Raw genomic sequence first — 62500 nt, 5'->3', positions numbered from 1 at the left:
ACCTGGGATAAAACCGCTTTGTATGTCGGATCCACCCTTGGCAATCTTGAACTGTGATGTCCCTGCAGCCAGCATCCATGGCTTCAAGGAGGGACATCTGGTCATGTGGCTGATGGTCATAAACCTTCCACCTCCATGCAGAAAAGAACTCCTCTATGGGGTTGAGGAAAGGTGAATAGGATGGAAGGAAGAGACTTACCAGTCTTGGGTGGACTTCAAACCATGCTGTTATTGCTTGCGAATGATGGAAAGCAACATTGTCCCAGGTAACTACAAAGGTCCTCATGTTTTCACCCTCCTGATCCTGCTCTGGAACCAGGCGCTGGTGGAGATCATTGAGAAAGGCAAGGAGGCGCTCGGTATTATAGGGTCCAACCTGACATCTCTGAAGGAGTAATCCTGCATTTGCCATTGCTGCACACATGGTAATGTTTGCCCCTCTCTGTCCTGGCACATCAACTGTGGCCCTTTTTCCAATTATATTTCGTCCACGTCGACGCCTTTTGGACAGATTGAATCCTGCCTCATCTATGTAAATGAATTCATGAGGGGCCTGGTTGGCCTCCAATTCCATAACTCTCTGAAACAAGGTTTATGTATATCAAGTCATTACTGTATACCATACTGTACTGCAACCTATTACTGTGTAGGTTACCTACTTGCAATGTGCAAAGCTAATACAGTAATACTGGACATTGAATTGAATATACACTATACCTGGACATATTGTCGTCGTAGCTCCTTGACTCTCTCACTGTTCCTCTCAAAGGGAACAGTGTAGAGCTGCTTCATCCGCACTCTGTGTTTGGACAAAGTCCGTGTAATGGTTGTGAGGCTGATGCTTTCTATATTGCCAAATATCTCATGGTCCTCCACAATTCTGGTTTTAATTTCATGCAGTTTTATTGCATTATTTGCAACAACCATTTCCACAATGGCAAGCTCTTGATCATTATTGAGGAGCTTTCCTCTTCCCCCAGAGGGTGGAAGACGTTGCATTCTTTAGAGGAAAAAAAAAATCCAACATGCATTACTGTATGACCTTATTGACATGTCAAGTGAGAATAGAAACAGTCCATGTAAAATGCACTACTTACCTGTTGGTTTGTTGAAAGATGCGAATAATGGAGGCAACGGTTGACCGCCTCAAATTGGGTTGCACTCTTTCACCAGCCTCTCTTAGTGAGAGACCGTGGTTGATTACGTGGTCAATGATAGTGGCACGAATTTCATCACTGACTACTGTTCTTGCAGCCCTTGGAATGCCACCACCACGCATCCTTACACCTCTACCTTGCCCTCTCCTTGGGCCTGCTCCTCTTCCTGCACCTGCTCCTCTTACTGCACCTGCACCTCCTTCTGCATCTCTCACTGGACCTGCACCTCTCATTGCTCCTCTCACTGCACCTCCTTCTGCATCTCTCACTGGACCTGCACCTCTCATTGCTCCTCTCACTGCTCCTCTCACTGCACCTCCTTCTGCATCTCTCACTGGACCTGCACCTCTCATTGCTCCTCTCACTGCTCCTCTCACTGCACCTCCTTCTGCATCTCTCACTGGACCTGCACCTCTCATTGCTCCTCTCACTGCACCTCCTTCTGCATCTCTCACTGGACCTGCACCTCTCATTGCTCCTCTCACTGCTCCTCTCACTGCACCTCCTTCTGCATCTCTCACTGCACCTGCACCTCTCATTGCTCCTCTCACTGCTCCTCTCACTGCACCTCCTTCTGCATCTCTCACTGCACCTGCACCTCTCATTGCTCCTCTCACTGCTCCTCTCACTGCACCTCCTTCTGCATCTCTCACTGGACCTGCACCTCTCATTGCTCCTCTCATTGCTCCTCTCACTGCACCTCCTTCTGCATCTCTCACTGGACCTGCACCTCTCATTGCTCCTCTCACTGCTCCTCTCACTGCACCTCTCACTGCACCTCCTTCTGCATCTCTCACTGGGCCTGCTCTTCTCCCTGGGCCCCTTGCTCTTGCTCTTCCTCTTCCTCTTCCTTGTCCAGACATTACAGTGTTTGTCTTTTTCTGTTTCTGTTTCCAAAAACATCACTCCTCAAAGTCCTCCTTTTATAGTAATAGAAAAAAATAACCCCTGCCACTGAGTCTAAGCCAGACTGGAACCAGCTGTGGTTGTCCCAATTTACCCAACATAAATCAGCTGTATGTCAATTATTCAATTGTTTGTTTATTATCAGCTGAGATATATTGTTTTTGAACTGATATCATTGCAGAAGCAGAGGTTTTTTATACTGTATCTAAGGTTTGGAATATTGTTTTTGCTATTGTGGGATGTTGTGTGTTAACATTCGTAAATACTACAAAAACAATCCATAATTTTGTTGGGAGGTATAGCTTGTCTGTTAAGAAAATGTAAGCATTTTGGAAATGTGTTCACTGACTGCATATTGTGTGAAAACGACATGAAATGTGTGAATGGTATGGCCACAAAAGACTGATGCTGTGCTAACTGTGTTTAGAGTTTTGGAAATGTGACAACTGTTTGGACAAACGCTTGTTAGCGACTGAAAAAAACTGTAAGCATTGAGGTGTTTGGTCAGGTGACACATGTATCGGCCAATCAGATCATGGAGTGTCATTTTGAATGGCAGTGTTCTGAAATGGCAAACATGTGACTTTATGTCAGATTGTTGTGTCTTATGCAGAGAACTGTGTTCAGTGCGTTTAAAAAGTGCCATTTTGAATTGTAAAATGTGTGTAAAGCAGAAAAAGTGTTTAGACTTTTGGAGACTTGAGAAGAGGTTTTGATCTCTGAGTGTCAGTTTAAATAATTGTGCTGTGCATGTCATTTTAGTGTGTTAGCAAATGGAAAAAACTGTAATGCATCCTTGATTACAGTTTTTCTGAATTGCTAAAACACATTTCGTGAAACTATCACTCACTTTCTCAAAACCTTACACACAAAAGCACATTTTCAAACCACATTCAGAGAATCTCTAACTGGCAAAATCAAACAATTGCCTCAACCATTTTATCTGCTCAAAATCAAACATGCAATGATCTCAGATCATACACACAGCGAGCCAATATTATAAACACTACAGATCATTATTAGACACTACAGAGAAAAATGGAGAACATTATAGTAATTACAACTTACCGTAAATTGTATACTGTATGCACTGCAAGTATAGTATTGTACCGAATATTGTATAGTATTGAATGTCTGTATATTCAGCTCTTGCATACTGTAAAAACACAGTGACCCAACTAGAAAAGCCAAAAAGGTTACAGTAAAAACTCTAAATGAAAAGCATGATACTCAGAAGAGTTGTGCACCTGCAGAATCACAGTCAGTGAGAGAGTGATTCTGCTTCAGCTTCATGTTGGGTTCAGACTGAGGACTTTCTCCACATCACAGACAATGTCATCTCTGCTGGCAAAGAGAAAACCCCTAAAGCAGATCCAGCCTTGACAACATTCTCCACACCTCCTCTTCCTCATCTTCCACATACTCTTCCTTCTCTCCCTAGCTCTTATATTGTTTCCATCCAGTTGGTTTGGTCACATCATTAGAAATAAGTGTGAACAATTTTGAGTCGTTGTATGTAAACGATGACAACTGTGTTGTGGTTGTGTTTAACTTTAGCCTGGCTGTGTTTAGCGTTTTAAAGCATAAGTGCATCTCAGTGCGAAATGTGTTTTAGTGAGTGAGAATGTGTTTAGAGTTTTGCAAAAAGAGCGCAGGAGATTTGCAAACAGTGTTTTAACTCCCTGAACTTGTTAAATGTTTTAAAGAAAGAGTGATTTATTTGACAATTTGGTTTAAGCTATTGACAATTTGGTTTAGAGAATGGTGTTTAGTGTTTTAGCAATTCAGAAAAACTGTAATAAAAGTGTTATAGTAAAAAAAAAAAAAAAAAGTATGTGCATCAACTAAATCAATCTTGCTTTCAAGTCAATCATTTAATATGACTAATCAACCTGAAAAGTAGTTTTAAGAATCAGATCAGGTAGGAATAACTCTGTTCACTGTTTGCAATGAAGTTAAGAATGAAGTACAAGACATTTCTCTTGATGTCACAACAGATTTGAAAGTAAAGCGTCTCTCATGTAGCTGTTGTTCAGGCAATCAGGCTGTAGATTTGGCATGAGGATAAATTTGGTATCCCGCTCTCAGCCGTTATCAGATGCTCTGAAATTGCACCTTGATTGCTTTGTGTAACGCTGCTGACATCTATCTGCAAACTCCATCTTTTTTACGAGCGACCCCTCTGCAATCCCAAATCAAGCAATTTATCTCCGTAAACAAAGGGAGGAAATTCTGGAGTATATTGGACAGTGGCCTAATGGAAATAAATCATATCACTGTGATTCGGGAACACAAATGAATCTGTTCACATTCAGGCTTAAAATGTCATTTTCAATTGAGTAGCAAACTGTACGTTTTTTTTTTTTTTTCAAAGCCGAGAAAAGGTCAAGCAGAAAAATTAATCAAAAGTTATTCCCTGAATAAAATAAAAACACTACAAAAATAATAATTTTATTAACCAGTAATTTATGTTGTTTTCCAGGAAAAATATTGAAACACCTGTACAAACACTTGAGAAGAACATTTGCATAAGATAATTTTCTTATTTCGAGGATAAATCAAATGAATCCAATATTTCCAATCCAATGTTTCTGTCAAATAAAGGAATGTATGTGTAAAAAGATATTTGTCATTAAGGATATAAAGTCAAAATCTACCAAGGGCTAATTAAATGTAACAAAAAATAAACTTTTATTGGAAAATTAAACAACATTTTATCAAACTTTGATAATGGCCTTAATCTACAAGAAGATATAGTGATCAGACTACATTTTTATAAAAATCACCTGTCAAGTTTATAATATATATCACATCAGCATATATGAGAGTCAAATTGGACGACTACATGGACTTAAGATAACTCATTTAACAGCACATCTAATGCCAAAATTATGAAAAAATATGTTTAATTAATTAATTATAATGAATATTTAAAGAAAATTGGTTTGAATTAATGATTCAGTGACTCATTCATAAATACTTCAATTGTTTCATTATGAATCAGCATTTTTGAATGAATCTCTTGAATGAATGTTTCAATGACAAACACATTTTTAACAGTCACTTGTCGCCACCTACTGGTGTAATGATACAATCTTTATTTGAAACGGTGATTTGCTCTATTTTGATCACTACTGTAGACATCAGTCTTTATATCTGAACTACAAACTTTTATTCCAGTACTTCTGTGATAATATGAATTATTGTTAGACAGAAATAATGATACTGTGCGGTTAAAAAGCTGTTTCATACCTATTCATGACAACTGCTCTCTCTGGATCAGCGGCAGCTTATGAATTCAAATGATGTGGATTTGTAAAAAAACAGATGGATTTTAAGGTAATAATCAGTTATTTCTCAAGTAAGTGTGAAAGTGTCTCGAGTGAAGTGATTGATGCACATGAGTGTGTTTTGTCCATGTTTTTAATTCTAATAGCCGACAGCTGGCCTGTGTTTTTGACTGATGTGATAAAGTGCGTAATGGGTGAACTATATTTGATTTTTGGGTAATTATAAAACATGCAGGAGACATTTGAAATGTTTTTTGCTTAGTTCATTATACTTATTTTCTGGAATGAAGTTCATTTCGTGGCTTAAATAAATAACATGTTACTCAGAGACTGACTGACTTGTCAAAAATGTTACATTCAGCTGTCTCAGATTCATTGGCTTTAGAAAATCAAGTTAATTATTTTACCAGAAAAGGAGTGGTTTTGATGCACAACTTTTTCTTTATTGGCTCTCATAACAAAAATCTTTTATTTAAACCCATAAAAATGCAGAGTCTTTTCTTACTCAATTTTGCTTGCAAAACATTCTTTCTTGCAGGATGGCAGAACAATTAGTTTTACTTCTGCTAGTATTTTTGTGTGTGTTTTGTATGTAACTTTATGTGTGGGTGCAACTGGATATTCACAACGTTTTCTTTCATTTCAATGGAGTTGGCAGGGATTCATACCTCATTTTTATGGCAACGGTTCGAGTCAGTTTGTTGAAAAATCATTCCAGACTCAAACATCCCATGACCTGACAAACATGTTCAGTCTGTGGAAACAAACACCAACAAATGCCAACAGGATCAACACACTGACCCAACAAAACCCAACACCTGTTAGAAGTTTGCTGGCGTTTGTTGTCAACGTGTATTTGCATTCTTACAGTTGTTCATTTAGAAGACATTTTTATACAAAGTGACTAACAAATGAGGATTTTTTTGTCAATGCCATTCAAATGACAAGATTTTTAACATTCAAAGATTTTTGTTCTTGTTGTACTTTAATTACTTATCTTTTGTGACATTATATACATGTCTTTACTGTTTATTTATATTATATTTATGTCTTTACTTTTGATCATTGTAATATATCCTAGCTGAATAAAAAAATTACTTAGTTTGGGGTATCACAGTTACCTCAAAAACATGAAGCTGTTTTTTAACATTGAAAATAATCATAAATGTTTCTTGAGCATCAAAGCATCATATTATACTGATTTCTGAAGAATCATGTGACACTGAAGACTGGAGTAATGCTGAAAATACAGCTTTGATCACAGGAATAAATTACATTTTACTCTATATTCACATAGAAAACAGCTGTTTTACATTGTAATAATATCTCACAATTTTTACAGTATTTTTGGTCAAATAAATGCAGTCTTGCTGAGCAGGAAAGAATTCTGCAAAACATTTTAAAAAGTGTAATTATTCCAAACTTTTGACTGGTAGTGTATGAATGATATGAAGAGGTGCCTTTTAAACAGTAAAAACAATGAAATCATCTTATACTGAAGTGCTAAAGTTTAACCTTACAGGCATGAGGTCTCAGAACAAGTGATGATAATGATCAAAAGAAAGGTGACAGCGTCAATACGGAAGGAAAGTAGAGGGGGAAAAAAGAAGCAAGTGAAATTGCCTCCATTAGCATGCAGCGCAACATCTGGAAGTTCCCTGTTTCTAATCAGTCTTCCTGTCGGATGCAGATATAAGTGGAAGAGAAGAGCTCAGTCTCTCTCAGGTATAAAGAGGGAATCGCTGGCTGTTGTGTGCTCAGTATCAGAAAACGCAGATGCTTTCCTCTCACGGGCCCTTTGATGTCGTCTTGAAGACTTTACTGTGGATGTGTAAGATGGCGTACTTATATAACACATGCACAGAATGCTAGCGAGACTTGTGGGGTTTTTTTTTCACAACAATGCATTTGCATTTGGATTTGAGATTCTGTACACAGTGTGTCATGTGGTTTCATACTGATTCAAAGGCTAATGGTCTAAGATGAGATGTTCCTCCGTGAAAGCCTGCATTGATCAGTTTACACAGCTGTATAAACTCACCTCGCTTCAGGGAAACACAAACCATTCCTTTAAACTTTAAACATAAGCTGCTTTTATGTTGTCGAAATATATCCACATTCTGGTGCTTTAAAGAACCCTGAAACCAAAACACTTATCTAAAGAAAATATTTTAAATCTCCAAGCAACTATAGCACCTCAAGAATCAAATACAGTCGAAAATGGCCTGTGTTTATTCAGAAATACATACATTTTGATCATAACTCTTCAATATGTCAGGCTGACTTGTATTTGTGCTTTAATTAACAGATTTAAGTGCAAAAAAGAAACTTGGCAACAGCAGAACTTTTCAAATCTCAGGGCCACACAACAATTTTTCTAAATATTCATCATCTTTCATTGCCAAATTACATCCGAAGTCTTAGATTTGATGTGGAATGAAGATGTGACCCTGAGAAAGCACGATCGTAATTGAATTCTGTTCTTTTAGAAACACAAAACAAGAGCGATGAAAAGCAAATGGTGAGCAGACTTTCACGTGGCCTTAAAACCCATGAAAAACGTTATAAGGACGAATCAGGCAGCAGGTGTTTCACTAGTTCTCTGGGTTTATGTGAAACAGGGCTCAATTTGTGCCAGAACAAGACGGATCTGAATCTGGCACCTCCGAAATTGGATCGGCCACTTATTTTAGTGAATTTCCAACCAAATATGCCTCTAAAAGACATTTATGCCATATAACGTGTCTGCTCTATGCAAAAACATGTATATCGATAATAATGTTGTCAGTAACTTGCAATATACATTGTTAAAGGGATGGTTCAGAGTAAAATCAACCTAGGGTCCTTTGCACCATGACCTCGAGCCAAACACCCCCCCAGAAGCCTTTTTTTGAACATTTTTAAAGTTAGAGCTTATTTAGAGATATATTATGATCCTTATGCATCTCTTTCTGCCAGGACTTTTCTCAACTCACTGAAGTGACCTTGACGTCCGGGTTAGCGGTAGCATTAGCCGTCAGGCAAGTGTTATTTAAATAAACTCCTGATGTACTTACAAACTTTCCAATGCCTCGTTTTATGAGTACAGAACCTATTTGTACTGTAGAAGTTTGGTACCATTCTGGGCATTATTAGTGGGGTAATTTACGAGACACAACCTTGGATCCATTAGCGCCTGCACTAAACCATCCGGCTGATATCTCTAAATAAGCTCTAACTTTAATAATGTTCGACCAAGGGAAAAAAGGCTTCTGGGGGGTGTTTGGCTCGAGGTCATGGTGCAAAGGACCCTAGGTTGATTTTACTCTGAACCATCCCTTTAAGTGTTTTGGAGGTGACGGCAACATTCAAATGTAAAAATAGGAAAAATTTGCATGAAATATTCAATGTCGACCAAAGCCAATAATATTGGCCAATAACCAATATGGCCCTGGTATACAGTATTGTGCAAGTCACTATAATACCTGCTAGCTCCATCATGCTTTTCAGTAAATAGATTTGTTTATATAGAAAAATGATTCATACACAATTAGGAACATGCAAAAAATTTGGCAGTATAGGACCACATTACCAAATCTCTTCAGTTCTGATTCAGATTCAGTATTGATTCATTTGGATCAGGTTCAGTACATGCCAATTTCTCTTAAGGAAAGAAATACTTCTTGATGCTTTAAACTGTACAGGGAACCAATTAATAAAGGTTCAAAGTTCAAACTGTTGAAGGGTAAGTTTACTCTAAAATGAAAATGAAGTCATAATTTACTCACCCTGGTGTTGTTTTAATGCTGTATGCCCTTCTTTCTTTCTAGGACCACAAAGGGAGCATTTGTAACCTGAAATGTAATATAATGGCAGTGAATAGCAACCAGCATCAAGCTTTTTTAAAAAGCAGACAAAAGTTTCACAGAATAATCCCATGCGACGCGTGTCATATGTTCTGCATGTTCTGGGGGATTACGATGGTTTAGTGAAAAACAAACTGAATAGTAATGTATTATTTAACGAAAATCCTGACGTTGGCCGTTGATCTTCTGTGCATGACCAGTTCAATCCGACTTGTCCAGGAAAACACACAAGGTTGTGAGAAATCAAGATTAATAAAAACACGGCATGAAATACAACACCTAGAAATCCCCTAAAAAGTCAAATATAAACCTGACCAGACGAGCAGAGAAGACCAACGGCCAAGGTCAGGATTTTCGTTAAATAACACATTACATTTCAGTTTGTTTTTCACCAAACCATATCGTAAATCCCAAGAACACTTGGAATAAATGAAGTGTAGCATTAGACCATTATGTTGTATATTCCTTGTTTTTTAAAAGCTTAATCCTGGTCGCTATTTTCTGCCATTATATGGGTGAGCCAGACTTTTGGGATATACTAATCAACACTCAAATAAAAACTGAATTGTATATTAACATTTAAATTGCACATAAGCAATTTTTAATGGTATAATTATGTTTCTACTGTAATTCGTTTTTGAATTATAAACATTTAACTGGTGGCTGCCATAAAAACTTGTTTTCAAACATACAACAAATGAGAAAAAAAATATAAAGAGTATGTAATATAATGCATATATTTAGCAAAATACTCCTTTGTAAAGTTTTTTTTCTAGCTTACGATTTTCCTGTGGTAAATGTAACGAGACATTGATTACAAACTGTTTCATTGACGTCTTTGAAACACTCATTGATTACTTGAAACATGATTCATTTCAGTCTCGTTTTCAGCATTCCTTCTGATGTTGATTTGGTGCTATAACTAGTAAAGAGGAAGAGATGATCGATTCAACTAAGGCGATCTGTCTACACCACATTAAAGAGCCACATTTATTGTTTGAATTTTGTAATAAAATTGACAGAATTTGAACACTGAGACTTTCTTCCATATCAAAAGTAACAAGGGATGAAGCTTATTGCAAATACTGGATGAAGTGCACACTACAAATAATGTTTAATGAAGGTTTGCCAACTGCATTGACTAAACAAATCAATATCGGTTCATCAAATTGAAGTTCAGTTAGAATTGGGAAAATCGACCCAACCCTACTTGTTGAGCATTACATTTCAAAATCATTGACTTAAAGAGTAATTGTATCCACGTTCCTTGCAGAGTAGGTCCAATGCAAAAGCTTGAAGATCTACAATGTCCTGCAATGTTAGCAGTTAAATGTGTGTGTGTCAGTCAGCAGATAAATAATGCAACATGACTCAATAACTGTTTCAGGCGAGTCGATGTGTCAGCGCACTGGAGGCAGAAAATACACTAAAGATCCAGAAAACATACAAGTGCAACAGTCAAAAGCCCTATCCGGACGAGACTAGTGTAACATGTAGAGGTGGGGTAAAGTAATAATTACCAGAGCTTCTCTGTGATTTTAGTCCCGTCCGAATGTGCATCTCAGTGATCATTACAGACAATGTCAGTAAAGATTACGGCGACTTTTACCTTCAGTAAAAAGGTCCGGAAAAATGACCTCAGGTAATGCTAATCCCGTGCGAATAGACCCGCTGTAAATATGTACATAAATATTTAGTCATTTCCTGTTTAAAAGCGTTCAGTTGCATTCTAGACGCTGGGACAAGTCTGTGGCAAAACTCAAGTGTTTTCCACACACCATTCAGATCAGAAAGAAGATCGAAAGCACTTGTTAGAGGCACGAAACATCTTTTAGCGTTAGGTAAGTGTCTATTACCAACACAATCCAAGCTGAAGTTAATTAATACATCGTTCTACTGGACATAACCGTTTTATATATATAAATATAGGTTATATGTGCAAGTGATATTTATTTACATTTATTCATTTAGCTGACGCTTGATATCAGGAAGCAGCGTAATACACACATGAGTGTGACGGCGGTGTGTAAATCGAGTTATTCCTCCCACTTCTGCTGGTTTTACTCCCGTGCAAATTGGCCATTAATATTACAGACGTCCTGTGGTAAAATAGCATTACTCCATCTACCCTTGTAAAGCTAATCCCGTCCGAATAGGGCTAAAGAAGACTGATCTAAACATTAGATCTGTGGGGGAATTTGCCTCCTGCCATTGAATAAATGAAATTTTTTTTTTGAAGAATGCCTTCAAGTAAGTTCCCATTTACAAGTTTAGAATTTTTAATGATGATTTTGGTGCATTTGCCACCAAACTAAAAAATATTCTTGTTTATTATTGTTGCCACAGAGGATGGTGGGAAACGCACTTGTCATACAAGCTGGTCTATAACACCCGGAGAGACCAACAGCAGTTACCTTCATAAATGTTTTAATTGACACGCCACCAACATGGAAAGTCAATGCAGAGTTTCTCACTGGTAATTATGAGACTGTTCGTGTGCTCATCTCAAATCATCTCCACAAGATCTGTTCAACACTTTCAGCCCAAAACAGAGACTTCAGCACCTGTTTGACTGCTCTGAATTCATTTCGTGAGAGAGAGAAAGCACTGATGGAAAGGACAGAGAAGAGATAGTTGAAAAGTTAAGCTTGTGACAAGACAGTTCAATCAATAGCTTCATTAGCTTTGCCATCTCAGAGCGACAGCTTTAAGGCTTTTATCTCGCAGAAAGCAATTAGATCAACAAAACCGAAGCTCAAAACCACTGTAGTGCCACATGTTGGGCAGGTGAGCGCTTTCATCTGTCTGTCAAACACCCTGATGGCAGGTAAAATCAGGAATCGCAAAGAAATCACCTTTTCCTCCCGAGATCCTGGCACCAGATCGATGAGCTGATTGATTCCTCCAGCACCTGAGAAAAGACGATTTCCTCGTTTCACTCCAGCTGAAGCTCCGCTGTCAGTTTCAAGAAGTGAAACACATTGGAGAATATTTATGTTTTTTTTTTTTTTTAGTGAACAAATTCATGAGTTACTGAATGCTCTGGTCTGGAATTGACAGATAACATATTTAAATAGTCAGTGCAGGTTTGAAAGTGCCAGCATTTTTGCGCTCATCATCGAATTTGAAATCAAAATGAAAAACCCATGAAATCAGATTTTGAGTTTCGTGGCTATTAGCCCATGTCTATTTGCTCTGGAGCCATCTATATGCAAATGTACAGATGCTATTTTAGAAAATTCTTTTAAAAAACAATTGACCAACATATTTATGACTCATCCCGCACTAAACAGACTTTCGACCAATCAAAAACTCTCTAGAAGCATGTCCCTCCTCCTAATAGTGCAAAAGCCAAGCAAGTAACATCATTTAAAGTTATTAAGTGATGAAGAATTCAAAATTAGTTTGAATATATATTGTGATCTGAACAGAACAGTTTGTTTGCATAAAATATTTGTATGGGGGGGGGGAGGTTGGGGGGGGGAATCATTCCTTGGTCAGAGTGTAAAAAAAAAAAAAACACAAGCTTAATAGTGTAGTACAAATCTGATGTCTCAATTTCTTGTGACATAATTATATTGTTTCACATTAAAGGAGAACTCGGCAACTCTAGCGAACTCTAGTCACTTCTTCGCTGATTTTTCCTTTGTTGTCACATGTTTTCCCCACGAGCTCCCCCTACAGCTGTGGGGGGGGCGTATATTTCACAACACGGTCGTAAAAAACTCACTTGCGGCGGCCTCCTCCCCCTCTCTACAGCTGCTCATGTGCGTTTGTTTTGATCGGAGCAAGCCAACTGTATCGTGTGGAGCTATGTCTACCGAGGTGGGTAATCTGGTAATACATGCGTGTGTGTTTATGTCGAATTGCCGTAAAGCAATTCGTGTTTCGCGCTCGTTCTCGCTTCTCACGAGACTTCCAATTTCTATCTTGCGGGACGGTAGTCCTCAAGTTGCAAGGTTGGTTTTCCGCCTGGGAACGCTGGGGGGAGCGGGGAAAGTCACCAATATCACCAGAACAGGTTGTTTAACCATCCAAATGAATTCTAGACAGTTTTATTAAGTTAAAAAAGTTACCAAGTTCTCCTTTAAAACACCACAATAAAAAGAAATAATTCTACAAACATGCTGCTTTCCATATATGGCAGCACTGAGGACGGATATCCGCACATGTTATGTGATCATAATAATTGCACGATAGCCTATCAGTATGAGTGAATCATAATTAAAGCGCGTGCTTGACCGCTGACCGCGCAGTATTTAGTTGATGATAACAAGAGAACATATCTATCAATATTGGATCATAAACTCCACTGGATTTGGTTTCCAACGCTTGACATGACACATTTACCTCAGCTCGATCGCGTGATCGAACAGGTATGTGCAGTTTTATTACATTTTAAAACGTTTTGATTTGTACTCCTGTCACAATTTAATATATTTATTTTAGATTTAATGTAGATATGTGTTATCATAGGCCTACATCATTCAAGTATCAAAGCTGAAGGCTATCTTAAAATGGCATAATATAAAAATTAACAATGAATCTGACAGTACAGCATACATGTAAACAAAGGTCCGAGCGCGGGCATTATATGTGTATACATGCACATACGTGTGTGTATGTATTTATTTATAATATAAACACGTTTGTTTATATTTGATGTGATTAATCGCGATTAATCCATTTGACAGCACTAGCTATACACATTTTTTGTTGTATGTAACGTTACTTTATAAGGACCTCCAGCCCCAACTGTAACCTTGCGGTTGTCCCTCTTGTTTACAGCTGTGTGTGTGTGTGAATGTGAATGTAACAGTATATTATTTAGCGCAGGACTGACTGTGTATTCTGCTGCCCTGAGTCTTTGCTCAGGGCTTAGTGTGTTTGGCCTAAAGGACATCACGGTGACACTGAGGTCAAGGCAGTGCTTCAGGTTAAGATGTGTGTATTCCTGATGTGCTCTGTCGGGTTGTGTGCGACAGCTCTGTTAAGCAGGAACTTCTGCTCTAACTTTAAAGCTAATAACTCATAGTGTTCACCTTTAAAGCTAGCATTTATCTGCTATGCTGGGCTTGGAAGTGGCTGACCGGCCTTTTGAAGGGTCTCTTAAAAACCCTCAGAATAGGCCTATTTGTCTGTTCTTTGAAGTTTGAACCCACAGACGTGCACATGAGCAATGATTGCCTTCTATTATAGGAATTTTGAATTTCATGGAGAGCTTAGATATGGCCCACTTCTCTGCTAAAATACATGAATGATAAACCAATTAGGAGCCTTTGTGTGTGTGTGTGTGTGTGTGTGTGTGTGTGTGTGTGTGTGTGTGTGTGTGTGTGTGTGTGTGTGTGTGTGCGCGTGTGTGTGTGTGCGCGTGTGCATGCATGCAGTCAAGAAGTTCAATGATGGGCCATTATTTGAATGTTAATAGACATGCCATTGTGATTGTCGTTAGTATTCAAAGACATTCATTCACAGACTTTTTTTAATGTTTGGATGAACACTGGAATGTGCATAACATATAGTTATATTATTCATATAACGTTGCAAAAAAGTTGCGAAACCCATGTTGGTTCCTGTTGCTAACTTAGACAACTCCATCCATCCATCCATCCATCCATCCATCCATCCATCCATCCATCCATCCATCCATCCATCCATCCATCCATCCATCCATCCATCCATCCATCCATCCATCCATCCATCCATCCATCCATCCATCCATCCATCCATCCATCCATCCATCCATCCATCCATCCATCAAGGTGGGGTTAAGCAAAGGCTCAACACTGTCTTTTCCTCCCGCAAACTATGGTAAAACCTTACCTTTTTAATGTTACATTTATTCATAACTTAAATCAGGTGGGAGTTTTCAAAAAAGTAATTTGGCATTTTAAAATTTGCATGGCATTTACTGATTTATTTGTTTAGTTAGAGCTTGAGAATAAATTGTCTCCAGATATGAGCCAAGACGAAAAAAAACAGTACAACTGGAAAACATTATTTATATAATAATTCTTAAGAAGCAAAAAGGTTTCTTTTACATTTATGCATTTTGTAGATCCTTCTATCCTAAGTGGCTTACTGTACATTGCATTTAAGGGTTACATTGACTGGGAACTTGTGCTTTACTGACAAGCATTAGTTCTCTGATACTCTGCCTTTTGATTTCTGTCTGTATGAATTCGACCCGAATGCAGTCCTCCTTTTTCTATTATAAAATACACTTAAAATGTGACTTTGGCAGCATTTACAGCCTTGAGTCTTTATCAGCTTTACACATCCACTGCAGTTTTCCCTGATTCTTCTTAGTAAAACCACTCCAGCTCAGTCAGGTTGCATGAAGATCATGAGTGAACGGTCATAAATTCTCAGCTGGATAGAGTCCAGATCTCAGTCATGGACGTGCAGTGTGTGTTTGACAGATCTGGGTAACAGACGCGCGTTAGAAACACAACGCTCTGACTTCAGTCTGTGTGTGTCTGTGTTCAGGCCGAAAGCAATCCGTCAGTGATACGACTGCTCATTCATCCCTGTCAGAGCTGGAACAGAAGCACAGAAACAGCAGAGAACGTTTGAGTGTTGTGTGCTTGCGTTAACTCACAGTATATGTCACAACACAACGCAACTTATCACATAACTCAATATTTAGAGTTGAATATTTATATAAGTAGGTCCAACTTTATCGGCATACATACAGTATAATTTATATAGGGCTGGGCGATATGGAGCAAAAAATATATCTCGATATATTTTGCTATATCTCGATATACGATATATATCTCGATATCTTTACAGGAAAAAGAACCCCCCAAAAACTACTGCAAAAACAAATATGCCAAATACCACAAAGTCTTTTTTATTGAAGTGCAAAGAGGTAGGCAGTTCACATAGGAACAAGTGCTTCTGCAACATTTTTAAATAACATATTTTTTTATTCTTTTTTTTTTATAATTAAAACTAACATCATCAAGTATGATATTTTTTTACTTTGAGCAATTCTGGAGCTATAATTAGTATAATATAATAATATAATAATAATACTATATAATAGAGTATAATAATACTCTAGGAGCATATAAAACAAAACAGCTCCTTGGAAAAAATTTAATGTAATATTGTAGTAGTTATAAATAAAGGTTTATTTTAGTTCAGATTAACATTTGAGGCAATTGTATTCATAATGTCAAAATAAAACCGACGTAATGTTACTTGAAGGCAAGCATTATAGCCTACTATTCCTGCCAAACCTCCATGGTTGCAGTAAGTGTTACTACAGTAAATCCATGGTGAATGTTGCTGATCTGTGGACACTATAGTTCATTCATGGCACAATGTTTCTTCTGGTTTCCACGTCAGCGCTGTTTGATCTGTTAATAACGGAGAAATGTGAATGTTTCTCACTAGATCTAGCAGCGATGTTATTACTTCTGTGGCGAATTCAATTGCTTTCTTTACTGGATCTCTTATTAGCGCCGTGTAGTAACAGTGTCGCATGATCACGATTGGCTCGCGCTGCTTTGGTCCAAACTGATAAACGGTCCTTCAACCACATAATAACGAGCAGTTTCGTTCCGCTTGCATTACGTTTGCCATTTGATGTTGGGCAATGTTGTGGTCGCGCCGGCGTCTCTTACATTATGAGCGCGCTTGCCACGAGCAACGCGCCTACATTTGAAATAACGACATTTTTATAAATATAAACAATATATCGATATATACGATATGTCAAAATCCATATGGTGTTTAAAAAATATCTCGATATATTTTAAATATCGAGATATCGCCCACCCCTAAATTTATACCAGGGCCGTAACCACAATAGGCATTGAGTGGGACAGTTCCCCCCCAATTATTGGAAATGGCCAAATTGTCCCCCTCAATATTTTATATTTCTTAATGCTGGTCTTCATTACGCACCGCTGTTTGTAAATTTGTAAAATGTACATTTTTAGGCTGGTTTGCCTCAGCAGAATTACCCCAAGATGACCAATCAGATCAAAGAGGCGGGGCTTAATATTCACTGAAGATGATAGTGAATTCCAACGCAACACTTTTAGTTTTAACAGTGAAAGAGTGCGTGTGCGTGGCAAGATATAAATAGCTAAACATTTAATATTTGACAATTGTTTCACAGTGGATACATTTTAACGACCCACAGTTACATAAACCAGATTCATACTCAACTTGAGTACTCAACTGCACTTTTTTAATTGCATTTTGAATTGAAACAAGAAGTGTTTAGGGTTTTTTTGTTTGTTTGTTTTTTTTGCATTTTGCATTTTGTACATATTAGACATACAAACAAGAGTGAATGTGTGGATATTTTTAAATAAAATATTATTTGTAAAGAGTTTAAATGGATTACTTCACAACTAGGCCTATATGTAGGTTATAATTAGACCTAGAACTTTTACCATTCTTATTTCTTCTTTATTCCATTAAATCCCTTTTAATCCTTTAATTATTGAATTTCCTTAAGGCAAGACAACAGGTGAATAGGGTAACATTTTAAAAGAATAGATATCACTAGGGCTGGGCGATATATCGCATGAGATTGTTATGCGCATCTCGTCAGTAAAGCCGGTTCCTTGATTAGTAGTAAATCGCCATCACCTGCTTTCAGATGGAGCGGCATTTACAACACAGTGCCGTAGTTAACTGACAAGCTGAGCCATATCGCATTAATTATCGCAGGCGCTACGTCCTCGATAATTAATGCGATATGGCTCAGCTTGTCAGTGAACTACGGCTCTGTGTTGTGAATGCCGCTCCATCTGAAAGCAGGTGATGGCGATTTACTACTAATCAAGGAACCGGCTTTACTGACGAGATGCGCATAGCAATCTCATGCGATGTATCGCCCAGCCCTAGATATCACCATGAAACTTCCTCAGTTGATTACTTACACAAGTATATATATATAAAAAAAGTATTACAAGTTTTTAAAATTTGTATGTTTAATTATGCAAATTAGGCATTATCTCATTAAATATGCATATTTGCATATTTTCGGTAGATAGATCTGAACATATGATAAAGCCAGGTGCACAATTCTTTTTTCATTTTGTTTACACACAAGATGAAAAACACATTTCAGAGGGATAACAGGATATATGCTTTCATTACCTAGGAAATCAAAATATTCTGTCCATAGCCTTAAAAATTGATTTTCGCCATATTGTTTTGATTAAAATGTCCCATAAATCAGGCCAGGAGTGATTTATTAACAAATCCCTCTGAGAATATCTTCAGAATACTGCTAAGTGTATAACTGGAAAGTTTGGTGTACATAGGTTGAGATGTTTGTACTGGAGAATGACAAAAAACTCATTTTGAGAAAACGGCAGTTAAAGATTTAATAGCTCTAAATGAGAATTCGTCATTAGCTTTAAATCCCCCTTTGGACATTCACGATTGGTTACTGATATAATTGAAATGGCCATATTTGGGTTACATAGCATTGTGCAGGAGACTCAGAGCTTTACAACAAAACTGGTCATGACAGACTTCAGTAAACAGATGGATCTCGGCGTGTCGCGTTGGAATGCTAACCTACTGGTAAATTCGGGAGAAACTTACTGCCGCAAGTAAACAAAATGTAATAAAATAAACATCTTAATGTATATTTTCAACATTTTCTTTATAGCAGCTTGAAAGAACACATATTGAAGGAGTAAACTAGCCCAAAATCTCAAAACTGACCAATGCATAAAAAAAATCAATGTTTTTGCCTGTAGTGTCTCGCCTTAAATAAAAGACCCCCCCCCCCCCCCCCCCATAAAAAAAAAAAAAATCCTTTGGTCCCCACCAATGTTCAAGACATGGTTACAGTCTTGCTTTATGATAATAAGATATTTGAATCATTAACATCATGATTTTCTGCTTTGAACGGTATTGTGTATAATGAAAAGTGCTATATAAATACATTTGACCTGAGAAGGGCTGAGATGGACACGTTGGCTCACTGAAAATCAGAATTGCACACGAGCAGGGCATGCTGGGATGCCTTTGATCTTTGCTCACTGACTTTGCCGTTTGTCCGTTCAGCAGTGTGTTTAGACTCCAGAAATGACAGAAATCTAATGGTAGATGTCATCAGGCCTGAAGGGGAATTTATGGGTTAAACTTCAACCGCTCTGCGCTGCACACAAGCGTGTCTCGTGTGTGCGGCACGTTTTCATATGTGGTTACAGTAACTTACAGTGACAGAAATGTGAGCTCTGTGTCATGTGAAGATTTCACATTTCACTGTCACAAACCGTTCTCTGAACCGTTCCATTCCACACGATCCGGCCCAGCCAGTATGGATATGATTTGTTAAACAGCACAGCACTTTTAGCCTAGAAATCTAGACGCACCCTAGTGGCAGCAAATTTTATTTTGCAGCCAGTGTCGTCTAGCACCAAAACTCCAGTCAGGCCAATCACATCGTGTTTTGCCGACCGGATACGGCAAAAGTTTAATCTATCAACTAGCTCCGCTGGTGGGAAAACGCTCCGGTTGGCAAGTTTTTGAAAACTAGGCTAAAAGTACTAGAAAGTACTGCAAGTACTAAACTACAAAAACACTTACAGTATTTGTGAAAACGGTGATGTCATGCGCATGCATATTACGTGTTCAGTCTATAGACGCGTAGTATTTCTTTATAAAGTGACATCGCCATCTACTGGCCTGGCAGCAGAATACAGTGTTTTTAATCGTTTTCGCGGATCTGCGCAACATTGTTATCTGTATGTGAAAAACACAAAGGAGAACTTTTCTGATTTTGGTACATTGTTGTACCCCAAGTTTTTAATGATCTTATAGTGTTGAAAGGTGAGAAACCTGGCGAGCCACAGATTCCAGACCACTGGGTTCAATTTTGAGCTTTAGGCCTGAAATACACTGAACGCAAAGAGGTGTGCTACTCCTTTATTTAGTGAAATTGCATGATTTTCAAATTCTAAAACAGGTGGAAAAAATCCCACAAACGCACATTGAAGGAGGAATCAGAGCCAAATGCAAATTTAAATGGTTGTTTGTTGCCACCAGTGACAGAAATTACACACAACAGCTGCATTAAGATTAAACGACTCAATACCTGCACAACCTCCTCTGTAAACATTTCCTGCTAATTTACATAAGCAAAGAATAAATTGCAAGTAATTACCAAAAGCAGATATTTACATATTAAAATGCACCAACATATTCCGTTGTGCCGGACAGTGCTATACGGTGGTAATCGCTGTCATTGCAGTGATGCTGCATTAATATGACAAGTGTGTGTCAGGGGATTTGTGTATTATTTGGATTAATTGTTTGGTGTCTGAGACCCTGAGTATGAGCATGTCTTCATGTGAGCTCGGGGAACGTGTGACTCAGGTATGTCCTTCTCTCTCCCACACACACACACACACCCTCACACACTCATGGCTTGATTCATTGCGGATGACACCTGCCAGGACTGATGAGTGTATGTCTCTGCTGTGCTGCTTATTATCATACAGCACAGACGAGAATTCGATTAACCTGCTGTGATCCTCGCAAACACACACACACATGCTAATGCACACACTATGGCCTGTAGACACGCGCACACGCCATTAGGTGTTAAATATACTTGCGAATGATTGAGGTTGTCGGTTTGTGAAAGAGAGAGGTCGTGGATTACAGTCACTTTACCATGGTAAAATCACTCTACGCACAGCCTACAGTGGCAATTACTTATTATATTCTTTATTAATTAATTAATTAATAGGTTTTATTTATTGGTGGTTTTGGGTCTTGAATGCTTTTGGAGGTGTTATATACTTTAGAACTAAAAGTAAAAAAAAAAAATTTAACTCTGATATATTTAATATTTATAATGTTTTTTTTTTTAGAGAGTTTAGAATAATAGTTATTTATTTATTTTCACCTGTTGAAATGTATTTTGTGGTGTTGAAATAATTTAAATATAAGTATTATTTAATTATTTAATTAATTAATTAATTAATTAACTAATTAATTAATCCATCCATCCGTCCATCCATCCGTCCGTCGATCCATCGATCCATCCGTCCATCCATCCATCCATCCATCCATCCATCCATCCATCCATCCATCCATCCATCCATCGATCCGTCCATCGATCCATCCATCCATCCATCCGTCCATCCATCCATCCATCCATCCATCCGTCGATCCGTCCATCCATCCATCCGTCCATCCGTCCATCAAACCATCCATCCATCCGTCCATCCATCCATCCATCCATCCATCCATCCATCCATCCATCCATCCATCCATCCATCCATCCATCTATCCATCGATCCGTCCATCCATCCATCCGTCCGTCCATCCATCCATCGATCCATCCATCCATCCATCCGTCCATCCATCCGTCCATCGATCCATCCATCCGTCCGTCCGTCTGTCCATCCCATCCATCCATCCATCCATCCATCCATCCATCGATCTATCCATCCATCCATCCGTCCATCCATCGATCCATCCGTCCGTCCGTCCGTCCGTCCGTCCGTCCGTCCGTCCGTCCGTCCGTCCATCCACCATCCATCCATCCATCCATCCATCCATCCATCCATCCATCCATCCATCCATCCATCCATCCATCCATCCATCCATCCATCCATCCATCCATCCATCCATCCATCCATCCATCCATCCATCCATCTCGTTCTTCTTCCCAGATGTTATAGATCCCTGTTTCCTGATTAGAAAATGATTCCTTATATGGTGATTAATGAAACACTATATTCTGTGCTTAGCTTTTGTGAAATATTCTGTCATATCAAAGCGTCATAGATTGATTGATTTAACAGATGTGTGCTGATTGTGTTTCACCACTAAAGTGTCACTGGTGTGAAGATGCATGTCATGTTTTGATGAGTCGAGAAACTCCGATCACGATTCTTGAATCCCGTCCATGGTGTTTTGATGGTGGGCACATCTGAATTTGAGACATTTCCAGTCTAACCCTGATGCGTACGTAAGGTGCCTGGCAAATGGATCACTTTAAATCATGCATATTCATAAAAGAAGATGCTGTTTTGAATAATGATCATGGGCTGTAAGATTCTGTCTGTATTTCTATCTGTATGCCTGTCTTAGCAATATCTTATTAGCAAACACTCTAGCAACTGCCTTGCTCCATATGTCCGTCTAGGTTTAAAGGAGTCATGACATGAGACATTAAATTTGCCTTCATCTTTTGACATATAAGAGATCTTTGTACCATTAAAACATCCTGCAAGTTTAAGAGCTTATACCGTCGTCCTCACGCAATCACAGACATATCCGATGAGCGCGTGAACACATTGGCCAATCAGAGGCGTTTATGATTCAGATCAAAGCGTCACTTTTTTATTTATTTCGGAAGCGACTTCCCAGATAGCACACGTACATCACGGAGACGTCTATTTGATGTGCGTGTTTACATCTGTATGATGTATTTTTTTGAGTGTTTGCTCATCTGCAATACGTCTATAGGACGTTTCCTTTCAGATGTCTAATAGACGTAATAGACGTCTTAAAGATGTCTATCAGATGTTAGTAAACAGCAGATGCTTTCCAGATGAAGTGATCTTTAACAGACATCTTGCAGATGTACGTGTACTAGGGTTGGTACCGAAGTTGGTACTTTGACAACACTAAACATAAGTGTAAAATATCAATGACTTTTATTCCATTTTACACAAATTATAATTATGGGGCAGATTGTTGATTTAAAAAAGACACATTTTTGCACAGTTCCTTGCACTCTGTTATGAGCTCAAAACACTGTTGCCATAGTACGACAAATCAATTTTTTGACGTTTACTTTTCAGGTACGAGTCCCGTGAAACACCAATCGCGATGAAAAAGAGCTCAAAGACTTGTAGGAGCAGCTTAAATGCATGCTTTCTTCAGCATATATGCATTTATCTCACGTTTGCTCATGTTAACACTATCGGTTAGGTTTACCCCCAATTTCCACCGGCTGCGTTACGGCTGCGTTGCGGCTCCGGCACGGCGGCGGAGGCAATAGGTTTCCATTAAAGTCAATGAGTGTATTTCCACTGAATGCGGTACAGCTGCGTTCCGACTCCGGCGATCCGCAGCCCTCCGGAGCAGATACGCAGAGCTTCTATTTTTGCCGGATGCCGGAGAGCTCCGCAGCACTACAGGGCAGAATGCGCAGGACAGGAAGTCGAGCAAAAAAACAGAACAAACCAAAACAAAATAAAAGATCCGGTTAATTTTCTAAATAAAATACACCGTGATCATGGCGGATCATATTTAGTGTAGACACTACACCTTGAAAAAGTCATAATATGCCATTCCTCATAACGTTCTTTATAGAAACTATATATCGCGCGATCATACGTGAATTAGCGAGATCTCGTGGGTCCTCGTGACTTCAGCTGTCAGTCATGGACGCAGCCGTTCCGCAACAAATCCGGACCTGGTGGGTATTGACGGATGACGGAACACGGAGCTGTCACGCAGCGGAGCCGTTCCGCAGCCGTTACGCATCTGGTGGAAATTGGGGGTTAGTGTAGATGCTACGTTAGTTTCAAACGCAATATCTCATTAAATTTCTGAACTGAACGTGCAACAACCAGCAAAATTAAACGTTGCCAGATCCACGTTCATCTGTTTGGGATAAAACGGACCTTTAGCGCTACTCAATGGACATTTCACTTCGAAAGTGTCGCAAGACATGCCAGAAGCAACATAATATCATTCTGCAAATGTCAAAAATGACGCCACAGGCACGTTTTCCCAAAGGGTTGTGTTTGATTAGTGCAGGAGAGGTGTTGTTATATTGCAGTTTAGTTATTAGTGTAACATGGGTTATCTGGACTTGCACAACTACTCATCTTGACTAGGCTGCGATTGAAGGAATCAATGTTTATCTTATATAAATGTCCCTCTGCATGTTGGGAAGCGTCAGCGCTGTGACAGCCAGCTGGAGGGTTTGTCCTGCACATCTGAAATGACACGTGTGTGAGAAACGAAAGCTTGCATATCTCCGTTGCCAGATTCACGTTGCTTGTGTTGTCATGGGGGAACAAACTGTTTTTTTTGGAGCCTCGGGCTTGAAAAATCAAGCTTTTTTTTGGGAGTGTCTAAATTATAATTTGAACTTTATAGAATTAGTATGCTGGTCAAATAGTATTTCAAGGAGTTTCTCATAATTCAGTATGTGTCATGTATTTAGGCTGATAATTTATACACTCAGGGGTCTGCTGAGCAGTTTCCATGTGCTTTGTGATGCCAAATTTCACACTTTATTTTCACATTTGATGGGTTTTGGCTGAACATGGTGGTGTTGACAGTTTTCCAATAGCGAGTGTATTTGATTTGCTGCTCTTCGTTTAAAGGACTATTTCACCTTAACCTGTTTTATTTTTAGTGACGATCATTTACTCAAACTCATGTTGTTAAAAACCTGTACACTCCAAAAATAAATAAATAAAATAAATTGCATGTAAAATTTCCATGCATTTGGAACACACAGTTAAAAAAACGATTAAACTAAGTCATACATTAATGAAACAGGTAGGATTTCTGCACTCAGAGTTGGCAGAGTTTATAATTGACTGTTTGCATCAATTTGAATGTATTTAAATAATCTTTTTTTTTTTTTTTAATGGATTTATTCAAATTGCTCAGAACCAGCACAGTTCTGTCAATTGTGAAAGCAATTACATGTATTCAGTTGAAAAGAATGAATGATTAAAATATGGCTAGCTGTGGAACAAGCAATATTCAGTTAGTTAAAATGTATGATTTTGAAACACTTTGGATTGATTTATTTAAAAAAATATATAAACCTGTTTTTTATGCATTTAAAACAAATTCAGTTTATTAGTAGTAATATTATCAATTATAATGTTAATGAAGTTTTTTGCACAAGAAGAACATTAGGAAAAGGGATTAGGAACATTAGGAGTCTCTGTCTGAAATGATCAGTTTTTAAGTCTCGGCTCCTTTAAGGCTTGTCAGTAAACACACACTGTTATGATTGGCTAACGTCATTGCATAATAAACAGAATCAACACTTAGCCTGACGTCGTCATACTCAGATTCTAGTCAGAATGTGAGTCTGATACTGCTCCATTGGGCTGTGATTATAGGGCGTGTTTCAACCGAACCAGGAAGGAAAATGCCTCTGCACTCAATTGGATAGATCTACAACCAATCAGAGCAGCGGAGTAAGTGACGTGTGTTCTTCATTCATGCTTCCGATAGACAAATGCCTTGATCGCGGTTCAGCGGAATCTACACATGATGTTTAATAAAAAAAATTCAGGAGGAGCACGTTCAAATAATCAATCCAATCAACTTGTCATCAAACAGTTACCATGTCTACCCTATCAGCATGAGAACTCGCCTAACATTCCTTGACAGTTTCCAGCATCCCTCCACTCACTCTCGGCTTGTTCTTCCAGAGCCAGGAATACGGGCGGAATACTTTGTCTTTGTGTTCGGGCCGAATACAGAGCCCTGATCCCTCTCCTCGGACAGCACGCCAAATATGCATTTATTTATCTGACTTATTTGTAAGTGTGAAATCTCAATTCCCCAGCGGCAGTCATTTTTGTTGTAAACAAATTCAACCCAAGTTCTCGTTGGTGACGTGGATGATTACGTCACTGTTGATCATCTGGCCATCATCATATAAAGCCCACCCTGACAATTTGATTGGTCCGAACAGCTCTGGTTCGAGCATAATAGCTCCACAACGGATCAAATCCAGACCGAACTTCCCGACCTAAAAATGTTGTGGGCGGGGCTAAGTTCGGCTGGCACCCAAGCTAATCAACACCAACTCGCTATTGAAAACATTATCCATATAAAACCAGCATTATGAAATCATTTACTTACGTTTTGTGACGCAGCTGCTGATCCAATACAGTCGCTGCTTCATCTGTCAACTAAAGTTTCTTTGTGAACTCTCCATTACACTGTGCCTTGATTACAAAAACAATCTGCTCCGAACAAACATATAATCCACAGACGTGATCTGGGACGCCATTAAAATAAACCATCCACTTGTTTCAGACGCTGGGATCTTCTGAAGTCTGTACAGACTCAAACCAGCTGTTTAAACTGGACAGACGTTCATTCACTCTTCCTTTTTGTCCTGTTGTTTGATTTCTCATGTCATGACCACTTTAAGTGTTTTAGCTTGTTAAAACTGTGCATGGAAATAAAATTTTGGCCTTTAAATTATGTGAGTGTATATTTTGAGTTTTACAAGCTCCAACGATGACAAGAAATACATAACACCAGAAATAAACACAAAAGTAGCCCCCGTGTCTGATTTTGTGTGCTATATATTCCCAGTAACTCTCAATTTTCATGTGCATTCCAGCATATTCAAACTTGCTGAGATGAGTTTATTAAACTTTATTAAATCTTTCATTGCATGTAAAACAGCATCTCTGAAATGCTGCCTGAAATAAGGAGTTAAAATCGTACAGGTTTGTCAGTAACGACACATTTTTTTGGGTGAGCGATGTCTTCAAGACTTGCTTAATTGAACACTATTGAGAACACCTTCTCATGACCTCGTCTGCCATCATTCATGAGGTTCTGCATTTACAGAATTATTCAAAAGCCATTTACAGCTCCGGAGTGATAAACAGACACGCCATTAGTGTGAGGTAAACAAACCACCTCATTAAAAAAAACAGCATTTGAACATCTTAATTAAGATATGAAGTTACATATGCAGGCGAGTTACACCCACTTGAAACATCTATCCTTTAAATGTGAACATTAATTCATCAAAACTGCAGATGCTATTTACATTATTCTGTCATGGACAAACTATTGAACCTAGTTGTAATATTTAATCTTTGGGCCTTGGCTCACTGGTTCATCAAGCATTAGAAACTGAAGTATGTGTGCATAAGATTGTTTTAATGTAATGCAGAGCGATGCCAAGGTCTAATAACATTATCCAAACTAACAAGGCGCCGGGGAAATGAGGGCAATGTCGCCAGAACTTTCATTTTTCAGGAGCATTAATAATTAAGCGAGTTTCATTCGGCTGTGTTGCGGCACGTAAACAAACTGAACGCAGTGCGGCTCTTCCTCAGAGGAACAACCTTCATTATTTACCTTTACATGCGAATAATGACACGGCTAAAAGGAAACAGATGCTTTTTGGCATCGGTTGAGCTGAAACTGAGCAAAGCCAGAATCCTCCCGGCAGAAGAAGCTCTCGTGGAAGATAGTGGGAAAACAGAGGGAAAGACTGTGCACTTTTCTGATTTACTACTGCGCACCTTTTTAAAAAAAAATGTTATATAAAGTGAAACTGTGGACATTAAGCAATGATAAACTATCCACCTTATTTTTAAGCATTTGCATCTTGAAGAGTGCAAGGCTTCCGGTGTCGTTCACTTCGAGTTATTTTACCTGTACAAAATAACTGTCCGCTTGATAATGCAAACTGGTGTTTATCGTATTATTTCAATTCATTATTGTATTCATAAAAAAAAAAAAAAAAATGCTGCCTTGACTTAAACATCCAAGTTGATTGAACTTAATTTATTTCAACTTAAATTGCAAAGTAGACAAAGTGCAATAGCTGTATCTGGATACAAACATGCAGAAGTGTAATCTGTAGTTTTCATGAAACCCCAGAGCTGTCGAAATTTTGATGAGAAATAAACATGAATCTCTTTGTCCAGGTAAACATGGAGAACGAGTAAACATTGTTCATTTACATAGACTGCCGAGTCCGAGACTAACGATACAAAGCAGGTTGAAAATCGGTGAAGTTACTCTTTAAGTTGAAATAGGTAGATATTTTTATTAGCTAATTAATTTTTTTACTGTATACCAGAAACATGTGTCTTTAGAGAGTTTGAGCCTTATTGAATGTTGGGGTAACTGCGGAGTTTTGCATATGATGGCTCATATTATGAGAATTTTGTCCATCTCTGAGAACGAAGAAAATACTGCAACTTTCAAAACCCATTCAGTCCAGAAACCTCCCTATGCAAAACCTTGTTCAAAAAACATCCAAGCCCATCCATTCAGATTCTATTATTCCTAAACAGCAAACGATCCAACGATAACTTTCAAAGGCAAATAATATATTTATATAAAGGTCTTTGAAGGATGTTCTGTAAGAGTCGGAGAAGGTGAACGTTGTCATGAAACGCTAAATTATCAATGATTCTGGAGGAAAATACATTGTAATTGGACCACAAGAGAGAAAAAATCATTTTTATGGAGTACATGCAGCAAACGGCATTTTCAAACAATGTGTCAGTAACATCAAAAGTTAGTCAGAGTGTGTATTTTCACCTGGTACCAAATACATGACTGAAGAGGTAACCATAGCAACAGTAGGCCATTTTGTATTAGCAACAGTATCAGAGCACTGTCATCATCACTCACTACTTTTATATAAAACTAGTGTATAGAAATGGTTTCGCAATGTGCATATAATAAAAAATAAATATATAAACATTTGTGTGTGTGTGTGTATGCATATGTATACTTATGTATATATAAATGTATTATACAAAATGTAAATATGTATGTTTATTTAAATTAAGTAATTTTATTTTTTTAATTATATTTACATATCACAAAGCCATTATTTGTAATAAATACATGCACACACATTATTTTTTTATTATTTCACATATCACAAAGGCATATATATATATATATATATATATAAACACGTGTATATGTATATATATATGTATATATACGTGTGTGTGTATATATATGTATATGTGTTCAAATACTTATTTTCCTCACTGTACATACATATACATATATATATATATATATATATATATATATATATATATATATACTGCTCAAAAAAATAAAGGGAACACTTTGAAAACATGAATGTGTGTATATGTATGTACTGTATATGTATATATATACTTTTTAAAAATCATATTCACATGTCATATGTTAATCACCAAACCAAATTATGTTAATGTTTATTATTTTTAAGACTTAAGTTAAGATTACATTTTTTTGATTAACAGAGGCCTGAAAGACAATTTGGATTGTGAAAGATGAATCTCAACCTCCCTAGAAAAAGCCTTTCAAAAGTTTCTGGGCAGGAAAAAAATCCCGAATAATATGAGCTTTGCTGTAAAGCCGCCGCAAATTGAAGATGTGAACTCACTGTTAGGACAGTTTATTTGATTTCTATCAGCACCATTCTAGATCAAAATCTCTTTCAAATAAATGTTATTCCTGTAGCTTGAGTCTGGAGCTCTTTAATATCATTTCCACCTGGGCTTTGAGACTGCGTGTGATGGTTTTGTCCGGGCCGTTTTTAGCTCAGTGCTGAAGAGAGTGACGGCTCTAATTAAGTCAGACTGTCAAACTACAGAGCAGCCGAAGCCAAGATGGAGACGGGAGCTAACCAAGCTAAAAACACAGCTTTAGCATTCAGCTCTGCGTATATAATGATGCTGACAGAGATGGAGACTAATTTTGACTTCCCAACATATGTTCAGTCATGCATTGGTGAAATTGTTTAAAAAAAAGAAAGGCTCTTGCAGGGATTCACAGCAGAAGGAAGAGAGTATTTGGCCAGCGATGCAGGATGAATGGAAGTCGTTATTTACTCCAAACAAACCTGTGTGTTGCTGAGTTTGTGTGTGGAGAATATCTGAAGAATCATCACACAAATCTACGACAGCAGTTCGTAGAGACCTTTCACCTTTCTGTTGATATCTATTTATTTAAAATTATATTGAATTATATGTTTACACACCACATAACATTAGACAGACAGACGCACAGAAAATCTGCTATGGGGTAATAATGGAAAAACAGTTTTAAAAGTGATTTTTCACTATTATTTACAACAGGTTCTGCATTTTCACGTTTTTAAATAAAACGATTTTTGTTATAAGAACAAATAAAAAGAACTTTGTGCATCCAAACCACTCCTCTTCTGGTAAAATAATGAACTTGGTTTTCAAAAGTCAATGAATTTGTGACAGCTGAATGTAAAATTTTTGCTCGGAGTAACATTTATTAAAGCCACGAAATAAAATTCATTCCATAATTTTTTTTTTTTTTATTATATTTAGGCTACATATCACAAACCCATTGTGTGTGATAAATGCATGCACACACATTATTTTTAGTTATTTATTTTAAATTATATCTATCACAAAGCTGTATAAATTCTGTTTGAGATTTGGTGGTTTGCTGAAATGTCTGAATGAACAGTTGAAAGATAATTGAATTGATAACGTAATTTTAAGCTATAGTTACAGTTATACCTCAAAATAAGCACTATATTCATTTAATGTTTGCTTACAGTCACATCTAAACATTTTATGGTGAATTGTAAGTTGTCTAAATTTCATTTCTCCAGGATATTCATGCAAATCCAAGCAACACTGGAACCCAATAAGTGTCATTGTATAGATCAGTTTTTTTGTGTGTTTCACAAAAGAAAGACATTCATAGAGGATTGAATGACATGAGGGTGAGTACATAATATCAGAATGATCATTTTTGGCTGAACTATCCCTTTAAGTCATTGACTGACTGACTGACGGGAGATTAAAGAAACGGCCTTTAAATGTCTATGCAATTACATGAAAATGTTCCTCAGCTGCAGTTTGTTAGTTTGAGTCCTCACTGACAGATTCCACTCATACACAGTAAATTCAGCCTCTTATTAAATTAGAAACAGATTTGAATAAGTTATTCAAAATAATGAGACCCATAGCATTTAAACCCCTACAACAAACGTAATGAGCGTGACTCAGACTGAGGAAGAAGCGCTAGGAGAGACAGACAGATGAAGTTGTGTGTGGCAGAGAGACGCTGTATTGACATTTCGAGATGCTGTAAATCAGGGAAGAGGGGCGAGAATGGACTGTGCATCTCGTGAAATATTAGCATTGAACGAACGGTGCGGGCGGACGGCTTTTAGCACATCTCAAGAGTGATGCTTTTCTTCCCAGCTCAATCTAGACACACTGTTATGAATGTAAACAATCAGCACACTCCAGTCCATTAAACATCTGCGAAGACGCCGCTTGAAAGTCCTGGTCACTGTGAATGGTTGTTGAATGGAAATTAACTGGAGATTTTTATTTTTGTGTTTCAATAACAAAAAACAAATCCAAAGTCAAAGTGCCACTTTTATGCTTTTTCAGATGTTAACCTTTCATGCAGTGTGAATGTAAAAAGGTCTGCAATGTTTCAAAGATCAAAGTATAAATGCATAAATTGAGTTTTTGTCTCTTAAAAGAAAGAAGTGATTCTGAACTGAAACGAGTCGTCAGTAATTCCAGTCTCACTTCCTGCTGAACTTTGTGTAACTAATTAGCATAATGCCAGCCTGTGGTCTTGATTGGCTGAACAGCGTCTCTTAGCTCCGCCCTCAAACACTGTAGTGTATCTGAGACTGGAAGAGTTTGGTTCGTGTTGTTCATGTGGAGAAGACGCTGTTTTCTGCTGACAAAGCAAATCCACTTTGATGAGATTGATACGGTAAAACCCACGCCATCGTCACTGTTCGTATCACTGTGTGTCAAGAGCTGAGATTCAGATATGATAATGAGCGTTTTGTTTCTGACCAATCAGAGCAGAGCAGCTCTCAGAGAGGCGGGGTTTAGAGAGACTGAATCTCCAAATTAACCATTTCAGACACTGAGAAAAGAGCTGATGCTGCAATGGATATGTGAACATTAAATTTTTTTATTTTTTTTTTACCTTGGATGCACATAAACCTGTTATATTGTATTGTGCACATGAATATAGAGCAGTTTTATGTGCACTCACATACACATGCACGCTAAAAAATGAAGCGCAGACATTCTCTAATCCATTAATGGTTCTATTCATCCTGTCGGTGAAGCTCACGCTGCTGCGATAATCACAGATACGGTTCTGTCTATGTAAATCTACAGCCACGTCTACACACTTTTAACATGACCTTTTAATTCTGATCGTCCATTAGTGATCTCTAGTCCTGCTCTTTCTCTCTCTCTCTGTGTGTGTGGCATTCGCTTCAGATCTCCATTAAATGAAGGATCACTGACAGTCAGCAAAGAAATGTCTCACATCTTCTCACCCATTAGAAACCTTTGCTGACAGCAGACAATGACTGGTTAGTTCCCTTCTTACCAGACTATCAGCACATGGCAACAATCCAGAACACCCTAGCAACATGACATCTACTTATCATCTGCTTATACTTGTGTATATCTTCTTGTGTAGGTAATCCAGGCAGCACAAGGATGCTAGTAATTCACCCACTCACCGTTCAGCATTACGCTCACATATCTGAAATCCAGTCCAAGAACAAATAGCATCTATTAGTTGAACAGCACAGGGTTTAATAAAGGACACATGAACACAAATCGCACAATTTAGCAGAGCGGTTTGATGGATGTCAAGCCAAACAATTCAGCAGTCCCTGCGGACGTCTGCAGCCTGAAGTTAACTCAGATTCATAACGCTATAATAACCCTGCCGGCTTGCTTTTAAATGTATTGTGAACGATTTGTGAAGCACCTCTACGCCAGAGCCCCGAAAATGAGTTTTCTAATCACGCTGAAGGATTGTGCTGCATATATGGGTTTTGAAAGCGCTGCTGATGATGACGTGATATGATATCATTAACATTAACAAGTGATTGAATCTAACTGATTTTTAGATGACATTTGTGCATATATGCGTGTGTGTATACTGTGTATTATATATATATCTATATCTATATTATATCTATTATATTATATGATGTCGTCATATATATATATATATATATATATATATATATATATATACAACATCATATAATATAATATATATATATATATATATATATATATATATATAATATATATATATAATAAAAATTCAAGTTTTGCATTATTCTAGAATGTGACTATAGATAGACATGACTTTGCTATTTTTCTGCAGTTTGCTCCAGGTCATTCCTGTTCTGCAACACCTTCTGAAAATCAGTCTGCTTGTGTTGAAATTAATTAAAGTGATTCTTTAGAAGGATTTATCAGACATTCAGATTTGTGTTTGGGTAAATCTCAGACACTTCATTTAATTAAACCTCTATTAGTTACACAGTGACAAGGAAATAAACAGGATGTTAATAATGTTAATTGAGGGATTGAAATCAAACCCAAATAGTCCCAATATTTAATGCAGTTTCTATTTTACAGTATCTTGTTTTAAGGATGAATATTTAAACGTTAAGGATATAGTTGATCGTCTCTTAACAAAGCCACATATTTAAGGTCTGGGTAGATTAGATGGTCATCAACCAATCAGTTTTTGTGATAAGATGCAGGAGAAATTGGCAGGAATAAAGATCGAGAGACAAGGGCCAGATTGTTATGGCAAGACGATTGGGTCAGAGTATCTCTGAGGGTGCTTTCACACGGCAATCGCACTCGGGTGCGCACCAAAAGCGGACCAAACAAGCGTAGGAGGTCTCGGTACGCTTTCAAACGAACTCTGGAGCGGTTTGTTTGTGGTGAGAACGTGATCCGACCTCAAACAGAACCAACTGCCAAAGAACTGCTCATTTTTGGACTAAACCAGTTGCCGTAGTCATATGCGCTGTGATTATGGGATGAGGAGAAATGTTTGTAGACAGTTTGCACTTTAAGCATGGCAGCTCGCGGACAAACTTGGAGTTGTGAGGAGGTGCGGAGCCTGATAGAAATTTGGTCTGATGACCATATGTCCCAACTGTCAAACACAATTTTAAAGAGAGAAAGGGCACAACATTACCTGATGGATCGTTGGTCATTTTTTTGGGATGATGAGCAAGTCACTGTTTAGCAACATTAATGCACGCCTCCTCCTGAAGTGACTTGCGATGCGCCTTCGCCGCGTGCAGTGCATTAACACATTATTTTCGAGCCGCATATCCTCGCTTCATTCTCAAATATTATTGTTTGTCTAAAGTGGTGTAGACAAACTATATAATAAAATATGACCAGGGATACAATCAGCCCACGCAGTCGTCTCTCCATAGTAAACAGCGGCGTGTTGTCTGCCGGATTTTCCTCCTCTTTGTTTACTTCTGGGAGTTCTGTTGGAATTTTCCCGCACGTTAATTCTGACCAATCGAAGTGCAGTTATGGAAATGCCTTCAAGACACATCTGGCCAATGAGTGATGTGGATGCTGTCATGTGACTGCATTTTGGTTCGTTTTATCAACTCATAAACTGATTCGGACCAGAGCAATCAGTGTGGTGTGAAAAGGAACCAAAACGTCTGAAAAATGCTACAATGTATCATTTTTCGCCCTTGGTCCGGACCTAATGAACCGAACTACAGATGTGAAAGCACCCTGAAACTCAAGGCTTGTGTGACGCTCCCGGTCCGCAGTGATGAGGATTTACCAACAGTGTCCGAGGAGGAACAAACACAAACTGGCGACAGGGTGTTGGGCTCAGCGATGCACGAGAGCAATGAAGGCTATCCCGTTCGCCTCGAGACAACAGAAGTTCTGTCAGGACCACTATCGTCAAATACGATTGATAATTAGCTTACAGTTTGTATTGGCGGTGTGGTTCTGTTCTGTGCAAGAACTCTCTGTGCATCCATGCAGCCCTAACATGGATAAGAGCAGCAATAACCCCCCTTGGGGTAAACAGAACAGAACCAACATGAATGCATTGCAGATATTATTAATGTCAGTATTTTAATGTACAACATAATTCGAGAATTTAGTCTGATTCAAGGGGGGATCAGAATGCCAAATCCTGACTGACGACAGGTGGAGCTGGGGAGGGAGGAGGGTAATTAGCTCCTGAGAAACGCGATAGCTGCTGATAATACTGAAGGAGCTTATTTATGTTATAGGCGTCGTATATATACACTGCTCAAAAAAATTAAAGGAACACTTTGAAAACGCATCAGATCTCAATGGGGAAAAATATCATGCTGGATATCTATACTAATATGGACTGGGTATGTGTTATGAACGAAAGGATGCCACATTGTTTGATGGAAATGAAAATGATCAACCTACAGAGGATTAAACTCAGTAGTTTGTATGGCCCCCATGTGCTTGTATGCATGCCTGACAACGTCAGGGGCATGCTCCTAATGAGACGACGGATGGTGTCCTGGGGTATTTCCTCCCAGATCTGGACCAGCGCATCACTGAGCTCCTGGACAGTCTGAGGTGCAACCAGGTGATGTCAGATGGACCGAAACACAATGTCCCAGAGGTGTTCTATTGGATGTAGGTCAGGTGAGCGTGGTGGCCCTTCAATGGTATCATTCCTTCATCCTCCAGGAACTGCCTGCATGCTCTCGCCACATGAGGCCGGGCATTGTTGTGCACCAGGAGGAACCCAGGACCCACTGCACCAGCATAGGGTCTGACAATGGATCCAAGGATTTCATCCCGATACCTAATGGCAGTCAGGGTGCCATTGTCTAGCCTGCAGAGGTCTGTGCGTCCCTCCATGGATATGCCTCCCCAGACCATCACTGACCCACCACCAAACCGGTCATGCTGAACGATGTTACAGGCAGCATAACATTCTCCACGGCTTCTCCAGACCCTTTCCTGTCTGTCACGTGCTCAGGGTGAACCTGCTCTCATTTGTGAAAACCAAAGGGCACCAGTGGCGGACCTGCCAATTCTGGTGTTCAACGGGAAATGCCAATCGAGCTCCCTGGTGCTGGGCAGTGAGCACAGGGCCCACTAGAGGACGTCGGGCCCTCAGGCCACCCTCATGAAGTCTGTTTCTGATTGTTTGGTCAGAGACATTCACACCAGTGGCCTGCTGGAGGTCATTTTGTAGGGCTCTGCCAGTGCTCATCATGTTCCTCCTCGCACAAAGGAGCAGATACCGGTCCTGCTGATGGGTTAAGGACCTTCTACGGCCCTGTCCAGCTCTCCTAGAGTAGCTGTCTGTCTTCCTGGAATCTCCTCCATGCTCTTGAGACTGTGCTGGGAGACACAGCAAACCTTCTGGCAATGGCACGTATTGATGAGCCATCCTGAAGGAGCTGGACTGCCTGCGCAACCTCTGTAGGGTCCAGGTATCGCCTCATGTTACCAGTAGTGACACTGACCCTAGCCAAATGCAAAACTGGTGAAAAACAGTCCAAAAAGATGAGTAGGGAAAAAATGTCAGTGGCCTCCACCTGTAAAACCATTCCTGTTTTGGGGGTTGTCTCACTGTTGCCCATCTAGTGCACCTACTGTTAATTTCATTAACACTAAAGCAGCTGAAACTGATTACCAACCCCCTCTGTTACTTAACTGACCAGATCAATATCCCAGGAGTTTAACTGACTTGATGCTATTCTCTGATTAAAAAGTGTTCCCTTTATTTTTTTGAGCAGTGTATATATGTATATAGCCTATATATAATTAGTTTTTTTTTGTGACTGTGCCATCTGGACCATCTCATTTTCCACAGGTATGTTGCTCTAGAAATCCATTGTTCATCTGTGAGCTTGTGAGGGAGTCTAGAACGCCTCGCTGGATGTGTTTTATTGAATAAGTTCACAGAAATGACACGCAACACAAAACCCTTTTGAAAGCAAACTCTGATGCCAGGGAATCATGTCGTTATTGCAGTAATATCTCTATGTCGGGTATGATATGGCATGGAATCTTTCTCGAGGAGAGAAAAATAGGGCAGCACTGAGATTTGACACCAGGAATGTGAAATTACAGTCAGTTTGAGTTCAATTTTCTTTGCATTCAGATGGATATGCTTCCTCATGCACAACCAAATATCTCTGGATCTCTGGCGCCATTGGCTGTGTTATGATGAACCTGATGAAAAACCCCACAGAAAGAGGAGAGAAGGAGTTTCTCTCCATTCTATAAAGCAAATCTCTGCTGATTTAAGGGCTCTGTAATTTAAGACCTTCAGACACCGCAAGAGCTTTATTGCAGTCAGTGCAAACATATCAGCTCAAACATCATGAAAAATACTGACCTAATATCTGCTACAGGCCCATAGTGTGTGTGTGTGTGTGTGTGTGTGTGTGTATCAATGATGAAGATGTGTATCATTTTTTTCAACAAGTAGCAGTATAATTCAACAAGAAATGTTGTGATGTAAAAAACAGTTTTTACATTAAACATTAATTGTTTCTAGTTTAATTGGTTGTCTGTTCAAGTTTGTGGTCACTATACTTGAGATCATAAAGTCAAACTTCACATGACTTGTAGTGATGCAGCATTAAACTGAGACATGAGATAAGCAGCTAAAGCAGATGATGTTTCTTTCTAGACACTCCTGCTTTGTCTGGCTGAGGTTTTTAATATTTGGTTTGGCAATAATGGCCTCTTGAGCTTTAAGATCTTTAAATTCTAGTCAGATTCTCTCTAGATAGATTTATGAAGTGCCCACAGCTTCAGCATAATGAGGCTTGACATTTACTGTTGGCCTGGTGAGAGAACAGTCAGAACATGAACCTGAATTTTGTGTAACTTTAATGTGTCCTGTTTAAAGCAAAGGCATTGTGATTTTAAAGAAAATACCCATTTTATGAAGAAATTGTGAATTGCATTTGTCCATGCAAACGTTGCAAAAGCACATTCATGCTGTGGTGTTGTGAGTGGTCGCCAGGGCATTACTTTGTGATTGCTAGAGTGTTAAGCATGTTGCTAGGGTGTTTGTGTGGTTTCTATGGTGTTTCCAAACGGTTGCTAAGGTGTTCTGATCTGAATGTTTTAAAGGAGAACTCCGGTCAATTTTAACATTGAGCTCATTTTTTTGTACATTTGGAGTGCTGTCAATACAGAGAACAACGACAAAAATCGGTGTTGCCTACACCGAGTTATTCTATTTTTAAAATTTGCACCCTGTTGACTTCAATGGGGCAAGTACTAAACCTGCTTTTAGCCTCTTAACATCCTTGATGTGTCATTACAAGTGCACAGAAAATGTGAGTGATTCCTTCTGAGTGAACATGAGTGAGTCTGACTGCAGTAGATGTGAAAGAAATGTATAAAAATGATGTTATTTAAGCCAGCGCAAATACCTTTGTTTACATCCTGTTTTTCGGTTGAAGTCCAAAGTAGTCGATTGCCGAGTTCACGCGCGTGATCATAGGTATTAAACCTATGCGTGTGAACTCTGCAATCGACTACTTTGGACTTCAACCGAAAAACAGGATGTAAACAGGTATTTGCGCTGGCTTAAATAACATCATTTTTATCCATTTCTTTCACATCTACTGCAGTCAGACTCACTCGTGTTCACTCAGAAGGAATCACTCACATTTTCTGTGCACTTGTAATGACACATCAAGGATGTTAAGAGGCTAAAAGCAGGTTTAGTACTTGCCCCATTGAAGTCAACAGGGTGCAAATTTTAAAAATAGAATAACTCGGTGTAGGCAACACCGATTTTTGTCGTTGTTCTCTGTATTGACAGCACTCCAAATGTACAAAAAAATGAGCTCAATGTTAAAATTGACCGGAGTTCTCCTTTAAGCATTTTGCTTTGCGGGTAATAGGGTGTTTTGGGTGGTTTCTAGGGGGTTGCTATGTTGTTGCTAAGATATTTTAAGTGTTTTATAGCATGTTGCTATGTAGTTGCTAGAGTCTTTGGGTGGGTTCTATGTTGTTTCAAAGTGGTTGCTAAGGTGCTCTGCTCTGAATGTTTTAAGCACTTTTCTTTGCAGTTTAAAGGGTGTTTTTGGTGGATTCTGTGGTGTTTCCAAATGGTTGCTAAAGTGTTCTGAATGTTTTTTTAAGCATTTTGCTATGCAGTTGCGAGGGTGTTTTGGGTGGTTTCTATGGTGTTGCTTTGTTGTTGCTATTAGTGTTTTTAAGCACAATACCATGCACATTTATATTTAATCATTTAGCTGACACTTTTATCCAAACTGATTCACAAATGAGGAGAACAAAAGCAATCAAACCAACAACATTATATTCAAGTGCTGTGACTAGTCTTAGTTAATCCAACACAGTACATGTAGCAAGGTTTTTTAAATAGATATACAGTATAGTAAGTGTTAGTATAAATGAGTCAAGTGTTGCCAAAAAAGATGCGTCTTCAGCAGTTTCTTGAAAGTGGCTAAAGACACAGCAGCCCGGGTTGAGTTAGGCAGATCATTCCACCAGCAGGGAAATATCTGGGAAAGTGACTTTGTGCCTTTTTGGGATGACACCACAAGGTACCGTTCACTTGCAGAATGCAAGCTTCTGGATGGCACATATGTCTGGAGTAATGACTTTAGGTATAGGGGTGCAGAGCCAGCGTTTTTTCTGTAGGCAAACATCAGTGCCTTGAATTTGATGCGAGCAGCAATTGGCAACCAGTGCAATTTTATGAGTAGAGGTGTGACGTGCGTCTCTTCGGCTCATTAAAGACACTCTCACTGCTGTATTCTGGCTCAGTTGTATAGGTTTGACAGTGATACTGAAAGGCCTGCCTAGAGAGCATTACAATAGTCCAGTCTGGATAGAACAAGTTCTTGGAAAAGGAGTTGTGTAGCTCCGATAAGAAGGGCCTGATCCTCCTAATGTTGTATAAGGCAAATCTGCATGAACGGGCAGTTCTAGCAATGCGGCCTGTGAAGTTCAACTGATCATCAATCACAACTCCAAGGTTCCTGGATGTCCTTGATGGAGTTATGGTTGATGAACCTAGCTGAATGGAGAAGTTGTGATGAAGTGTTGGGTTGGCTGAGACTAGAATAATTTCTGTCTTCGCAAGGTTGAGTTGAAGGTGGTGGTCCTTCATCCAGCAAGAAATGTCTGTCAGACAGGCTGAGATGCGAGCAGCTACCGTCAGATTGTCTGGTTGGACTGAGAGGTAGAGTTGTGTTTCATCAGCATAGAAGTGATATGAAAAACCATGTTTCTGAAGGACAGATCCTAGTGATGACATGTAGATGGAGAAGAGAAGTGGTCCAAGCACTGAGCCCTGAGGCACTCCAGTAGCTAGATGTTGAGACTTCGAAGCCTCACCCCTCCATGATACCCTGAAGGTCATACCTGAGACTTAAACCATTGGAGGGCAGTTTCTAGGGTGTTTTGGGTTGTTTCTAGAGTGTTGCTATGCTGTTGCTATGGTACTTTGGCTGGTTTCTATGGTTACCAAGTTATTTGAATGTTTTTAAGCACATTGCAATGGAGTTGCTAAGATGCATTACATCTCCAGAGGGACTAGTACTAGTGATGAGTGACTATATTTGTATTAAGGTTTTGACTAAAGAATTGTTGAAGCAGCATGTTATTTCACAAGACAATTCATGCATCGTTTCAGGAAATACAGGGATCCGGTTTTGATTTAGGAGGCGGAAAGCACATTAATCTTCCACTGATTGGATTAATGTGATTCTCATTCATAGCAGATAGAGAGTGTTCGAGAGAATAAAGCAAAGTCATTCAGTGCTCATCGCAGGTGGGTTTTGGGAAACTGGTCAAATCATTCCTTTAAAACAATTCCTAATATCTCCTGCCTGAATTAATCATACTATAACCAACTTAAGGTAACAGACCTATGCATATTTTATGCATACTCACTCTCTCTCTCGTGTCCTGTCGAGCTGTAGCTCCCATTATCATTGGCTTTCATGGGATTTATGGGACGGGCTTTGGGATTTCAGGGGGCCATTAATCAGAATAAACGTCTCAAATAACTGTGTGTGCTGATTCCTCAGCTGTTCTGAACGGTCTTTCTGTTTCATATGATCAATGAGGAGAAACGGGTCAATTTAAAAGCACATAATCAGAGAGCAACATTCTGGACTTCAGACTTACTGCTGCTTTAGAGGATTGCAGAAGCTTCTCTCCACCGTCCAACCTTCACCTCCGTTCAGTTCTCTTTCTCACACACGATTCCTCCCACAGGCACGTGGACTCCATTTCTTTGAATGATTAAATTAGCGAGTACTCCCTGTTTTGTAATGCTGCGGAAAATCACTTTTCAGAGCTCACCGGTGGTGGTTATGTAAAGACATTTCAGATTGACTGGCTCTGCTTCATGTCCTCAGAATGCCAGTTAAGCTTTCTAAAAGTTCTTGTAATAAAATAAGAGAGGTTATTAATGGTTTTCGAAGAATAATTCATCCAAAAATTAGACTTATTTCATCCCACATTGTTCCAAATTTGAATGATTTTATTTCTTCAATGTAAGAAGATGTTTAGCTGAATGTTCATGCTGCAGTTTTCAGTACAACTGACATGAATGGGGACTTGGACTGTCCAGGTCTAAAAACAAAAGTTATCGAAAATATGTTCTAAGAACCTTTTGCTAACGTTCCCACTAAGTTGTAAAAAATTTCTGAATGTTCCCTGAAAGCTCAAAACATTCAATTTTATCATTCTTGAAACATTATGGGAATGTTAATTTTGAATGTTGAACATTCTATAACAAGTAGAAACATTTAAAAAAAAAAAAAGTAAGACAAACACATTGTGGTGAGATCTGGTATTTATCTCAGTTCCTGAAGAACCCCTAGTATCGAAGTAGCTAGGTGGTCTTTTGCTGTAAACCCTCACTAGCTTGTTTAGCCTATACCAGTAAATCTAGGTGTGTCCCTAAACAATAACAATCATTGACTACTAGGCCTATTGATCAAATTCATGCTTACCCTCCAACAGAGTCTTCCCTGGATCCTTCGTTGTCCTTGGTCTTGCAAGATATACTATAATGCTCTTTCTATTACTTATAGAACTGTCTTTGTAAGCTGAAGTAAAACTGAACAGTGTTTGTCTTTATAAAATAAAAATGTATTTGAACAAAAGATAAAAATACTGGTTACACGATTAATATTTGTAGCAAAGGTTACAGGTTATAATACTTCAGCTTATCCAATCTCAACAGGGCAGTCCTGTATGAGTGGAAAATTACACAGGCTATTTACCTTGTAAGCAGTTCCAGCAATAGATGTAAAAAATAACTTGTTCTTATCCGAGCTATACAAGTTAAGATAATACAGGGGAGCAATATAAGTAAAAAGAATTTCAGTTAATAAACTGAACTGGAAGAGAGCTGATTTCTCCACAGGGATGCACACGACATCAAAATCAAAAATGCAACAACTAACAGTCAAAAAGCAGTCATGTTTATACGGAACTGGGTTACATTGTTTCTATGCAATTTCTTGTTTAGGAACTAAATCATGTGACATCAACCTTCTATTGCCTCAGTCAAGGAGGCTTCTGGTGTCGACATTGTTTCCCATATATGGGCATTCTTCCGTCCTTTGCGTCCTCTTCACTTCGGGCATCTGTGTAAGTGTGTGCATGTGTATGTATCTGGAAGTGTATTTGTAGGTTCATAATATCTTTCAAAATTCAAATAATTCCCAACAGCATTTAAATATGATGCATCAAACCACATTGAGGCAATTTTGCAAGAGTTATGGCAGAATAACTGTTCTTCACACAAAGTCGCCATTAAGGTGAAGATGAATAAATTATAAAATTTAAATTTCTGGTGCTATTCCATTAACATTTACATTTTGCAGTGCATCAGTTTTATTTAGTTTGATTTGAATGTGAAATTAGCTTGTAACTGTATTCCTTCCCATCCTGCTTTCTCCACCAGAAAGACTCGATGTTTCTTTATTTATTTAATGAGGTAGAACATTTCTGTTTATGAATTCAGGGCTGCTTCACTGAATAATGTCCACATGTTAGGATTTCCCCCTCTGAAATACAAGCGCAGGGTTTTGTTTTTTGTTTTTTTTTTCTCTCCGAAAGACTTGATAAATATGAAGGAAACTCAGCAGGACGGTGAAATGTGTCTTTGTTTCTCAAAGTCAGCATGTTCCTGAAGCTGTGCGGCTTTAATTAAACATCAGATCCACATTCACTGTCAGAGTGATCTCTCACATCCTGAAGGACACAAGCGGACGAACCGTATCAGAAATAAGGAATTATCACACGCACACACACACACACACACACACACACACACACAAACTGCAGTTGTGATTTCTGTTGTCTGTTATGGAAATATGTACATGCAAAATGTCCACAAACACAAGACAAGGTTGTGGGAATGACAAGCATGTTTAAATACAGTGTTTGAATGCTCAGTGTTATCATTCTCTCTCTCTCTCTCTCTCTCTCTCTCTCTCTCTCTCTCTCTCTCTCTCTCTCTCTCTCTCTCTCTCTCTCTCTCTCTCTCTCTCTCTCTCTCTCTCTGCAGTGAGTGAGTCTCTTCATCTGAATATGAGTTTTCTTCCCATAAATATTTAAATCCAGTCACTTTTGGGTCATTTAGTCTAAGCTCAGCTTTAGAGGTCCTTGACTATAAAGTTTTATTTTTATTTTTTGTTTTTCTGGTGAAAGAAATACATAAATGAAGAAAAGAGGCAAAATATTAAATGCCACGAATAAAAACTTGTTTCGCTTATTAAACATAATGGTTCCAAAAGGAGGAGTTGTTTTTTTTTTTACAGTGATGCCAAAGAAGAACCATTTTTGGTTCCCAAAATAACCTTTCAGTGATCAGTTCTTAAAAAATATATGTTTTCTTACTGTGAAGAACTTTTGGTAACACTTTAAAGTAAGGTTTAATTTATTAACATTAGTTAATGCATGAAACTAACAGCTAACAATAAGTAAATATAAATTTACAGCATTTATTATTCTTTGTTAATGTTACTTAATAAAAATGTTCATATTCATGTTAGTTCACAGTGCATTAACTAATGTTAACAGATTACATTAGTTAATGTTAACATTTGATCCATTTAATTGATGTATTAGTAAATGTTGAGATTAAGGTTCTTTATGAAACCATCATGGCAATAAAAGGCCTTTAAATTTAAGGGTAAAAACAACATGTATAATACAGTTAATTCCAGATGCTATTGTTTATTTGAAATATGTAATTGAAATGTGAGTGCCCACATTCATTTAAAAAGGAGCTGTACTTGATTGAAAATATCTGTCTTCATTCCCAAGATGACTGGTAAAAGTCTTATTTTCTGCCATATATTTTTGTTATTTTCTGCACTGTCTCTTTAGTGAGTGTCAAGATATCTCTCTACCTGCCTTTCTCTTTGTCGAGCTGCCTCTCTCTCTCTCTCTCTCTCTCTCTCTCTCTCTCTCTCTCTCTCTCTCTCTCTCTCTGTCTGTCTCTTTCCATCTCATGTTCATTCGCTGCCTTTCTCTAGAGCCACTTTCTCATCTTGGAGTGTAAACATTAAGGTTTCTATTTCCATAATCCGACAGACTGTATTAGGAGGATAAGCTCTTGTGGTTTGCTGGACTCTGAACAGGTTAAATCACCATCAAATTCCCTGAGGAAGATACGTGCTGAGGTTTACGGGAATCCGCCTGAGTTTGCTTTGTGAGTGACTAGAGTACTTAGGTTAGATTTATTCAGATAATTGATGAAAGCACTCATCACGCTATATTGTACTGCTCATGTACCAATTAAAACATCTCCAAACATTCGATCTGTGTCCAATAAGGCAGTGGAAAGATGAATCCACATAACTTTCATGCTCTCTGAAATGAACTGGGTTTTTTTTTTTTTTTTTGGAGTGCACTGGTGAAATTATTTGGACTGGTTGTGAATCAATATTAACCTGGCGGTAATTGGCAATTGATCTTGTTTGTATAATTGTACATTCACACAAGAGCAGGTGACCTTCTTTTGCTCCTGTACAAAAGTAGAGTCATCTCAAATCACTTGACAAATGCACACACAAACAAAAATATATTCACACGGGAATCGGAAAGTGCGGGAAACAGTGAATCACTTCCTCAATCGCTTTTGGGTCATTCTGTCTCAAATCAACCACATTTTAGAAACTTCTAACATTTTTGATTTTGTTAATATTTTTCTGAAGAAAGACAAACATATAAATAGTGATGAAATCCAAAATATTGGGATGAATACTGAGTAATCCACAATTTTGTAGAGGAGGGTCAAATTGACAGTTCTCAGCTGATATTTGGATCCAAATTACAGGGGAAAAAAATGACTTTAGCAAGGGGCGCTTGTCTGAAGTTTAAAATCATTGGTTACCCGTAAGCCAATCACATAACGTTTGGTTATGGCGTGTGTTATGCGCATGCTCAGCCGCATCTAACTTCCACTGTAAACACATGTATGATGCAAAAACTAAACCATCGAGCGAAATACCGGAGTGAACATGGCTGTGAACGACTTTTGCAGATTATGTGAAGTAAATCTACGCAAGTACGCATCCACCACGGTACAAACAGCGTCTACGTCACGGCTCTCAGCCCGCCCTCTGTTCGTTGATTGGCCCGGCTGTTTTCAGGCCGGTGGAAAACTGAAAGATACGCTGCTATCTCAGACTGACTACAGGAGCGAAATGAAATTAGCGGAAGTAGGAAGTCTGACGTAGTCAGGCTAATAAACCCTTCAATCAGAGTTGGAAAAATAACATTTTCACAGTAAATCGTTGCATAGCAAATTGAGAAATAATTCTGGATCTTCCGAGATTTTCCGAATGCATCGCGATTCTCTCTCGAATCGATTCTGAGCTTAGTTTTTAACAGCAGATGACACTGCGTGCTTTAGAAACATACGTACTCTGCTGGCTTCCAATGCCTTACACACACCACTTGAACCTTCCATAAAATAATCATTCATAAAGTTCGAAGGTTGAAGCGAATTACAAGGGTGTTAGCAGTGGGCACGAATTGCGATGCATCGATTTATTGACCCAGCCTTAATTTCAGGTCAATTTACCATAGAAATATTGTGTTTTTGAAACCTTTTTGACTGTTATAGTGCCACCTATTGTCCAATCCATAAAATGTTGCATGCTTGTTTAGAATCGTGTCGCATGTGCTCACTTAATTTCGTGAAGTTCTGAGTTTTCTTTTAGGAATTCTAGGCTTTTGTGTACACTTGGCCATGCATATTTTCTAAATATTTGCTATCCAAAGGGTAAAGTTTAACTATTTTGACAATTATTATAGAGTCCAGATTTGTACTGCAGTGGTTTTATCGAGGTTGAGCAAAAAGCCTAGTGTGGATTTTTTTTTTTTTTAAATAATCTCCAATAATTAACTAGTAAAAAATTTTCTCAGATCTCTAGGGCCATGAATCAATGAACCATGAATCAGTTTTGTTCGGGTCGGCGTCCGTTAACCTTGTCTAATAGGTGCTCAACTTTGTTTTTCGAGACACGCGAATGTTCAACTTTCAAGTTAATCAGACTGTTTCATAGCTATAGCCATTTTTATGTTTTTTTATTTTATAGTGCCACCAAGTGGCCAGTCGCTTTTTCACGCGACCACAGACTGAGCCCATCCATAGGTGTACCAAGTTTGGTGAAAATATCTAATTTCATTCAAGCGTTATAGCCATTTTAGTAAAAGTGGCCACACCCACTTCAAATGTTTTGGCGTCCCGTCACAAACGTGAATCGAGATTTCTGTACTGATCTGGTTCCGATCGGGCAAAAAACCTAGAACTGGTTTGCAAAAGTTTGTTTTTCAAAAAACCCAAAACATCCGAAAATTTGGTCAATGCAGCGATCAAATCCGAGACATTCATTTTGTTCGTCTTGAGCCAAGAATTACAATGATATATAAGACATTTGAATCTGCAACAGACGGTTAGGAGTTATGAACGATTTCATACTTTTGATCAATGTACAGTAGCGCCACTGTCAGGCCAATCGGGACGAGCCTTGGTGATTGTTTCTACGACTTAAGACTTTTTAGGGCAGAATGTTGATCATTGAAAATCCTAACAATAACAATAGGAACCCACTTTTGGTTTTCAACCACTAAAATGTAAGTATTTACTCATGGTGCCACATTGAGATCCCAATATCCCTGGAACTGAATCATAATAAGCCATAAAAATGAAGATACCAGAAGAAAACGTTTAAAAGGACATTACAATATCTTTAATACTACTTGAGTTACAGGCATTGTTTCCCATTTTTGAACTGTCACCATTGCCATGTAATGCAACAAGGATTGATAAACTCAATCCCCAATCTCTGAATCAATCTCAAAACTCATTCATGTATTTTTTTAACCAGAAAAAAAGTTAGGGATCTCTGTTTGAGTTGACATGGAATGACCCATTTGAAAAGATGTCACTGGCAAAGTTGTTATATAAAATTTGTATATATATATATATATATATATGTATGTATATGTATATGTATATACGTGTGTAATCATGTGAGGACAACTGGGGCCTTTTTAACTTGGTTCCCGTTTTAGATGATTTTGGTTCAAGAGTAAAAACATCCTGAATTAAATTCATTAGTGGCTCTTGCCCTCTAACTTGTAGTGAAGAATAATCACAGAAGAACATTAATTTGGATGGGAAACGACCCTTGTTTTCCCTCAAGGCAGTCAAGGTCACATTGTCTGAATTGTGCATAATGTGGTTCTCTGTATGGTTAACTTCCTATTCCTCATCTCTCAGCAATTTGCTAATTATTTTAAAATACTGAAGCTGTATTGTTCAGTTGTTTTGGGACAAGTGGACGATCAGTGAAAGGCAATTTTAATGTTGAACCATACAAATGTCAACCAAACAAAAACTGTTGACAATGATGTTGTGAATCATCTGTTTTGTTTTATCTTGTTTGATTTGAGTCTTGAGTTTTATGCTGCCATACCTCAAACAGACACATTCAATATGTCTCTCTTCAGAGTCGATTGATCCAATCAGCCCTCAATGGAGTTTTCGGCCAATGAGATTGATTCTCAGAGCAGATATTCTGAACCGGTTTGCACATCTGATTTGAGCCTGACCGAATAGCGTCATTAAGAAAGGTATGATGAGGGTGTTTCAGGCCGTTTTGCTCTTGCTGTCATAATGATGAAGCCGACAGGTCATATGCATTTCCACATCAGTGAATACTGAGCTCAAATATGAATGAGACACTGATGAGATGTCTGTAAGCCTTTGCCTTCGGCACACCAATAACTTGCCGTGCACGTCAGGAATTGGTCATTGAATTGTCATTCAAGCAGCATCGAAAATTGCAGACATTCAGATGAGAAAGATACTTTAATCAGTGTATTGATTTAAACACAGCTTGCTCACGCTTTGCCTCTCTCTCTCTCTCTCTCTGTCTCAGTTTAATTACTATTTGAACTATCATTTGTATATATGATTATGTTGAAAAAAACATCAAACCCTCTAGTTTAAAACATAAAGGTCATATTGTTTTTTTACAGATCATCTCAGCCTCAAACCGCTGACAGCCTGATGCAGATTAAACGCACAAAAATCTCCAGTTTGATTGGAAATCAAGTTTGATCTGGAAATGAAGTTTACAAGGTACCAGGTTGAACAAGCACTTTTGAGAAAGAACTAGTCAATGGATTTGGCATGTTAGAGTTGTCAAACGTTTGAAGAGTTTTTGAGGTACTTAGTGCCAAGGAAGCTAGAGAAGAACTGTTAAATTACTTTTTCACAGGTTTTTACTCCTGCATAAAGCAAAACCATCTGTTCCTGAATGCAATTCAAAGTATCTTTTGTTAAATTCAACTGTTAAATTCGTATTTGATTGCAGAATTCCATGTGAAGAATGAGAGCAGAAGTTAATTTGTTACAAAAAATGGCCACTGCCAAAACATCTGTTATAATGAAAATTATTTGGAACTGAAATATGGCTTGGAATATTTAAGGTGTTTCTTAACCTTTACTTTAGGATAATGTTTCTTATTATACCATAAAACTGTTATTTTATCTTTTCATGGGTTTTTCCGTTCTGACTGGGAGTGACCTTTACCTTTGACAACTCTTACAGCCCAGTGTGGATAAAAGCAGCTCCAGCATTAATCATGGCAGAATATGCTACACTGATCCCAGATCACTACACGAGAGCGGACAGCCGACAGCCGAACAGATTCCCCGCAGCTCTCCTGTCATTCACGTACGCAAACCGAACAGTTTCCTTTCTTTACCACAAAGGTCTGTCTTCAGGGCAAGATATGAGAGGAAAGTAAGAGAACGGCTTCATCCTCGTGTGGCAGAACGCTAGCTATTGTATATTGAGGGATGTGCACCATGGGAAATAAGTGCAGTTCTACAGCAGGACGATGGAGATTGAAAGAGCTGGAAAGACTGAAGGAGAAACCAATAATGAGAGTCAGGAGATCTTATATTACCATGGTCGTTCTATAAAATGGCTGCGTCCCTCATTAACATATCCCAATAGAGGTTTAGTGGGATTCAGTTTATCTGATGCTTTGAGCTTGTCAATATTCTAGTGTAATATCTCGCACACTAGCTCCGCTTTTGTTCGCACTGATTCAATGCGCTCTAGCTCGAAGATTTTGTATAGAAGCATGACGTTTTTTTGAGTCGGGGATGAAGTATGACATGTCTGCCAACTAGTGGAGGGGAGGTCGAACGAAATTTGACACCGTTTGACAAAATCGCCCATTTTATTCAGTGCCGTATCTTGTCGAGTAAACTCGACCGTGGCGCCTAGAGGGTTAATCACAAAGAACACTCCCTTTACAATCGCTGGAACTGTCAATAAAAAGGTGTTCTGGACTCTCGCCAAAACTCCTGTAATAATTAACAAATCTCTTTTTTACATTGCGTTTGCACTGTTAGTTATGATGAAAGCATTCGTTAGTGTGCAGAAATGGAGTTGCAATGATGAGATCACTGCATTCACGTGCTGAACATGTCTGATCGGCTACATGCTCATCTCTGCAACCTTTAATGCCACCATCAAATATAATGCTATAGATCTAAATTTAATGCTATAGATCTAAATATAATGCTATAATCAACACTTTTCACTATTAGTAAACCTTGAGAACTGTAATATTAAAAACGTGCTGAAAGTTTTCGAGAGAATTCCACATGTAACACTTAGCTATTTCATATGCAAAGATGTTAGCCAATCACAGCAGTGGGCATTTACACTGAACTCTCACAGCAGCCAATCACAGCAGTGGGCATTTACACTGGAGTCTCACAGCCAATCACAGCAGTGGGCGTTTACACTGAAGTCTCACAACAGACACGCCCCTTCAAACAGAGTGTTCAAACCAGAGGATAAAATCAGGCTAGAAAAATCCTTTTATTTCTAAATTTATGCTAACATTATAAGTACACCCCAGGAAACATTATAAAACAATAAAACAATGCAGTTCATGACCCCTTTAAAAAAACGTGTTAGTACATGTAACACTTGTACTAACTGTCGCCTTTTCCCACCTTTGTTGCCATTGGCTTTTGGCTTGTTTATTGTTTATAAACAAAAGTATTGTTTATTGTTAATGTTTACAAAGTAAAATCTGTTCAATTCTCTTCCAAATAAACAGTGTCATGATAATAAATCTGTAGTAAACAGTAAAACGGTTGACCCTGTTATTTTTTCTGAAGGCATAATTATTTCCCACCATATATTAGTGTTTATTAATTTGCGTTACCTGCCGTCTCTCTCCGCGTCTGCATCAATAATAATGATCTGTGCATCAGAGAGGTTGTTTGGAGGGCAGGGTGTTTGGGGAGCTGTAGATTCACTGCTATCTTTCAGGCGGTTGAGAGTTTGAGGCGTTTGAAGGTACAGTCAAGCGAGGAGTGACTCATTTTCCTCTTCAACAAACTTTTACTGGTAAACAAAACAAACTGTGTTCTCTGGATCATACGAGAAACCTGTCTGTCTCGCTCCAGAAAGACTTATTGTCAGTCAGTGGTGTGTGTGTGTGTGTGTGTGTGTGTGTGTGTGTGTGTGTGTGTTCAGGCAAGCATGACCATTGTTATGGCTCATATCAAGGGTTATGGATTTCAACCCAGAGTCAGGGGTCGTCATGCTCCATTCTTTTGAGGTGGCACCAGTGGGAGTCGTGGGTCACTTGGTGCCCTATGAGAGAAGACATGATAAAAAAAAAAAAAAAAAACATTTTTCAACTGTAAAATGTGTTAGTCTTGACTCTATATATCTATCATTCTATCTATCTGTCTGTCTGAAAAAAGCAGCTTTAACATTTCTATCATAAGGTCTTATTGGTCAGTCTCGTGCCAGAATCCATCAACACTGAAGCATATATTGATGGACTATGATTGAACTCTAATTCTTTATTTGTCTGTTGACTTTTATGAAAATATTACTAATGAAGCAGGAACAGGTCCATTTTTAGAATATTTGTTTAAGATAAAATTTAGAAAACCTATTTAAATCGTTCCTTTTTAATTTCTTTCTCACCATGAATACTGTATAGCCGGGGTCACTGGCATGGTGTTAAACTACAAACAAACAACAACTTATTAGCCAGTCAGTCATTTTTTGTATACTTCAGCAAATTGTTTGTTTCTTTCAAAGTTTCTTCCAAAAATGTCAATTATTTTTGCTTTATTTAAACCACTGTACAAGTGATTGTGAATCTCATCTTTCAGTCTATCTCAGCGAATCACATGATCTTCACTGGTAGTTTCTGCTTCACAGTTCTTCTCAAGCATTAAGTTAAACTCTTCTCAGCTCTGTTCTATTGTTCCTGATGCTGTTCATGGTTTGTCGTTGCTTTTCTATTTTATCTCTATCTCCGTTTATATTGTAGACAGTGAGGTGGCTCAGAGTTAGTACAGTACATGACTTAGTCTCACTGTTGCATCACATGCTTTCTGATTCCCTCTCTGAGAGAGAGAGAGAGAGAGAGAGAGAGAGAGAGAGAGAGAGAGAGAGAGAGAGAGAGAGAGAGAGAGAGAGATTGAACCGATCTTTATTAGATTTAAATCCAGGATTTACAACACTATTGTTACCTGTATAATTTTACCTCAACAACAATTACAAATAAAATTAAAAGTAAAAAATAAAGCTCCATCATCAATAACACATAAAAGCTCATTTATACCCCAAATTTCTGAAAAACTCAACATTATTGATCAGTTTATAATATGAAAATTCTTTTACCATACACTTCAACATTATTTCTACATCTGTTGAACTGTAAGTGAGTACCCCCCCACCCACCCCACACCTTTTATTTCATCTTAAATACTATTTTATTTAATTTCAGTGTGTTCAAACAAGTTATCTATATTCCACAATTGTTGTTTAATTTTTCTGTATTCTTTGAGGTCTTGTTATTTGTATTTATTTATATTTAATGTGTCTGTTCTTTTCATGCTCTATCTGCACAGTAGGATGTATGTATATTGTACGTCTGTGACTTTTAAGCTAAAAGCTTGGCAGACGAGATTTGGAGAAGGCAGATCTGAAAAGGTCGCGAGATTGGAAAAGAAGAGCGAGAGTATCGCGAGACGATTGATGATGAGCATTGTTGTCAATGTTGTTACCGAGATTGTATCTGGGTGTTGCAAGTGTTCTTGAAATAAAACCCGACCTTAAATCTTCATAAAAACACACATGTAGACCTTGTGTGTAACAGAACGAAGTTCCAACTCCTTATTTTTCCTTGTTTTCCACATTGCAAGCTTTGCTGAACCAATTAAATAATTTAATAAACACACTTTTCCTCTATCAAGCACTTTGTATTTGAGTCCCCCAATAAAAACTTTGTGGGAAAACTCCTCACCAAAACCCTGAAACCAAGCATCAAGCAGCTTAAAGACCTCCAAGTCTCAAACATCTTAAGAACAAATGTTCTATAGTTTCTCCCCCCCACCCCACCCCACCCCACCCCCTCACTGCTGGATTCAGGTGTGCTACATGTCTGTCTGTAGCTATCGCCCTGTGGATAAGCCTTCACTGCAGATCAGCAGTCCGCTTCTCAATGGGAGGCTTATACAGGACTCTCCACCTATCCCTCACTAGGAAGTCTGGCTCCATTGTCTCGGTCCACTTTGAAAAACTCTGCCTGCTGAGTGAGTTCATGTGAAAAACTTTCATTGTAACCAAGTACAATGATTTTTTTCAACGCAATGTCAAGCTCTTCCAGCTGCGGAGTTTTAAAAGACAATATAGATCCTTCAAGTTCTTCTTCTTGTTCTTTACTGACAGCAAGAACAATTTTTAACTTTGGAAAACCTCATTTCAGCTGTTGTACATTTCCCCCAGCAACATGGTTTCTGTAACTGCTTGGCAAAACAGCATATCTCATCTCCCAGTTTCAAAGCAATTCTTGTCGAGCACAAACCAGATAGTGCTTTAAAAGTGTCCACTGAACTCCATCCACCATTATCCAGTAAATGTCCCAGTTTAGTGACTCCATTCTTTACGAGAGTTCTCCGAATGCTTAATGATGATAAAAATCTGGTCTGAATCAACAGACTATGAAACAAGGGTTCCTCATTAATCCCGTTTCCAAGTACATTCAAAATTCTCTCCACTTTCAAGACCTTACTCCAAGCTTATAACATTGGCTTGTAAAAAGAAGAGAGATTGTCCAGTCTCAACCCATCCATTTTCAATAAAAACAGGTGTTTGTCTAGTCCAAAACTTTCAACCTTCTGCTGGAATGCACATGTCGTCTGTGTCCATGCTAAATCACAGTACAATTTCTGTGCTGCTTGCAGTCTGAAAGCGACAATTCAACTCTTTACATCCACCAGACCTTGACCTCCTTCATGTACCGGTAAGTAAAGTACAACAGCTCGAGTCCACTGTTCACCACTCCAGAAAAAGTCTACAATTGTCCTCTGTATGTGACAGATCAGTTCACTTGGTGGTTCCAGAACAATAACTTTGTGCCACAACGTGGAAGCTGACAGATTATTTGCCACTAAAACTCTCCCTCTGTAGGATAATTGTGGTAATTTCCATTTAGACAATTGAGCTACTACCTTCTCCAGCAATCCCAATTCTTTATTTTAAAACTTTCCTTTCCTAAAAAAACACCTAACACTTTTATACCCTCCCTCCCCCAGATCAGTCCTCCTGGAAGTTTCGGAGGTGATAAATAATAAACCCCTCACTTTTCTCCCAGTTAACTTTAGCTGAGGAAGCCATCTCATATTGCCTAATGCTTGTTTCCAAAGCTGTTACATCATTTTGTCCTGAAATACAAACAGTTACATCATCGGCATAAACAGACATATACACTTTAAAAGTCTCCTTTACACCTACAATTGAAAAACCACCCAAATCTTTCCTTAACTTACACAACAAAGGTTCAATAACATGACTATATAATTGTCCAGAAAGAAGACAACCCTGTCTAATACCTCTTGTGACTGTTACTGGGGCACTTATTCCTCCACCAACCTTAATTAGCACTGATACGTCAGAATATAACAATTTAACATATGAAATAAATTGGTTACCCATTCCGAAACTCTTTAACACCTTAAAAAGATAGTCATGGTCCACCCTATCGAATGCTTTTTCTTGGTCTATTGACAGGACACCCAAATTAGAATCGTTTATACAACTACAATCAATCACATCTCTTAAAAAAAACCCCATATTGTCCATTATTGATCGCTTCGGTATACAATATGTTTGATCTTTATGAATCAACATGTTTAAAACATTTTTGAGCCTATTTACAATAGATTTTGAAAATATTTTATAATCTAAACATAATATGGATACTGGCCTCCAATTCTTTAAAAATCCTAAATCTCCTTTTTTTTGATAACAATGAAATTACAGCCCTCCTACAACTAACAGGACGTACTTAATTATTAAAACATTCTTGTACAACTTCATAAAAATCTTCCCCTAATATTGCCCAGAAATGTTTATAGAACTCAGCTGTTAATCCATATATTTCTGGAGAACGCCCCATAGACAACTACAACAACTTTTATTTTTCTTGCTCTAACTGTGGTAAATCTTTAAGTAAGTCTTTTGCACTATCAGGATCACATTCCTCAGCACTATACAACACAGAATAAAAGTCCACTGCCAACTTCCTCATTTCAACCAGATTTGTTGTTATATTTCCATTTTGGCAACGAAGATGATGCATCTGTTTATATTGAACCGTATTTTTTCCAGGTTAAAGAAATATGAAGTTGGGGCATCCATGTCTTTAATGGAACAAATCCTTGATCTTACAAGTGCCCCATTCACTTGTTCTTGTAACAAAGTTCCAAGTTCTTTCCTTTTCTTGTTTAAAAGTGTACCATTGTTCTGTGCTCTTTTGTTATTTGTCAAGTCCTCTTCCAAACCCTCAATTTCTGTTTGCAAACTTTGTATAGTTTCTTTCACATTCGTAAAATTGCAAGCAGAAACATTGCCAAAACTCTTTAATTTGCACCTTGCCCACATCCCACCATTGACAAAGGTTTTCAAATCACTTTTTCTTTCTTTCCATTTCTCACAAAGCAGCTTAAAACTATCACAAAAAAAACATGTCTTTCAGCATTTTTTTCATTATAATGCCAATAATACCTAGGTCTTGAAGTTTTCTTTATATTAAAATCAGATATGATCAAATGATGATCAGAAAAACCATTCGGCAATATTGATGCTTAAATAAAACCTGTCCAGTCTAGCCCCACTAACCATATTTTCTACTACTTTAAAGGGGTGGCATAATGCCCTTTTCACAAGATGTAAAATAAGTCTCTGATGTCCCCAGAGTGTGTATGTGAAGTTTTAGCTCAAAATACCACAGATATTTTATATAGCATGTTAAAGTTGTCACTTTTTGAGGGTGAGCAAAAAACGCATGTTTTTGTGTGTCCCTTTAAATGCAAATGAGCTGCTGCTCCCGGCACAGGGGGCGGAGCTTCAACAGCTTGTGTCCTTTTACCTCACACACACACATGCACTGAAAATTTCAAAAACTTTTAGCCTTTTATGTTCAAACCAGAGTCAGAAAGATGGAGAGACTCAAAAAGAAGTGATAACATGTAGACAACGTTTCTTAATGGTTAGTTGATGAAATTATGTAGCTTATGTGTAGTTATCTTAGTTAGCATATTCTGTCTTGATAATCTATAAATTGCATTCCCGGGGGCGGGGTTTATGTAAATTGTAGGATTAGTGATGTCACTAACCTGGGAGGAATGTGGTGTTGTCTCTACCAGCCGTTTGTTGTCGTCCTTAAAAAGCGATTTATGCAAAAGCAAATATCTCCCTTTGCTTTGAACTTTGAGCGTTGTAACTTTGCAGATGTTGTTTATGCTCAAACAGCAACATTACACACTAATTAAAGTTAGAAAAGTCAAATCATATTCAACCACCCCTTTAATCCATGTATATCGTCTTACTCCAATATTCCTTCTTCTCCACACATCTATTAAATATTTTTTTTCCTTTATATTAGACAGTAATTTACTAGAGTGACTATGTGACTCTTCACCATTCCTATCAATTAAAAAAGTAATAGTACAGTTCCAGTCCCCTCCTAACACTAACCAAGTATCATTGTCACATTTTTGAAGCGCTTTATCTAATTGATCAAATACTCTTACTCTTTTCATCCCATTATTTGGAGCATACACATTCACTAGAACAAAAACATGTTCCCCATACTGTATTTTTAGTCATAGTACCCTTCCTTTTTCAATTTTCTTCAGTATATAAATTATTGACATTCAATCCTTTTTTAAATAATACAGCTACTGCCGCACTTTTGTTTGTCCCATGACTTAATACCAAATTTCCTCCCCACCATCTATTCCACTCAATTTCATTTTCACCATTGCTATGAGTCTCTTGCAAAAACACAACATTAACCCGATTTATATTTAAAAACTCAGATATCACTGCCAATTTACCCCTATCTCTTCCTCCATTTATATTTAAAGAACCCACTTTTAAGTTCTCCTTAAAAAGGTTAAAATATAAAGTGGACAGAGACAGAAGGAAAGAAAGACAACACATCATAAGAGTCACCCAGTGCGTTTTAACCATTACTTTTTACAAGGAGACAGCCCTTTATTTTTCCTCACCTTCATAACAAGTTTCTTTAATCTAAACCACTTCTGTTTGCTCAATGCATCATAACTCACTGTACGCTGCAGTACTTTCACTGAAAAAAATTGTTTTTTTCCACATCTGGGAAAAAAATCCTTCACCTCTACCACTTTACCGAAAGTTGTGTCCAAAAAATCATTGATCTCATCCAAAGAGTACATCTCCTCCATATTTTGAGACCCAATCTCAGAAATATCTCCAAAAGCGTATCATCATACATTATTTCTTCCTCTCTAACCGTCTCAGGACAACTCAACATCTTGTTCATCTCCATATTAACCACTTCATTCATCTGAACATCCTCACTCTCCTTACATTCTGATCTAAGATTTTAGCCTATTTCTACAGTCTTGTCAAACGTCTTTTTTTCATGTCCTACACTACTAGATGATGCGACATCACTTCTATCACTTTCTTTTATTTCATTAGGAGTCGTTTGCTCTCTGTTGGATTCGTTTCTGGCCTCTGAATCAACAGTAGGAATCACATTAGGAGTCGTTTGCTCTCCATTAGATTCATTGGCCTCTTAATCAGCTGCAGGATTCGGTGTAATATTACAGTTTTTTTTATTCGCTTTGGTACTATTTTCACAAGTTAGGTGTACATTTTCAAAACTCTTAGCGCTAATATCACAACAGATCATCAAAAGTGCACTTTTTTCAAACATTTCATCATGTTTTCAGTTGTGTTAGTACAATACTCAAAATCACAAAGTATCCTTTTCACAACACAAAATAAGTGTTTCATCTACATAAATGTTTCATTCACAGTCACTGCCTTTCATAAAGCTCTTACTATCAAACTTTTGATTTGCATCTCTTCTTGTTCAGTTTAATACATTTGTCTGTGATTTAATCCAAATGATCTTAATGGTTAATCAATGAATCATTTGGTACACCTATAGATTTCTATAGATATTGATTCAATACACAGTTTCTATGGAACTTGTTTGCAATTTCTGATATGGATAACCAAATGTAATGAATTATTTTTACATAAGTGATTTATAGATAATAACCACCATGATGTTCAAAGGACACACGTGTGTGTGTGTGTGTGTGTGTGTGTGTGTGTGTGTGTGTGAGAGAGAGAGAGCGAAAGATACAGAGAAATTTGCCATTTGTGCAAATACTGTAAAGCAGAATAGAGTATAAGGGAGAGGAAACAGTCAATGACTGTAAAACATCAGATTGATCAGAGATATATCAGTAGAAGGGAGACAGATGGCATCAAATACAGTATTTTACATTACAGTATGCTATGTGATACTGTAAACATGGTAGAGACATGGCTGTTACATTACTGTAACTCAACCTTCATCTGTAAATGTCCATTACAGTATATTCAGTCAAATAGTCAAAATCATTTACTGTATTCATTGCCAGCAAACTCTGTTCTAGCACAGAACCTCATTGCTGTGCTTCATCACAGCTTTTGATAACACACTGGATAGATACTATTACAAACATTATGGATTCAGTTCATAAGTTAGGTTATGCACATGTATTTTCTAATGTGGCAACTGTAGCCTGTATTACTGTAATTATTTCAGCAACAACGGTGATTTGAAACATGTATCTTGCATTGTTTGCTGTTGAATGAGCTGATTGTTAAAAGTACTAAATTGAAAGAAGATCACACTGTTGTGTTTCTGTGATTAAACCAAATGTTCTCATTACATATTACAATAATCTTGTGTTTGAAACAATGATTATGTGGACTGAAAACATGTGCAACTGAATGAAAGCATTACATCAGGTTTTGAAAGAATGACTAGCTGTGTTACAAGTGTGATCAGTTTGGATTTTTGTACTAAGAGTTTTGAAAATGTACACCTTACTTGTGAAAATAGTACCAAAGCGAATAAAAAAAACTGTAACACCACTACTACCAGCCTTATGTGGACATTTAGACCTTTTATGTCCAACATCTCCGCATTCAAAGCACTTTAAACTACCTGTACTAGCTTAAACTATGTATGTCTTCCCTTCATATGAAACTCTGAAAGACGCATCCAATTCAGGTTGTTTCAGAAACATTGCCACCGGTCTCCTAAACGACAATACATGTTTTAAAGCCGTGTTTTTGCATCCGAGCAGAATCGTTTTTAGCGTACTAGCAAACTCTCCATACCATAAAAGTGCACGCTCAATTCATCATCAGGGATGAACGGGGGCACGTTTGAAATTATTACCTTTCGGGTCAGGTTAACTAGCGGTGAAATAGCAACAAAAAGTCCACTTACCGAAATCCCGCTGCTTACTAGACGGTTAACCAAATTCTCGTCCTTTAAGAAAACCACTACAGCTTTGTTCATTCTCGATGCCGAAGAGATGTTCTCATATCCAACATATCCTCCACTGCCCCACTCGATTCAACTTCACACCTGACGCCATGATGGAGTGATGGTGGCGACCCTCAGGCCGAGATGCCATCTCAACTCCGTCAACAATCCTCCCGACGATGCGCCAAACTAATAATTAAAACACTTTGCTTCCTAGTTTCTCACTTTTAAATAATCCCCAAAAGTTAGAAGAAAGAAGAAATAATAACAATAGAAAAAAACACTTTCATTCACTCTCTGCTCATGAACACTCTCACACGCACCCAAACATTAGAGAGAGAGAGAGAGAGAGAGAGAGAGAGACTTTATTAAATCATTCTAAAAACGAACACTTTATTATATCTCTCACATCATATTGCAAGACGTTCAAAAAGAGAGAGAGAGAGACTCCTGAGATCACCTGTAGGTCAGTCGAGCGCCACCGACTCTTCAATAAAACATTCTCGATATTCAATTATTCTTTAGCATTACAGTAATGTTACTATAATGTGAGTAAAACTCCAACTGTTATTATTTCTGAGAGTAGAGACCTTAAACCTTCAGTCCCGTCCTTCTAATGGGGTTTCAGAGGAACATATTCAAATAATGTAAAGGCTACGTAAGTACATTATTATTAATTTTTATTCGGTTGCTCTTTTATAGCTCTTGAGACTCTCTGGATTTCTGATGTTTTTTTATTAATGCACAGTGTGAACTTTACCTGTGATATTCATCTTAATATTTCTTAGGAGAACTAAAAAAAAAGTTAAATATTGACATACAGTAAGAGAAGAGAGCTATGAAATGAATGTGATGATTAGATGAGAAATGTTTGAGTTCACATGGGCTGCATTTACACTGCAACTCTTAATGCACAGATCCGATCTTTTGGCCATATCCAAAGTTTTTTTTGTCCCGACTGTTTACATTCACTTTAGACCGGACTGGAATCTGATATCTGTGTTTACATTAATTCCCGCCCAAAATGATTATGGTGATCGTTTTACTATGCACATGGTAGACCCTGGTTTTGACTGGCCGTGCTATAAAAATTATTAATAGAATTCATGTCGGGTGGTCATGATTATTTGCCAGCGTGGACAAGATAACAGCTGTCATGAGTCATGAATGTTTTACAGCGCAAAATCTGACGGAACAGAACAGATATATAGTCTGGAAATGATTTTTATTTATCTACAGCTCAGATCTAGAATTCTGAAGTGAAATAAAGTTTACTTTTTGTTTTTTAATTAATTGTAATGAGAGTGAGTGTGTGATAGTGAATGAGTGATAGTGAGTGAGTGATAGTGAGTGATAGTGAGTGAGTGAGTGAGTGAGTGAGTGAGTGAGTGAGTGAGTGTGATAGTGAGTGAGTGATAGTGAGTGATAGTGAGTGATAGTGAGTGAGTGAGTGAGTGAGTGAGTGTGATAGTGTGTGAGTGAGTGAGTGATAGTGAGTGAGTGATAGTGAGAGTGAGTGAGTGAGTGAGTGAGTGAGTGAGTGAGTGAGTGAGTGAGTGATAGTGAGTGAGTGAGTGATAGTGAGTGAGTGAGTGAGTGAGTGATAGTGAGTGAGTGAGTGAGTGAGTGAGTGAGTGTGATAGTGAGTGATAGTGAGTGATAGTGAGTGAGTGATAGTAAGTGAGTGAGTGAGTGAGTGAGTGTGATAGTGTGTGAGTGAGTGAGTGATAGTGAGTGAGTGATAGTGAGTGAGTGATAGTGAGTGAGTGATAGTGAGTGAGTGAGTGTGATTAGTGTGTGAGTGAGTGAGTGATAGTGAGTGAGTGATAGTGAGTGAGTGAGTGAGTGAGTGAGTGTGATAGTGTGTGAGTGAGTGAGTGATAGTGAGTGAGTGATAGTGAGTGAGTGAGTGAGTGATAGCAGAGACAATTTATATAAGAGACATGCCACTTCCTCAATCCTCAATACAATTATATAAGGAAAACCCGTAACGGCAAAGATGGCGGTTGTATGCACATGTCCCGCCCCTCCCGCTGGAAAGCCAATCATCTGCTTTTAACAGTCAGCAGCTGACCACTAAGGAGCGAATGTACAGTGACGTGACGTGACATAACTGCCATATTCAACCTGTGCTTTCGCGCTGTGGCTGGCGCTGAGCCAAAGACGGATGCGCTCAGCGCTGGTCATAGGCTATATCACAACTGTTCAGTGTTTTAACCACATAATGTTTATTTTAGGTTTCAGACATTTAAATATAATTGTTTAAGTGCTTGGCACAACACCGGCATTCTGGATAGAGACGTAAATGAAGTTGGTGTCGTGAACGTGAACCCTTGCGCATGCGTAGTAAAAGTATAACCTGTGGGGGAAAAGGCGTTTTAAACCTTATTTTGGGGCAAAGTCATCAAACTTTTTCAGCGATTTTTATCATATTTTACTGCTGTTTCTATATATGCAGTTTTTATGTCCCGGTGACCAGTGAAAGTGCAGTTCTGACTCTCTGCCCATTCATTTAGATAGGAGCCTGGTCTTGTTAGTCCGAAATAGCTGCCCGGAGGCGTTGCCAAGATGGCGGCCGAGTGGCACGACTTGCCTAAAAGGACTTTGGTGATAGTAAGTGAGTGATAGCGAGTGAGTGAGTGTGATAGTGAGTGTGTGAGTGAGTGAGTGATAGTGAGTGAGTGAGTGAGTGAGTGATAGTGAGTGAGTGATAGCGAGTGAGTGAGTGAGTGAGTGAGTGTGAGAGAGTGAGTGAGTGTGAGAGTGAGTGAGTGATAGCGAGTGAGTGAGTGAGTGAGTGAGTGAGTGAGTGTGAGAGAGTGAGTGTGAGAGAGTGAGTGAGTGTGATAGTGAGTGATAGTGAGTGAGTGTGATAGTGAGTGAGTGTGATAGTGAGTGAGTGTGAGTGAGCTGCACTCGCGGCTAAATATGTGTTAGCTATTCACAACGCCAGAGTCAGCTAATTCTCTAGAGAGACCCACTGTACTTATTCATTTATTAGGATAGATTGTGTTTATTTATCTATTTATTTATATTTACTATGCTACATATGACATGATCTATACATATATGTTTTGTTTGTTTTATTATTTATGTATAATATGTTGATGCTTTGGCAACATTGTGTTACACAGTCATGCTAATAAAGCTCATTTGAATTGAAATTGAATTGAATTGAGTGAGAGAGTGAGTGTGAGAGAGAGTGAGAGTGAATGAGTGAGTGATAGTGAGTGTGAGAGTAAGTGAGTGAGTGTGAGAGTGAGAGAGTGAGTGAGTGAGTGTGAGAGAGAGTGAGT

The 62500-nt window shown here is 38.2% G+C and overlaps 1 long non-coding RNA gene across 1 annotated transcript; it reads left to right on the top strand.

Moving 5' to 3' along the window:
• The first annotated feature begins 13420 nt into the window (after positions 1-13420).
• Positions 13421-49118, top strand: LOC307167469. The gene is made up of 3 exons (XR_013822794.1): positions 13421-13574; positions 48303-48405; positions 48878-49118. It is a non-coding gene; the product is annotated as an uncharacterized lncRNA (long non-coding RNA).
• Positions 49119-62500: the final 13382 nt, after the last annotated feature.

The sequence above is a fragment of the Squalius cephalus genome, assembly GCF_949319135.1.
Source record: "Squalius cephalus genome assembly, chromosome: 11".
In the NCBI taxonomy this organism is placed as follows: Eukaryota; Metazoa; Chordata; class Actinopteri; order Cypriniformes; family Leuciscidae; genus Squalius; species Squalius cephalus.
This window is presented reverse-complemented; position numbering and strand designations above follow the sequence as displayed.